This window comes from Diabrotica undecimpunctata, chromosome 3, assembly GCF_040954645.1.
Source record: "Diabrotica undecimpunctata isolate CICGRU chromosome 3, icDiaUnde3, whole genome shotgun sequence".
NCBI lineage: Eukaryota > Metazoa > Arthropoda > Insecta > Coleoptera > Chrysomelidae > Diabrotica > Diabrotica undecimpunctata.
Genome location: NC_092805.1, coordinates 2,424,896 through 2,485,843, shown reverse-complemented (window position 1 = coordinate 2,485,843; position 60,948 = coordinate 2,424,896). Strand labels below are relative to the sequence as shown.

At 35.2% G+C, this 60,948-nt stretch overlaps 2 protein-coding genes across 2 annotated transcripts; one reads left to right on the top strand and one right to left on the bottom strand.

Annotated features, from left to right (window-relative positions):
• Positions 1 to 1,636: 1,636 nt before the first annotated feature.
• Positions 1,637 to 4,147, bottom strand: LOC140437874 (uncharacterized). Its single transcript, XM_072527671.1, has 2 exons — positions 3,420 to 4,147; positions 1,637 to 3,082 (listed from the first exon to the last, which is right to left on the bottom strand). The coding sequence occupies exon 2, from the start codon at positions 2,774 to 2,776 to the stop codon at positions 1,637 to 1,639; it is 1,140 nt and encodes a 379-aa protein (XP_072383772.1). The 5' UTR covers positions 2,777 to 3,082; positions 3,420 to 4,147.
• Positions 4,148 to 15,552: 11,405 nt separating this feature from the next.
• dsd (attractin-like protein dsd) lies at positions 15,553 to 36,533 on the top strand. Its single transcript, XM_072525076.1, has 8 exons — positions 15,553 to 15,987; positions 20,814 to 21,159; positions 25,377 to 25,728; positions 25,787 to 27,451; positions 27,906 to 28,268; positions 30,213 to 30,612; positions 32,780 to 33,069; positions 35,392 to 36,533. Exons 1-8 carry the CDS (start codon positions 15,746 to 15,748, stop codon positions 35,556 to 35,558), a joined length of 3,825 nt encoding a protein of 1,274 aa, XP_072381177.1. The 5' UTR covers positions 15,553 to 15,745; the 3' UTR covers positions 35,559 to 36,533.
• The last annotated feature ends 24,415 nt before the right edge of the window (positions 36,534 to 60,948 follow it).

The following is a 60,948-nucleotide window of genomic DNA, read 5'->3' as shown; positions in this document are numbered from 1 at the left end:
ATTTTGAACCGGGCGGAATGCGGTGTTCGGCAGCAAATGGAAAATCTTTATGTTTGTCGTGTAATTCGCGTGGATACTCCAAGTCAACTTGGAAAAAATAGCCCTCCTTTGCATCATCCTGTATTGACATAATATCTATATGGCCTTCGGGAAGATTACCAACACCAAATTTGGTTACGTCTTCGATCCACTTGAATCCTCCTATTGGTAAAGCTTCACTCATGGCCCAGCCATACAGATTATTTACATCTAAATAGAGGATGTACTTAGAGGGCCGTGTGGGATCATACGACGAAATGTATTTGTTGTTGGCCTCCGAATATCTGTTGCTACAAACAGATATCCCACCTCTTATGGCTTTTTCCATAAACAAGATCATATCCACATCTTTTAGCAATTCTAATTTACATTGTGTGTATCTCAACATACAATCCCAAGTGTATCCTGGCATAGTATAATACCATGCTGGATCTAATTTATATGTGTCTCGACATTTTTGTCGAAACTGCTCAAACACATCAGCCAACAGCAGAATATCTGTTTTTAAATACAAATCGCTGTATTCCCCCAAATTTTTACAATTAAATTTCTGCCAAACATTTTGGGCATGAGCATACTTCTCTTCACTAATGTATTCATTATTTAACTTATTATAAAAATGGTTAATTGTGGGTAAAGAAGTTTCATCCAATTTTTCCAAACTATCAATATAATCGTAACAAAATACTCCTTTACAAGTTAACAAATTAAATGTATCATTATCTAATTGACTAAATTCTCGTTTTAAAATCTTCTTTTCTGATATATCTAAAAGAGATGCCAATTCATCGAGTGAAGCTCCCATAAATCTAAGTGAATCAATAAATCGTAATTTAATTTGATGTTCGTCAGATTGTAATGTAAATGAAATATATTTTTCTTTATTAATGGGAAGTAAGCTCAAGTGCCCATGCTTGCAAAGATCTATAATCATAAAATGCGAGTCGTAGCCACTAAAATTATGAAATACGATTGGGACGACAAACAATTTTTTAAAGTTCAAATTACATGCTTGGTGCGCAAATCCCCGTACTTGTCCCGTAAAATGATCGTGATCTACAACAATTGTATCTGTAGCCAAAAAGCGTTTGCCACAAATATGGCACAAAGTTGCCATATTTGTGTTGGGCTTTTCGACCATAGGTACAATTGTCTTTATTTTGGAATTTACAAATGTGGAAATTTCGGCCATTTCTTTTGCGAACCACTCCATGCAATTTTCACCTCTATAGCTATTAAAATAAGATAAACTATCATCGTAAGCACATTTCAAATAATAACCTGCACTAAAAGGTACATGTTTCTGATATTTTGCTGTTTTACTCACTGTGACATTGGAATCTGTAAAATTATGTAATTGGCATTCAAAATCAGCATAAACTATAAACGGAGTTGTTTGTTTGTATGTAAAATTGCGAAAAGCCACATGATCATATTTGGGAACAGTCATTCTGCATTTATTCACATCTGAACACATTTCTTCGTGCTCTGCTAGTTTGCTTTCGCTGTGAAAATAGTTTAAACAACGATCGCAAATATATTTTTTACGTGTGTTTTTGTTCAATTGTGATCTTACTAATTTTCCTAAATCTTTAATCTAACAATAATGAAGGCGTATTTCAGACTGATCATCATCATCTTCTGGAGGAGCATCGTAATCGTTTAACTTTGGGAAATATTTATCCTGTATTAGGAGCAAATTAACATGCTTTTCCATCTTTTGCGGTGTCAGTCTGGCAGGTACTACTTCATAAAATTGTTTGTCCTTCACTACGTTTAATTCTAATGCAAACACATTGACAGATATGGCGTTTGATTTTTCGAATTTGGAAATTTGGTTTATTGGCATTGGGCTTTCTAATTTGTCCGTTTGCAAAACAGTAGAATAATGTGGATATTTCGAAACTCGTTGTGGATTTGTAGGAACTGGATACAGAGCGCTAACAATCGACCAATAAAAACAAGCCTGATCAACGTTATGCACATTAATACAAGCCTTTTTATTGCTAATCTCTTTTGGCAAGTCAATGAACGATGAACCGTTTCCTATTTCTACTTTATTAATATTGACTTCTAATGAGATTACTTTAGACAGAGCAGCACCCGAATCTTTTTCTGCAAATTCAGACAGCTTTGTAAAAATTTTATCCTTAACATTTTCACTAAACCAAAGATGTAAATCGGTCGATGTGTCTATAATAGCATTTTTAGTGTTAAAATATTTTAAATCTAAACTTTCGGTATCACTCGATTTTTTAATGAATTCGCCGCAAAATGTAGTATTGACTTTAAGAATTCTATTTGTTTTTAAAATAATTTTAATTTTTCTACTAAAAATAATATAACAATCATTTAGGAACTGTGTTAAGTCCTTATGCACTAAATTAACTATAACTCCAGTTTTAATTCGACTAGCAAAACACGAAATGACATTTTCCCATTTAACTCTATTGCGTAATTTTGAACTAAGCCCCAACCCAACGTACTTATTATTGAAATTTAAAATAATTTGTCTAAAATGCTTAAAATGTCCTATGTAAGTTTGCAATTTTCTAACTGTTCCTACGGATAGTCTATTGTTTTTAATTACTTTACTACATCTAAAAATTTGACTATTTAACCGTCTTGTCCAAACTTTACGATCTCTTTCAGTGAATTTATCGAAAATTATTTTACTAAGCTTTTTAATAATGTGCATCAAATCATCAGACTGTTTAATCACTTGTTTTATATGCATGATGGCTACTCACACACAAAATAAGAAGAAAAAATCACTTACCTTATTCAACTATCTTAAAGGATGCTAGGAGTCTGCTTTTTCCAATATCAACTTCCCCTTCGTATATCAGCGAATAGTTTCCGCTGTTGAGGTCCGTTATTGCTGCTTGGTAGGCTTTGGTTACCCGCTGTGGTAAGAAAACAACGTCAGCGCCCAAATCCAGCAGAACTGTATCCCCAAATTGTGTTGTTACCACCTTTGCACTGTGAATGGTAAATTTTTCTCCAATTTGCAGATCTTTAAGTTTTTTTATTGGCTTACGTTCTGCAACCAAGGATGAATTATTTAGTTTTGATAGATCCATCTACAACAACAATAGAACAAACTATAGTTTTTCCGCTTAACGTGAATGGAGAGATGCATTACATACTCGGCAATAGAGAAGAACCATATACTACAAGAAATCGAAATACGAATAGCGGAGAATACTTCTTATAAAAAATAGCAGACGTGAAATGTTTTACAACACCCAAATAGATAAAAAGGACATAATAAATACTGCATGAAATACGAACAGAGAGATGTACAATTCTCATAAAATACAATGATAAAAAGGACATAATAAATACATAGAAATATACAAAAGACAAAAACCGCTTACCTTTATCAGATATATGTAAGTCACTGCACACCGTATTGACTACTGCGAACTTGTTGTTGTTGTTGTATGTTTGCGATGCGAACTGTGACACCGTATGCGCTCCTCGGTCTTTTAAAGAACAGAGCAGCATATCGCCCCACGCGAGCCCAAGTTGCGTCAACCTAATGCGCGTACGGTACCATCAACTGATTCGTTTCATTGATAAGCAACACCTTGTGTTCTAGAAATGCTCATATTTATATATTTATTTTTATTTCTTCAACTAATTTTTATGGTATACAATAAATAGATATTGCGGTAAGCGAATCGTTGTTATCAATTTAGAATTTTGTTAATGTGGTTGCTGATATCATCATACATTTTACAAAATGTAGCAACTGCGGTTTTCTTTCCGGTGTACTTGTTTTTCCAATGATTAAAATAAAATTTGTTATCACACTTGTTTACGTGTTTTGAATTATGCGGTACCGCGTTATCACGAGGCTTCATCCGGTTTTGCTAACAAATGCACTATCTTTTAACATATTTAATATATTTCTGTATATAATTTCAATTCTTTGATTAATACTAATTTTATCCATATAATACATGTTTTATAAAAATACGGTTAATATTACACAAAAACTTCTTCAGTCAGAAGATGTGTGTGTGTGTTTGGATTTTTGTATAAATAACTGTATTAACAATTTTTGGAAATTAGTATAAATCAAGGTGCTTGTCTGTTTACATGCCTTATTGTCTAATGTAATGTAAATAAACAATACTTGTACATGTCTATGTCTTTTTTTTTTTAATAAAAAAGTTTCAGTGTTGTATATATAACTTGTAGCTATATGTAACTCAATAATAAAAGATATTTTAATGAAAGATATGTATATTTCTCCTACGCATTACTACTGAATATGTTCTACGTAGAATGTCACGTTTTATATGGCAAGTTTCTAGATAAATTTTATAAAGATATAATTTGTATTAGTACAAGAGAATTGGGAATTTGACGTTGGTTCGTTTTATGATGTTTTTAGCCATAAATAATGATCGTATCGCACTTGGTCGGTAATTTTCGTAATATACATGAAAATACCTTTCTAATGGTATACTGCACGGAGCACTTGGTGCAAAATTGAGCGAGTTAGGGTTTGCTAGAGATCAAACTGCGATAAGAGATTTTTCTATGCCAATGGTTTTGTTTTACCGTCAATAACAATAAATAAGCATTTATAGTTCGACCAAGTTATTACAACGGCCGTTATGACACCTTACCATATATCTTTTGAACGGATAAGCGGAAATCGACGTATGACCCATCAAATTAAAGGATTTTGAATGATGAATTACATTGTGATGTCTAATTTAATAAAATTCTATGTATAAGATCTCTTTGATACCCTGTTACATTCTGTATCGAATGTCACGTCCTGCGTTGAATGTCACATAACTGTCACGTTCTACGTCGAATGTCACGTGACATTTCACGTTCTGCATCGAATGTCACGTCCTGCGTTGAATGTCACATAACTGTCACGTTCTACGTCGAATGTCGCGTGACATTTCACGTTCTGCGTCGAATGTCACGTCCTGCGTCGAATGTCACGTTCTACGTCGAATGTCACGTCCTGCGTCGAATGTCACGTTCTGCATCGAATGTCACGTCCTGCGTTGAATGTCACATAACTGTCACGTTCTACGTCGAATGTCGCGTGACATTTCACGTTCTGCGTCGAATGTCACGTCCTGCGTCGAATGTCACGTCCTGCGTTGCATGTCACATAACTGTCACGTTCTACGTCGAATGTCACGTCCTGCGTCGAATGTCACGTGGCATTTCACGTTCTACGTCAAACGTCACGTCCTGTCTCGAATGTCACGTTCTACGTCGGATGTCACGTTCTATTAGGCACTGTATGGACAAGAAGAAGAAGAATGTTCATACTGATCGTTGACATGGCTTCTGTGTGTCACCTACGCTTTCATTTGACACCTCATACGTCAAAATCATGCCAATAGCAACGAAGATACGTTTTAGCGCCCATTTGGCAACGTCGCCATCTTTGTTTTTTGTCTCCCTGCCTTCTCCCCGTTCCAACGAGCCCTCGTACGTCACGATCGGACCAATAGAAACAAAGATATGACGTAATGACCTTTTGGCATGCTCCGATGCGCACGGCACATACTGCATTCAACCCCATTTTTCATCCCCTTTCCAACGAGCCCTCGTACGTCATCCTACGTTAAGCCGTTTGGAACTTACGACCGGGGTTGCGATTTTAGGGGATGCGATTTAGGGGATGTGCCAGGTTATACATAGTCTATCTACTGTACTATACTTGTAACTCTCCTCGTGTAAACGGTATCAAGTCATTTTTGTAGAGTAGCGAGTAGAGTCGACTCTACTCGCTACTCTACTCTCCTCACAACTCTACTCGTGTAAACAAGTCTTTATCCATCGTGGCAGTGAGGGTATGCTAAGAACGGAGTGGTATCGTAAACCTTGTTTTAATAACCGTTTCATTAATTTTCATTCTCAACATCCATCCAAGATGAAAACAAATTTGGTTTTTGCCTTAAAAACTAGGGTTACTAATTTGTCACACATCGATTTCAGGGACAAGATACTAAAAAAGTTGAGATCTATACTACTAGAGAACTCCTACCCCATCTTCTTCTTCTTTTCATTGCGCCGTCTCCTTTCGAAGGTTGGCGATCCAAATGGCAATTGTAGTTTTGGAAACTGCTGCGCGAAAGATCTCTGATGAGCGGTCGAACCGTCTACCTACCTACTACCTACCCCATAGGGCTTTTAAATAAACTAATTTTCGGTTCTCCGTTTCTCCCACAATTTTCCAACAACCAAAATTTTCATAACAATGAGGTCCGACAATTGACATTGACATATAACACTTCAATAATACCATCTAAAATAACGTATCGTTCCTTACACTACATTCCAGTTCTGACACCTAAGCTAATGAACATTTTCAAAAATAATAATGGCTTGAAAATTACAACTAAGAATGTAAAAACGGTATCGAAGTTATACACAAAGACAAAAGATCCTTTTAGAATACAGGAGACATCGAATGTTGTTTATTCTATACCGTGTGCCAATTGCAACAACGTTTACATCGGAGAATCATCTCGTAATTTCCACAGTAAGGTGATCTCACATCGTAGTGACATAAAAACCAACAAAATAAATGCATGTGCACTCACAGAACATGTAATAACTCGGAATAATAAGTTCAATTTCGAGAATTCCTGTATTCTGGCAAAAGAAAAAAACCATGCAAAACGTTTTTTTTTTGGAAATGTGTTTCATAAAATCTAGTACATCTTGCAATAATAAAAAGTCTGGCGTAGATAAATTGAGCAACATTTATTGTTATTTACTTGAAAAACATGAAAAATAAAATGAATATTAACTTAACATATACTTGTATGCATAACTGGTTGCATACCCTTAAGACAGGTTTATTAATTAAAAATCAAATCTACCCAAATATGGACCTCTTTGTTTCTTGAAAGTAAATAGAACAACTAATTACACTTTAATCACATTGTTTTTTCTTTCTGTTCTCTATGTCATCATCATTATTAGCGGCATTACAGCTAGTTATGAGCCAAAGCCTTCTTCAGAACAATCTTCCATTCGCCCCTGTCTCTGGCAACTCTTCTCCATACTTTAACTACGATGGATTTTAGATCATCCTCTCTGTTCTCTATGTATCAGAGTTAAAACATATCTACTATCAAAATATGTCATGAAATAAACTAAGTTTTACTATTCTGATCAAAAGTTTTATAATGTATTGTCAATTATTATATTTTATGTTTGTGTTATTAATGTTGAGCGTCAAAGTTTATTTTAAAAAATCTCAATGACTAGTAAGTAAGTTGTACTGACGAATTGTGATGTTTTGTAAATATTTACACATTTTTTTTTATATATATTACAGTGTCTTGAAAAAGGAATAAAACCATTCCGAAAGCTAGACAAAAAGTCATAAGAGTGTTTCATTAACATCCCGGCCAATTTTCTGACTGCAACCCTAATAAACTTGTGGTTTTGTTTATATTGACAGTCACTAATGTCCTGTATTTCTTAATATATATATATATATATATATATATATATATATATATATATATATATATATATATATATATATATATATATATATATATATATATATATATATATATATATATATATATATATATATATATATATATATATATGTAAAATAATATATATTGCTACTATCTACCTACACATTGTGGTTCTAAGTCAACATCGTTTCTACGAAATATTTGCCAAATGCTTTCTACAATTATTAGAAGAACGATTGGAGGATTATTTAATTAATTTATTAGAAAGAAAGTGATATGTAAATTTGCTTGTGACGAAACCAAAGTAGCCATCGCTAGATACCTGAAAGTGGAACAAGTTCATTAGTCTTGTTATCTGTGAAATAATTTAACTTTTGTCCGTTTATAAGGAGCTAAATGGTTTGAATGGAAAATGTCTAAAACTAAAAAAAACCAATTGAAGACACTGGCGAATAAAAAGGTGTCATGTCGCATTTTCAAAGTTTTGAGTATACTTTTTCTTATTTTATTTTTGATTTCAATGAGTGTGACATTAAAAAATAGATCATTTCAAGCTATTTTCTTTTAATAATTATAATATTAATAAACAGCAAGATTTTGTGAAACTAGACTTTTATGTATATAACACATTTATCCACTAACTTTGATGATGATGATGATGATGATGTGGGTTTGGCATAGCATCTAGTCCATTTGCCACAGATTTTTGAATGATTTATGTTATGTTTATGAATTAAAACTTAATTGTAACAAATTTATATTATATATCCGGATGAATAAAAGTGATTACATATGAGTTCGTATATTGATTTCTGATTCAGTGACAATAGATGGGTTATGTTTACTGGCAGTTGCACATAACTTTTAATCAGGTTTTCATAAAATATAGATGAAAGTGCTTTATTTTTAATACATCCAAACAGGATGTGATTAACATCACACTGGGAAAAATTATTGCATAAGCACTTTACTTATTCTATAATGTTTAATCTAGCCAGGTGAGCAGGAACAGCACCGTGACTAGTTTTTAATCATGTGATAGTTGCTGCTGATCTTTTGGATATATTACAATGAAATATTTGTGGTAATTCTGTTAGGGATGGTAACGTAGGATAATTCTTGTAATAATGATTATTGGATTTATTCGCCAATATTTTTTATCTTTTAACGTTTAGGTAAGATTTTTTCCGCTCAGAACTTTCGTAAATTTCAAAATTCGTGCTTGACTTCTGGGTGGTACTTTTTCTCTGTGGACGTGGATTATAATTTCAGTGATTTTTTTAGATAAGCTTGTCTGTATTTTCAATAAGGAATTTTCTTTAATTACAATTAAGTCAAAACATCACAAATCCTGGACTACCAAAGGTATCCGCATATCAGCCAAGAGTATGCGTTCACTATTGCACATCAAGAAATTTACTACCAATGTCTTTGTCACTGAATATATCTCCAAGTACAGAGGTACCTATCTAAAACTTATCAACACAGCTAAAAAATGTACTATGAGAATCGTCTGGGAAGCTCTAAAAATGTTGCAAATGAAACTTGGTCCATAACAAACGATCTTCGAAATAAAACTAACACAGCTCAAACATTTTCTCTTCCAAACCCTGAAAATCTAAATGTAGTAGTATCAAAAGTAAATCTTCCTGTAGTACTGATGGACTATCCATAAAAATTTTCTTAAATCTCCCAAATAATGTGTTGGAAGTCTTGGTCTCACTAATTAACGATTCCTTTGAAAAAGGTATATTTCCAGAATGCCTAAAGACAGCCATTATTATTTTTCTTCATAAAGGTGGTGACAAATCTAATGTCTGCAACTATAGACCTATTTTCTTACTACCGGTCCTATCCAAAATTATTGAGAAAATTATAAAAGCCCGACTTATGTCCTTTTTCTCGTTGAAAACATTTTATCACAAAGTCAGTTCGGCTTTTTATGTAATAAATGCACCAGATATGCTATATTTTCTGTACTACATGAGATCTATCAAGCACTAAACAATAATCTTTATACTGCCACTGGTTTTGTGACTATGCCAAAGCTTTTGATTGTGCAAATCACGAGATTTTGATAAAAAAACTAAATTTCTACGGAATTCGAGGTATTTCTTTAAAATGGTTTCAATCTTACTTGAGGAATAGGAAACAACTAGTTAGAGTAAATGATACTGACTCCAGTCACAAAAGCATTGTATGTGGAGTAACACAAGGTTTAGTACTGGGTCCTCTACTTTTTCTTATCTTTATCAATGACATCACTAACTTAAAAATTGATGAAACAATTTTTCTTTTTGCTGGTAATACCAGTATTACCTGGAAGAACTCTAATATTGCAACTTTTCATCAGTGGCGGCTGGTGTGGTAAAATTTTGGGTAGGCCAAACCAGCAAATTACATAACTATGTGTAATCAGTGACGAATCCAGAGGGAGAGGTCACGGAGTCATGACCCCCCCCCCCTAACTAATTTTTTAATGATTTCTCTATTCATTTTAACTTCTGCGTTGTATCTAATTTTTGCGATTTTTGATTTTTCATCTAGCAAATCGCGAACAGAAAACGCCCTCTTCTGTATATCCTTAAAGGACAGGAAATTACTTAAATGTTCCTTGCAACTGGAATGTTTTTTTAAGGAGGCAGACATATTTTTTAAATCAAAGTATCCTTCACAATTCTATACACATTTCTTATTCGAAAATAACAAACACGGCCAACAATATAGTCTGTTTTTCGTAATACTTCCAGACAACCATTTGTAGACATCATACCAAGAGCAATTAAAAGTACGCACCTTTTTCCCATCTTTTTGGTCAATACGCAATGTTGGAGTAGGCCTTTCATTCATAATAATATTTTTCTATCAATTTCAGTTCTTCTAGATAATGGCGATTCCAATAGTAAAACAACAATGTGCAAACACTCACTAACAACATTACTATTACTGCAACCTGGTAAAGTGTCATAAAAACTCATTTTTATGTATCAGTTATAAAACAATCTCACATATATAAGTTGCATACAATCAGGCGATATAGAAATCACGCAAATGTGATTTTTTTTTCTTCGAATTTTACGAATTTTTTTAAATTTATTTGGGCAACCGTGCACTTGTTTGCAATTGTGTTGTTTGTTTAAAAATATGTTACAATTATAGATTATGTTACATATTTTTTTATCATAATTTAAAAGAAAATTTATATTACAATTCGATAATTACGTTACAAGTGACAACGATGGTCATCGTAGGCCCGATCGTCTGGTGCCTAAACAGCAAGCATAAACATGACAATATAAATCGTTGTTCGGCAAGCTGCTTAACTTCAAACGCTTTTTGTACGGGGATCTTATGTGAGCTGGGTCGGCCAGTTCCTATCGGGCCTATTAATGATATTTAAAATGCCTGAATACGATTCGATGCTTTCTGGGGTAATATAATAACTTAGTTGTTTTAACGGGCGCTGATGTATTGAGTGATTTAGTACATTTAAAAGTTATTTACATGCTTTTAACATAATTTTTAAATATATGTTTTTCAATTTTAAAGTTCTTAAAATTATTGGGTAGGCCCGGCCTATCCTGCCTAACCCCAAAAGCCGCCACTGCTTTTCATGCAATTATAACTTCTGATCTACTTAAAAAAACCTGGTAAGACTTTAATTTACTCTCTTTTAACGTGGATAAGACAGTAGCATTATCCTATAAAGGAGATCTTCAACCCTTACTTCTTAATAACAGCCAGATCAGTATCGTTGATTCTGTAAACTTTCTTGGTATTTTCATAGACAGCAACCTTAAATGGTGCCTTCATATCGATTTGTTAAGTAAGAAACTAGCCTCAGCCTGCTATGCAATAAGATCTGTTTCGAAGGAAATCAATTTAGCATCTTCCAAAATAACACATTTTTCTTTGTTCACGTGTCTCATCTTCGATATGACCTTCCTTTTTCGGGTTCTAGCTGCCCAATCTGATGTTTTTTTAAATTACAAAAAAGAGCAATACGGTAGAATAGCCTGGTAGAATAACACATTGCAAAAGTTTACTTCAAAAATCACCGGATTTTAACTCTTCCCTCCCTATATATTCTATAAACTGTTTGGTTAATTCGTAAACACCTACATGTTTTTTCAGCAAGACCCAATCATGGCTACTCTACCAGAAATTCATGTACTTATTGATCCCATCCACTGAGTTAATAAAGAAATCTATATTATATTTGGAAAAAAAAATTATACAACCATCTCCCATTGCAACTTAAATCTACAACTTCTTTCCTAAAGTTCCGTAAATTGACAAAAGCCTATTTATCTGAAAGACCATATTATTCAGTGAAAGAGTTTCTTAACGAATAATAAGAAATTACAGAACGTTCACGTACAAGCAAGTATTTTTTATATTTATTTGGGTATCACATGCGGCAGCTTAAACTTATTCGTAAGGTTTTATTATGCAATTTGCATTTTAGTGAAATTTTGCAATGGATTGTATATTTTAATATGTTTTATTTTGTGATATTGATGATTTATGTAATTTTAGTAAATTTTAATTGGTATTGTTATTTTTTTTTTGACTTTTGTAAGCTTTGTCCATAAAATAGTACAATTTTCAGTGACAATAAAGCATATTTCTATTCTACCCTATTCTATCTCTCTTGCCAGTTAAAATTTATTTTTTTATTATAAAAATTGATTAGATCTGTTACTGTGTACGTTCTTGTATACCAGAATGAATAAAATCCTTAGCAAGCTCATCTTTTATTTCATTACCTTTTATCTCGGTGTGACTTTTTGCCCAAATAAATGTTACATACTTGTTTCTCATTTTGTGTTTAATGTCACATGTTAGCTCGCATGTCTTATGGTTTAACTCAGTATTTTTAAGTCCACTAATAACTGACTTAGAGTCTGAGATGATCACAGCATTCCACTAACTTTAAATCGTATATGTTTCTTGATATATAAAGAACTCAAGTAGCTTTTAACTCAATTTTATTTTATTATAAAAGCAACATAAACCCACACAATGAAGAAGATTTAAAATTTTTTGTTTGTTTAATCTTAATCAAGTAAAAATAAGAGTTTTTTTTAACATTTTATTCTAAAACGTCGTTATAGAACTATTTGTAGTAGGGTTAACACATTATAAACAGAGTAAATCTTGTCTATAGCTTTACAACATATAAAATGATACTTGATGTTGCTTCAAGTAGCTAGACAGGATTGCAGAATGTAGTGGTTAGTTTGCATGGTCGACTATGTGCCGTGAAAAGTCTTCAACGAGGCGCAGGAAGTTCCACCCATGCGGTTTCGAAATGAGAAAAATTAAACCAGAAAAGATGTAATAAATAAAATTCTCCGATCGACTTTGTACTAGGATTTTAGTCTTTTTTTTTTGTTTATTGACAGACCTATTTGTTTATCATGCGACTAAAGTTCCGCATACGTATTTTCATCTGTTGCTTTGGTTCTACTCATGGTATTTATGTCATCTGCATATGCTGCCATTTTTACTGACTTATTGATAAGTGTTTTGTTTTCACCTTCTGATGTTTTTCTTTGGAAGATTGGAAAGACAGATATATCTCTCAAAATATCAAGATGAGGCTGGTGAATGCCCTTGTATTCTCAATATTTCTATACAGGGCAGAGATTTTGATGCGAGCGCCAAAAAATTAATACATTTGAAATGTGGTGCTGGAGAAGAGTGCTGCGCATACCTTGGACCAGCTCATAGGACAAATGCACAGCAACCCACGTGTGTGCTTTCCACCTTAGAAACAAGCATGGCCGAAGGACACTGGAGGTGGAATGGCGTGGTCAGATGTTGGAACACAATGAGACGTCAAAATATCTCGGCGTACGTCTGGATAGAACTCTGTCTTATCGATATTACTGACAAGATATCAAGAAAAAAATAAGCGGCAGAAATAATATCATCCGCAAACTAACAAACACAAAATGGAGAGCACAACCACACACTCTCCGTACTTCTGCCTTAGCATTATGTTTTTCTGCCGCCGAGTTTGGAGCACCAGTGTGGGAAAACTCTGCTTACGCTAAAAACGTCGATGTTGCGTTAAATGAAACGGTTCGTATAATATCTGGTTGCCTGAAGCTGACACCTATCGAAGAGGTCTACCCTATAGTTGGAATCGCTCCACCTGCTATCAGAAGACAGGTCACGTCAGAGCACGAAAGAAGCAGGAGACGGATCGAAGACACCACTTGTATGACCACCAAGTTCAGCCAAGTATATTAAGATCTCGTAAAAGCTTTCTGAAAAAATCACGATCCCTTCCCTAAGAGCTGAAGACCCGCCGAATACACCTGTGGCAAGCGTTAGCTACAACACATTATGCTCCTCAGAGGAAATGGCCGCTGGACACAATTTGCCGTATCCCACAGCGAAAGCGCTAAACAGACTAAGAACTGGCGTTTCACGTTGTGCTAGTAACCTGAAGAAATGGAAATACCAGTAGGACGATACCTGCGGCTGTGGTGCGGTTTAGAATAGCCACCATCTACTATCATGCAAAGAGATGAGAGAGACCTGCACAGAAGAAGACCTATTCTTAGCGAATGACAGGGCCATCTATGTATGTGGCCAACCATTGGAAACACAAAATTTAAAGCTGTTGGTGTTCCGGACACGGACAGTAAGTAAAGTAAGTATTGTTCTTTGTAAGGGAAAAACGTATTATTAACACATATTTCGTTTATGCTGCAGAGGTACATCAGAAGGTCTCCGTTTTCATTTCTGATATTTTCATTATATAGCTGTTTTATTTCTGGAACTATATCATTGCCAATACGGGCGTTGTTAAAATCACCCATAATGATTACATATTTATCATTTGGAGTCTCGTTTATTACAGTCTGAAGATGTTCGGTCTGAAGAATATTTTTCTAACAGTCAAAACTAAAAGCGTAAACATTAGGACTTTCATTCTTTACTATATCAAAGAAACTTTTAGCATTTAATTTATGCAACTGAAACTCAGTCATTTTGTTAACTTTTTCTTGTTCATCCTCGTAGCGGTCAATAGTTTCTCTCAAACAAAGACAGATAAAGCAAGTGCAGACGATCTCTTACTTTCAACTCATTAGTGACCGACTGATTGTACATACGATACAGTTTTTTATTATTAAGTTCTTTATCTAAGTACACTTTTACTGTTGAGGATGACCAGCAATAATGTGGTTAATTACATAATACATAAGAATCTTAAAAATAACGTGAAATTAATTTTGAATAATGTTTCAAGTTAATTATGTTTTGTTGCAAAATTTCAATACGTTTAAGCTTATGAGTAAATACACTGAATAACTTTTTTATGTTGGCCCGCGGAGTTAAAATTTTTTATGTTTACTTGAATTATAAAACACATTTGCCCTACAATCGTTTGGGACAAAATTACTTCTTTTTAATTCGACACAGCTTTATTCATAAACATTAAGGAAAAAAAGTTCATTAAATTAACACTTTTAAGTTTTATTAGTAATATAGCCATATAATATTAAGCAGAGTACGACTGATTACACTCTGTTATACATATGTGTAGTATGTACATAAGAATATGTATGACTGATAGTATATCGTGTGGATGAGAACAATGTCTCTCTGTCATTACTACGAAAATGATTAAATTAACAATAAAATACTAGCAAATTATCTTAATGAAAGCGTTTTTAATCAAGCAAGCAATTATAAAGCCTCATTAATAACGCTAAAAAAACTAATTTTAAATTTAAAAAAAATTTAAGTTATTAATAGGTCGAGCAAATTAATTTGTTTAGAAGGTTTACACACTTTTTTAAGTATAAAATTTTAAATTTAATTATGGTATGATAAAGAAAATCAACTTGCACTATTTGTTTAAAATTAAAATCTAGATTTTTGTCAAAATCTTATTTTTAAGCACAGAACCATAGATAAAGAATCACAGAACACTGTATTCTCTGGTAAAATTTTGTCAGTTTTGACATTTGTGGTGACATTTCACATCTATTGCCATTAATGTCAAAATAATGAAATACACTTAACATCAAAGTGCAAACTGTTTTTTACTGTATTTATCAATTTTCGATTAATTATTTCACCGTAATATCATTCCATTAGTTGTATAATGTTATTATTCAAGACTATTTTTTTCTAACAGTTTGAAAATGTGAATTTTAAAGTTTTTGTTCGTGACGTATGAGAATGAAAGAAACATGATAGAAATTTTGCAAATGTTTTTATTTTTATTTAAATCTAAATATCGACGAAAATATTACGCTAGAAAGGCTACACTATGTTGTTTGGTAATTTTTGGTGCTCTGTCTTTAGTTTCTAATGTGTATGCAAAGTGCAGCAATCCTAGCTGTAATGGCAATGGCATTTGCACGAATAATACTTGTGTCTGCAGCGACGGATGGCAGGGCCCCGAATGCCAGTTTTGCGGAGGAAAAGTCAGGTAAAGGGATTTTTGTTTTACCTATCAATCTACCTCAGATAAAAGTGCTAAAGATTTACATTTTCTAGTGGCCCACTTATCTCAATGCCACAAAATAACTGTACTTTATTTATAAACATCAAGTGTGATCACCTTGGTGTTAAATAAAATTGATTTTAAATAAGCTTAGTTTGGCCTATCCAACATCTTTAACAAAGAAAATTAAGCATTCTTTTAAAATTTAAAGTACTGAAGGTCATGGTGTTAAGTAAAATATAGGCTAAGTCTATTGAGAGACTAAAAGAGAGTGCTATAATATACTGTTAGCAAGCACAGAGAAAGGCTTTTTACAAATATTTGTTGTTAGACAGTAACAATAAAACAAATTACTCAAAAGATTGTATACAAACTGTTTCACTTTTAAATGGTACATAAATTGCAGAATATAGTGCATTGGAGTTAGCCATTCCTCTAATGAAATGTGTTGCAATGGCCACATGCTCAGAATTGCATACATCCTTCATGTCACAACTTGTGATTCTTGTTGACTCTCCGAGTAAAGCCCCATAGTTGACTATTATGCTCCAACTCCATGACCTCCATGGTTGTATAGTCCTACCAGAGATCTGAGAGAGTCATTAATGTTTGTTATCTATAAGTGTCTACCACAAGGCAGTGGGGGATGGCGTTAGAGAGAATCATACTTTTATTTTCGATTTGCATTACTTATTCAATTGTTAGGTGTGTTTAAAAGCCAGTCTTTATCATTAAAATTATTTTCAAGATTGAGGTTTGTCTAAAAGCTAGTTTTATACCATTATCAACTTTCTTTGAGCAACCTATCTGTATTTATATAAGATCTTTCCATATTTAGAACAGGGACAACACTATTTTTCCAGCTGTCATTGGCTATTTTTCCCATTTCTAATTCATTTAGACTAACCACAGATGAATTTAGGGTGGGCGAAACATTACCTACTTCTCCTTACCAATGCTTTTAGCTCATGCTGTATGTGTTCAATCAGATTGAACATGCAATAGTAAGGAGGAAGTCTTAATACTGTATGACCCATTTCTTCCGCCAAATTGTCGCAATAATATTGTTTTCTGATGGAAAATGATTTTAAAGTTTCAAGTAATTGTTTTTTAGAATAATTATCTTCATAACATTTTCCAGCATATATTCCTGGATTTTAAGGTTGGTGTCATTAGAACATGGAACTTTATTCAGCCTACGACTGTGGTAGCTGGCATTGTCGTCACAATTACACTTTTTGGTGGTATATTTGGCAATAACTTCATTGAAAACCAGTTTTCAAATAATTCTGACGTGGTGTCATCATGATAGTCGACACAGGAGTCTTTAATGTTTTTGCATGACAAGGCTAAAGCATTAGGTATAAAACCATTTTTTGTTCCTGCATGAATTATTGTAATACGTTTTCCTTTATTTGATGAAGCTTTTGTTGTACAGCGACCAGAAGAATCTGCCCAACTATATTTTGGAATGTCATGGGTGTCAAACCACATCTCATCCAAATAAACAATATGAATTTGAATTAAAAGACTTGGCATTTATCAATCGTTTTTATTTTAAAGCTGTTTTTTAGAAGACATACTCCAGCACTTGATTCCTGTGTCATTTTTCTGCAACATTTGCATGATGGTTTTTAACATGGGGGATATCTGTTCTTCTTACATGTTATAAATTTTTCTTTTAACCATCTCCACATCACTCCAGTCTAGTTTCCTAAACATACCAGCATCTTTTCTTTTTCTTCTACATACTATCGGTTGTTTTGTTATAGACCACACTGTGTTCATTGGCCTTCGTGTTAAATTTGGAAAGTCCTCGTTCAAGGTGGGTAGTGTAAATGTCAAATATCACTTTTTTTGTGTCAACTGACAAAACACTGTGCTTTACGGGTTTGTTAACACTGACATCTATTCTTTCGGCATTATTATTATCAATATCTTCACGAGAAGTACTAGCCTCTTCCCACGGACGAAACATTTTTAAATATTATTGTTCTATACACAAATTGTCTTCCTTTATAAACAAAGTCAAACAAATAACTAACGAAATTGTCATAATATTATCTTAGTCTACCTGTTCCCCAAGTCAGAAAATATAATTACCATTTTAAATATATAGTGATTGGAGCTTTAGGTAATATCCAAAATAAAATCATTCCAAGAAATTATTTTAATTGACTTTCACTGATCAGATGTAATGAGGTTATAATGACAGATTATTTATACTCCTCTTTTTAAAAGCTAGTTTATTATCAGGATCGAAAAAATACACCTGAATTAATACCGTTTTGGAGGTTCAAAAACCTATGCCTACTTCAAAGTTCATAACCTATTATGTTTCTTTTAAATTGATAAGAAATAATTTCTTTCATATTCTGTCCGGTAGACAATAAGTATTTTTGATATCGTTAATGTAACTTTACTTTATGAGCACACACAAAACTATTGTATTTTTGTCCACCCTGTACCAATTTGAATTAACATGTGATACATTTTTGGAATCAGCTAAGCTAGAGTAATCCAAAAATTGAGACAAAATGGGGGTGTTCCATTTAAAAAAAAATGACGGTGACGTCATTACTCGAAAGTAATTCACCCTGTATATTAGAATATTATTTTAAAATACGGTAAATTAAAATCAAAAATCGACGTGTTTCAGGATTATTTCTTAAAATGCTCTGTTTAGCTAAAAAAGAATTTGTTCCATACTTTACGGACACAGTGTATATGGAACCAATAGGAATTGCACCATAGATAACTGATTCACTTCGTATCAAGTATCGGAAATGTTAAGAGAAAAAGCCTTACTGTAGTGGGAAGGCTTAGAAAAACCAAGCCAGAAATACCACGACAACTAATTGAAACAAAAGGAAAACAAGTTTCATCATCTCTATGCTTTTGATGAGAAAAACACTTTAGTGTCATTCGTTCCAAAAAAATAATAATAATAATAATAAAAACGTCATTCTTTTATCGTCTATGCATACTGAAGATGATGTAGATGAAGAATCAAAAAAGCCAGGGATTATCTTGTTCTACAATAGTACAAAAAAGTAAAGTTCGTGTAACCTTCTGGCTAAGGTCTAGTGTTAGGGTATTCAGGTCGCGCAAGCGCCCCTAACATGAGTTAACGACTACTTTCGTAGCCGGGACCGACGGCTTTACTTGCCCTCCGAAGCACGGTGGCAGCTCAGTTCAATTATAAATTGAAAATTTTGTCGGTGCCGGGATACGAACCCGGGCCCTCCAGCTTCTTTAACCAGTAACATAGCCACTGAGCTACGGCTGCCACTCAATAGTACGCAAGGTGGTGTAGATACGTTTGATCAACTCTGCCATTTAACAACAGTCGCCACAAAAACGCAGATGGTCATTGCGAATTTTCTATGACATGTTGGATATTGCAGGAGTCAACAGTTACGTCAAACAAACTAATTGTTAATAAATCACTGTCTCGATCAAACTTTCTAAAGGAGCTGTCGTTCACTTGCCAAGACAAATCCGCAGCAGTATCAAAGACATTTTAAATTGTAAAGATGAAGAAATAATAGGACAAAAGCCCCAAGGTTCAATGGGTCGCTGTGACTTTTGCCCAAGAAGCAAAAACCGAAAAGCACGCGATAAATGTGAGCACTGCCCGAAAATGGTCTGCGCCGAACACTGCCTGTGCATTTGCAGTGACTGCAAGTAAATTACTTTTTGTTTATAAAAGTGTATCCTTTGGTTTGTTATGTGTCATTATAATATTAAAAATTTGTTCAGTTGTTGCATTTGGTCAAAAAACTATTTTTTGATGATTTTATTGTTTGATTTTATTTAAAAATAGTAGACAATAAAAAATAATTAAATCCATATTTATACTTTGTAAACAGATGAGCTTTGTTATAACTTCTGTATCAAAAACAAATTCAATACATTTCTTGTTTAAATATTTGTCTGGTACTAGATAATATTTTAAAACCAGTTATTTTATAAGGGATTTTATTTTCATTCTGTATCTTTACAGCACAAATATTAATAAATAGCTGGAATTGTTTCACTAAGTGTATCTTATTTAAGACACACATTTTTTAAAGCTGGTTATTGTATTTTTACTTCTACAGGGGAAGTGAAAAGTTATTCCCAAGTTTTTTTCTAGTAAACCGTTACTGCTTGGGATCGCTCATTGAAAAGGACATTTTAAAGTGATTGAAAAATAATAAAAAAAAAATGGTATACTTTATTTGGAAATGTATGACAGCACACACATCATAATGATCATATATTCATTTTGTGGGGTTTCGTTTATTGTATTTTGTTGGCGAAAGATATGTTACTGTAAAAAAGTCTTCTAAATGAAATTTTAATGAAAGTACTAAATTAGTCTTACAATTGGCATTTGTTTTTATGCAACAGTATTTGTTGACACATCTTTTTCGTCACTCTTAGGATCATTGTAATCTTGATTCTGATCGATCATTGACACAGTATACAATGTCAATATCTGACAGCGACAGTTATTGCCCTCTAGACCATTCATTCTAGGAGTTAGGTGTCTTCTGCTTCTTTGTATCCCATCATTTGAAGGTATTTTTTTGTTGGTGCACTTAAAGTTTCTTTTTTATTTCAACTACGATGGCTTTTATGTTATGATTTTTTAGTTCGTCGTTTATTTCTTGTTATTTTCACCCTAATCTAAAATTCCAAGTAGCTATTTTTAATATACTTATTCGTTATTTCAACTGGTTTGTCCACAACTTTTCTGGTTATTAATGATTTTAATCTTCCATTACAAAATAACCGATTACATTGATGATTTTTGTGACTTTCAGACTTGGTGGACCGACAGGAACAATACACGACGGTTTAGGCAATTACTCCCTCACCAGTAAATGTAGCTGGCTGATAGACGCCCCCAACTCAACCATCACCCTTCACATTGAAGAATTTGCCACCGAATGCGGGTGGGATCACCTCTACGTTTACGATGGCGACAGCGTAGATTCACCGCTGCTAGCAGTATTTAGCGGGCTAATGTATAAGGACTCCTATAGTATTAGAAGGATACCGGAGGTTATAGCCGAATCGGGAGCTGCATTGATACATTTCTTTAGCGACGATGCTTACAACATGTCTGGCTTTAATGTCACGTACAGGCTGAATTCTTGTCCATCTACGGTGAGTATGATTTAATTTGTACATATATATACAGTGTAGGTAAAAGTTTATGGTCGGTATGGTAAAATTTAACAGGATATCTAACGCAGATATAAAATCATATTTTCAGCAAACAGACAAAGATAACAATCATATTTCCCTTGGTCTCCCCTCCATATTTCTTATTGCTGCCCATTGCCCAGTAGTAAGACGATTAGGTCGTTGACATTTTTATCGGAACCGTTTTTCGTAAACTGTAACTAGTTGATTGTTTATCAGTAGTTTCAAATAAGCGAGTACACAAAAAACATATTGGCTATTATATTGAAAGAAACTAACGAAGGATATATTTATTATAACTTAAAAAATAAATTAAACAATACAAATAGTACTTACATTTACATGACACATTATTAAATCGCGAATCGTCTAAATTGACATTTAAAAACATACGTTTTTCCACTTTTCTTGTTGTTTCTTCTTTTGTTTAAAATTAAACCAGATTTTGAACATGTGTTCACAATGAACAGATTTTGTTACAATACTACAATATTTTATGAATATAGTGGTTAAGTTAGGATATACATGTCGACTTCTTTTATATCTCTAGATACAGGTGTATGTTTAGATGAGTCATGTCTAATAAATTCATCAAAAATACAGCATGGACTTAAGTCATCTTTATCAGTTTCTTTTTCTTGTACTGGTTGATTTTCACTAGTACAATCTTCTTTTTCTTTTTTTATAGAAGTAACCAGAAGTAACTCTTTCTTTTGTTTTTTATAACTAGGTATTCTGATTAATGAATGAGTTTCGATTTACGATTGATCTGCATTTTCGATTTCAAATCTTTATTGATAGTTCGTCAAAGGATTTATTTATTGTAAATATTCAATTATGAATTATTTTTCTTAGTCAAAATTATTGACCTAGTATAAGAATAATAATTTTATTTTCAAAAAATGCGCATTTGTAGAAGATGCAGCTTTTATGGTCCACTTTCTGAATATTGCAATGATTGAAACTTCTTCTGACGCATTTCTGTCCGTTTCGACTACTTCTACTACAAGTACTGACATACTGCCACCGCTACCCAAGCGTCAAAAGGTGATGGATACTTCCATTAATAAAAATATTAGTTTAGAACAAAAGAAACAAATAGATATGGATTTAATAAACCTATGCAAAGACTCGTTTCATCCGTTTTCCATAGTTGAAGAACGAGCTTTTAAAAAGTTTGCAGGGTGGATTCCTGGATATAAACCACCAACAAGAAAAACTTGTTCATTACGTCAGGCTCATTACTTCAGGAATGTTATACCAAAACTAAGCAAATTATTAGATCACAAGTTGTTAAAGAAGTAGAAAATATCTGTATTACTACTGACCTTTGGACATATGGAGTAACTGAGAGTTACATCGCATTAACAGGACAATATTTAACCGAAAATTTAGAATTTAAAACGATTTTATTAGGCTGCTGCCATTTTTCTAGAAACCATAATTCAGAAAAGATCGCTTTTGAAATTAGTGAAATTATTTCACTAATTTCAAATTTCACTTTCTAAAAAAACACATTTCAAAAAAAGTACCTTATCTTTAGAAAGGCTTTTAAAGTATCAATTACAACATAACAAAGTTCCCAAATGGCCAATCCAAGACGTGGAAACTAGGTAGAACTTCACCTATTACATGTTAAAAAGAATGACCAAGTTAGAAGAGGCAATCCGTTCCACTTTTGTATTAGTTAATACAGACTTAGACTTGGACCAAATCTAAATAATGAAGACTGGATTATTTGTTCTCAATTTTCCCAAATTTTACGGACTTTTAAAGAAATAACAAGTACAATGAGTGGCAAAAAATACTTGAAGGGTAGTTCAGTGATTGTTATGGTACGCTGCCTTCAAGACTCTTGCAATAAAATTTTAGCAAACGGTAACCTTACATCCATAGTATCCGACGTAGTACAATTACTAATATCGGGTTTAGCAAAAAGTATTGTAAATGTGAACACATGTTCAAAATCTGGTTTAATTTTAAATAAAAGAAGAACACGGTTAACAAGAAATAAAGTAGAAAAACTTACGTTTTTAAATGTCAATTTAGACGATTCGCGATTTAATAATAACGTGTAATGTAAATGTAAGTACGATTTACTATTTGTATTGTTTAGTTTATTTTTCAAGTTATAATAAATATATCCTTCATTAGTTTCTTTCACTTCAATAAATATACACATAAACGATAATAGCCATTATGTTTGTTTATGTAGGTACTCCCTTACTTGAAACTACTGTTAAACAATCATAGTTATTGTTTACGAAAATCGGTTTAGTCGCGTTAAGAGCGTAGGCGCAAAATTTCAGGCCAATGCTTTTTAAATGTATTAATTTTTTTCGAATCCTGAGAAAACTAACAAATATTTTTGAAAAATTTAAACGCAGAATGAAAGGTGACATTATTGCCGAGGGCCGAAATAAACAAAAAGTTTTTTTGAATGAGATACTTAAAATTCAAAATCACACTAAATTTTCTCTTTTTTCGCCCCTGTAACTTATTAAAATAAACATTATAGAAGTTTTCAGAGGCTTTCTGCCCTCGGTAATAATGTATTCTTTCATTCTGCGTTTAAATTTTTCAAAAATATTTATTAGTTTTCTCAGGATTCGAAAAAAAAAGAAGAATGCCCACCTCTACTCGTTCGTTACCTGTGTACCTACTTTGATTCGGTGCTTTGACTACGCGACATGAGACGTTGCCAAATAATTTCGTATGAAGGTTTATTTATTGTTGAGTTATATGCATTTTATTATTTTTATTGGAAATAAGGCACAATGTGACTTTAAAATAAGCTTATTTTGATGTTTAGATTTTTAATTCGGAAATCGTACTTAAAATACGAAACATTAATAAATTTTATTTATATAAAACGATTTCCGAAGTGGAAATCAAAATGTTAAATTAAACTTATTGTAAAGAAAAATTGTGGCAAATTTAAAATAAAAAAACAGTAAGCTGCCATTTAAATCAATTCGCCCAAATTTGATTATCTTAGAACGTTGTTAAAATGCTGTTAATGCTAAAAAAAATAAAACCAATAAGTTTGGCAACGTTGAACTTCTCCTCTTTTCTTAGTTCCACTAATGCTATTTCGACGATATAATGGGCTGACCTAATATACCTCTCTCTTTTTAAATAGGTGTTTCTCACTCCATCTCACATAAGGTCCATACCGACCATAAACTTTTACCTACACTATATATATATATATTATAGTCAGGGGGAAAAACAATCATAGTTCGAGTTTTGGTGGAAATTGAGATGACGAAGTTTTCTAGTGATGAATACACATTACTTTCGGATGATACGATTCATGGTCCATGCCGTCACACTCAATTTTTTGTATGATATTTCGCAAATAAAATATTTTTTTGTCTTCTCTTGATTTTTCCTCTGTAAACATGTCAACGTACCACTGAAAAAATTTACCGATTTATACGGTTGGGTTAAAACAATTTGTTTTAATTTGAAACATTAAATTTCGATATCCATGAAAACTGTTTTTGTGGACTCAGATTGTTTTTCCCCCTGACTCCTCACGTGTTAAAAAATTGGTATCTGACATTGTCTAATATCACAGGTCAAGTGTTGCAACAAAACGCAATGAAGTGTTAGTACCATTGCCTTGTCTTTCATCAGTTGTCTTATATAGTCCAAGATCCCAGAGCGATCAGACATAACTTATTTTCACGCAGATGAAACCTTAGAGTCTGAGTAGCGTCTCGTGTGCTTTGAATACCTGCGTATTTATGAAACTTGCTGAGTGACACCTGGGCAGGTACCAGGTGAGAAAGGTAACTAAAAATAAGAGCTATTTAACTTAAATTTACATAATTGATTTTTAAACATATTTTGTAGAATATTATTTTGAAAATACTGTAATAAGTGTCAGACACTTGTCATGGACCAGAACTTTTGTCAGACGCTTTAAAGCTCCACTAAAATTAAATGAACTTTACTTACTTTTAAATGTCTGATCGCTCTGGAATCTTACTCTAATAGTATTCTTGGCTGGACTCAAAGCGACTACTGCATCACATTTGATGACCTTCCCCGCTGTCGTAGTATCATATAGACGAAACTTCAGGAAGAAGTTGTGCTAGCTAGTTTTATTTGTCTGAACGCTTGGTTATTAGCTTTTGTATGCATTTATTGTGGTATCATAATTTTATTAGGTGTCTGGATACAACTGTTCCGATCATGGTATCTGCATAGACGGAGAATGCACTTGCGACGGCCATTGGGACGGAGCCGCTTGTCATCTTGAAAAATGCCCCAACAATTGCGGCGCTTCCGAAGATAGGGGAATATGCGAACCGGAAAAAGGATGTGCCTGCATCGGCAACTACAAAGGAGACGATTGCAGCCAATTGGCCAGCGAAGGCTATTGGGAAACCGTCACAGTCCAGACGTTCACGCCAAATGGATCTGCTTCTCACGGTGCTGCCGTCTGGAGGGATTCTATGTATATAATTGCCGGAGAAAGCTACAACAGAGGAAGTTTGCTGTCCGTGTATGACTTTAATGGTAAAATATTTAAAAATTTACGAAGTAGTTTATAGGGTTAATGATGTTGGTTTTTTAGGTAATGTTTGGGAAACTTTACATATAGCAGAGAGCCCGTCCCTCAGGTATGGTCATTCAACCGTCCTTTACGGCGACAAAATTTTTCTTTACGGCGGTGTAGACGGCAATAGGGGTCCCACATCTGAACTATGGGCTTTCGATATTAGTGCCAAAACCTGGGAGAACATAACAGTTAAGGCTGATTCATGTAATGACAGTTATATAATGTGTGGTCCTCTTAAGTCTGCTGGCCATACGGCCACCGTGGTGATAAACAACTATAATAAAAAAGTAGATAGAATGATAGTGATATTCGGTCATTCTCCACGCTTAGGATACCTCAATACTGTCCAAGAGTATTACTTTGGTACCAGAGAATGGCATATAGTGAACACTCAGGGCTACCCAGTGAAAGGTGGTTACGGACACACGGCCAGTTGGGATCCCTTGACGGCAAAGATCTACGTATATGGTGGTGTTGTTTCGGAAAGCGAGTCTTCTCAATATTTAAGCAAAAGTCTTTATTCCTACGAGCCAAACCAAAGGATATGGACTCTTCTTGCGGACGCTCCGTCTGCGCGATTTCTTCATACAGCCACATTTGTTTCAGACAGTTTAATGTTAATTTTTGGTGGAAATACCCACAACGATACATCACACAGCTTTGGTGCCAAATGTTACAGTAACGAATTGCTAGCCTATGACGTTTTGTGCGACACTTGGCATACCATGAAAGTACCAACCGATTTACGTACAGATTTAGCAAGATTTGGACACTCTGCTGTAGTCTTCGAGGGATCTTTGTACATTTATGGAGGATTTGATGGTCAGATGCTGTCAGATATGTTGAGGTATACTCCGGGGGATTGCAGATATATCAACGAAACCTCGTGTTTAAAGAGCAAATCCGGGCTCAAGTGCGTTTGGGATTCAAAATCAGGTTCTTGCGCACCTGTTCGCCAGGTTCCCAAAGATTTGGTGCTCAAAAAAGAAGAAAGTCATATAATAAAATGCCCGAAACTCAACAGATCTGCTGGTACTTCAATAACGATCAGGAAAGAAAGAAAATGCGAGGAGATGAATGATTGTTTGAGTTGCGTCCATACAACAAGTGATTGCGTGTGGTGCGGTTCTGCGTGTATTCCATCAAGTAAGAAGTGCACCAAGGGAAGTGCAAACGGAAGCACGAACTCCTCAGAGTTAACACCAATTGCCAAATCAGCCATGTGCCCTTCACCGGACCCAGCTCCGATTTGTAGACAGTTGCACACTTGCAAAGCTTGTACTTCTCAGCCATCTTGCAGGTGGCGTTTCGAACATGCCAAATGTGTCCCGCACGCTTACTCCAACAGCAGCAGTTCCGCAGAAGCAGTGGAACAGAATCAATGTCAAAACGTCTGTTCGGAATACAACGCTTGCTATAACTGTACACAAGAAGAGTGCATTTGGTGTCAGAACGAAGGTAGATGTGTCGATAAAAACGCTTACACATCAAGTTTCCCGTACGGACAATGCCGAGAATGGACGACCGTCCACACGAAGTGTAGATCGAGGGGAAGTGACGAGAACTCGCAATGCGAGTTTTATAAGACTTGTTCAAAATGTCAAGACGACCCAGCTTGTGGTTGGTGCGACGACGGATCCAGAACTGGACTCGGAACGTGCATGCCTGGAGGATATACCGGTGAGTAATGATTTTTTTTTATTTATAGTCATAGTAACTTTCTATTTCCTCCAGAATTTCTGCACTAGATAGTGGTTTCTTACTAACAAAAATTTTCTCATTATATGTCATGCGTCCAATGCGTCGTTAAGATAATGAATGAATAATAAATAAATATGAAATGAATTAAATAATAAAATGATTTAAGTATTTAAATGTACTTACAAAATTTTCAATGAAGCCATGTTGCGAATGATATTCGAGTTCTATTTTGATTTGCACTCTACGAACACTAGGAGTGAAATAAACAGTTTGCACTAAAGTGCTTTCTTGCTTGAAGAGGAACGTAAACTTGACAACAAACACCGACACATTTGTTTGGAACCCATTTTTGTTAGTTGGATCGTTAAAGACCCGTTGGGCAAAAATGAGTTAAAAAAACTGAATTCAAATTAATCTCTTAAAAACATTTTAGGTCCAACTTTGCACACTCAGTCTCTACCATCTTCCACGTGTCCGCCGGAACGCTGGCACTTCACCCACTGTCCGCAATGCCAGTGTAACGGTCACGCGAGCTGCAAAGAGAACACCAGCAGCTGCCTTAACTGCAGCAATCTCACCACTGGGAAGCATTGCGAGCACTGCATAAAAGGTTACTGGGGCAACCCGGTGAACGGAGGCAAATGCTCGCCTTGCCAGTGCAACAAACAAGCCGACGATTGCCACAGAGAAACGGGGAAGTGTTATTGTACGACCAAAGGAATCATCGGAGAACAATGCGAGAAGTGCGATACCGGGAACCACTACCATCCGGACCCGAACAACAAATCTTGTTATTGTAAGTATGATTTTAGTTATATTACAGCGTTATTTTACTCGCAATACTAAAACTGTTCAAAAATTCAATTAAATTAATTTAATTATTAACTGTTTATAAATATAGTAGAAAATAGCTAAACTTTGAAGTATTCTTGACATAAAATGGTTTTGGACTGGAAGAAAAAGAGAGAAAGCAAGCTAGAAAGAGGAATCATCATCAATCAGCACTGTATTGTCAACTATTGAACATATTTCCTCTAGATTTTGCTATCTATCTCTGTTCTGCACCTCGTTAATCAGTTGGTGGTAATTCTTTTTAAGGTTCCGTGGTTGATCGTGTTAGAATCTTCCCCGGATCCTCGCAAGATGTGGTTGGGATGGTCCATTAGTTCGGCGAATTCCTGTCTCTGAACCCGAGGAATTTTCCGCTATGTATCGAGGGACGTTCGCCGCTTCCCGTAGTGAATTGTAGACAGCTTGGATCTTCTTTCTCTTTGTCTTGCTGTCCGGATGGGCAGTATAATGCTGTTGGTGAGATTTGTCTTTGTTCTGAATGTCAATTTGCTTTGGTCCCAGTTTTGCCTTTAGTACTGTTGTTTTATTAAGGGATTTGAACGTGAGTCCCTTGTCCATGGTGACCTCGAGATACTTTGCTTCATTTGACCATCTGATGGGAGTGCTGAACATCTCTAGTTGTTTGGTTGGTACGCCGTGTCTCTTCTTAAACGACACTTCTTGGGTCTTCCCCGGATTTACTACAATTTTCCACTAAATGCACCATTCTTGTAGGGCGTCTTGTGCTGGCTGAAGGTTCCTGGTTGCAATGTCTTAGTTTCTGTGTTTGGCTTAAAATGTTTCTGCGCTTTAGTCCGTATAAAGGCTGATTATGGTGCCTGGTGTTCCGGGGACGTCAGCTGTGTATATTTTATCCAGCAGCGAAGACAGAACATTTCCTTGCGGGTACTCCTTGTCCTACGCCAATCCTGAAATTTAGATTGACGAGATACGAGGAAAGTATTCATTTTCTTCATTTTGTAGATCAGTCCTTTGTTCTAGACTCTATCGAATGCTTTGCTCACGTCTAGGAAAGCTGCTCCGGTGTACTCTCTATCGTTGAAGCCTGCCGCGATGTATTCTGTGAGTCTGAGTGACTGGTGTCGGTTTTAGTGTTTGGCTCTAAACTCGAATTGAACTGGCAACACCCGTATTCTTTCTGTTTCCTCTTCGAGACTTGAGAGTATCACTCTTTCAGCAATCTTGCTGACTGCTTGCAGTAAGCTTATTGGCCTGTAGGTCTATGGAAAAATGTTGGTTTTATTGGTTAATGGCTTATAATCACATTGGCTTCTTTCCATCGATTGGAGAATCTTCTGAATTTCATCAGTGCGTTTATTATGTTGGTAAGATAAACAATTGCTTTCGCTTGGAGGTATTTTAAAGGCCTGTTGGTTATTGGCGGCAGGTGAAGATGCTTTCTTCGGTCATGTTTTTTTTTGGGATGTGTGGTGGGGTTTCTGCTTCTGCCGGTCTTGTGTAGTAGTCCTCTTCGACTTCCTCTTTAAATTGAGGGTCTTCTTGTTTTTAGTAGTTCATGGAAAACTGTCTTTTAATTTAATATATCTCACATCCTAAGCATACTCTTCTGAGTAACTGAGAAGTCTCGTTCTCTCGCGTTAACATTATTTCATGGCGTAAATCCGCATATCTTTCAACAATTTCTATGGTTTCCCGATCTCTATTAGTTCATATTGGGGCTCTATCTTCATTGAAGTCGTTTCATTACATGATGTCTAATTGAAACGTTCTCTGGAATATCGATACTGTTGTTGAGTCAAAACGTTGGAATACTGGAACCGACTACGAAATAACCTATAAAGTTTCATGTGACAGACCATTTTTTTTAGTTCCCGATATAATTATCGCATGTTTTTTTACATAAAATTTGCTTTATTCCACATTTCAGATGAATTAACCATAGACTACCAATTCACTTTCAACCTATCCAAGAAAGAAGACAGACACTACACCGAAATAAACTTCAGGAATTCTCCGATTAAACCGGACATAGACGCCGATTTTCTTATAACGTGTTCCGTGATGGCCAAAATGAACATAACAGTGAGAACCGAGAACTCGGAAGAAAAAGCCATCTTCGAGAATCACAATTGTACGACATTCAGATCGAAGTTTTCGAAATCTCTGTATAAATTCGGCGTGGAACACGGTGCAGAACACGGCGCAAACGTCACGTTGACGACGTTTTATGTTTATGTTTACGACTTCCAAACGCCGTTATGGATACAGATTTCGTTTAGTCAGTACCCAAAGTTGAACTTGCAACAATTCTTCATCACATTTTCTTCGTAAGTATAAATTTATTTTATTTTGACACCATTATTTCCTTTCTAAAGCTAATCGTCGCTTCCACAAAATTTATTATGATTTATTAGATATCACTACAGCTGTTTTGGCACAGTGCCTTTCTCAAGTGATCTATTTTTGGTATGTGTTTACACTTTATAGACTTTAACGAAATAGATTGAGGAGGGGAGAACTGTTTGTCTCAAGTTGGTCATTCAGAATTATGTCTGTGTTTTTTAATTTGTTAATTTCTATATTAATTCGTCATTAACAGAATGATTATGGCCTAGAAGGTGAAGTGCGTACGTAGAGTCTGTTTTTCTATAATTGAAAGCCCTTTTATGTTCTTCTATATGTTTGTTAAAAGTTCTACCAGTTTGACCGATATAAGTTTTGGGCAGTCGCCGCACTTAAGTTTATATATGTCGCAGGCAATAGGTGTAATACGTCATTCCGTGAAAAGCCTAGTCATTACACGTATTGCCGGCAAACGCTGTATTACTTTCATTATTACTTTGTTTAACTGAAATTATGCGCCATTTCAGGGACTGACGTCTCTGGCATGCGGCAAACGGTGATACCGGCCAAATGATTGAACGTTACAGCGTCTGACAGTTGTATGTTTAGTCAATTCAGTCGTCGAATTAAGATTTTACCGCATCTCGTTCTTCTTCATGTGCCTTGTCCGTTACGAACGTTGGCAATCAACATGGCTGTTCTAACTTTGTTTACGGCAGATCTGAATAGTTCAGCAGATGACAATCCGAACCATTGCCGCAAGTTTTGGAGCCACGAGTGTCTTCTTCTCCCTGGACCTCTTCTGCTGTCTATTTTCCCTTGAACGATCAGCTGTAGTACTCTATATTTATTATGTCTCATAACGTGACCCAAGTATTCCAACTTTCTTTTTTTATACTTATTCCTATCTCTCTCTCTTTACCTATCCGGCGTAGTACCTCTTCGTTGGTCACGTGCTCAGTCCAGGATATACGTAATATACGTCGGTAAGCCCACATTTCGAAGGCCTCTACTTTTTTCATCAATGTTACGGTCATTGTCCACGCCTCCATTCCATATAACAAAACCGGGAATACATAACATTTCAGAAGTCGAATTTTGAGAGGTAGGGTGAGGCTCCCTACCTCTCGTTGCAAGTGTTTATTACTATATAAATATGGATATCAACAAGGGTGTATTTTATAAAAAAGTAAACCAATATTATCAAGTGAACAAAGACGCCAAAAAGCCGTGGAATTATGACGAAATGAATGAGGTACTTCTGGTGGTAACTGGAATCCAGCTACAGATACGGTTTTAGAGAGCTTGCATTTGAGTGACCCGTTAATTTAATTAACTCCTATTCAGAAACACCTTGCTTAAAAAAGGCTGCACAGCTGAAGATCGATGAGAATGGTTTGTTATTTTATGTTTTTTTGTGTCTATTCCAATTTGTTCAGCTGTATGTCAACTTAGATACGGTGTTAATTCCAAGTGGACAGTTTTTGAAACAAGATTTATCCTTCCAGTTGGGGCGAACGGTAAGAGTCTGTCTGATAAAATCTTTGGTCCCCTTTTTTTCATTCATTTCAAAAATGCTGCAAAAATTTCATTTGCTGCTACTTTTCGAACTGCCTTGATTTGTTTTGGAAAAAATGCTGTTGTTTTCAATTCGGCCCGTAAATTCTCCCATAATTGCCTTTCCAAGCAAGTTCAAATGAGCACAGATGAAAAAACTTTTTGTGTGCTCCATCGGGTGTTTCCTCGTCGTAGCTTTGGATGATTTTTAATAGTTCTTCGGTGGATAATGCTTTTGAACTGAGTTTTCTTTTCTCTTGATCACTTTGAAGCTGCCTCCGCTTGACATCTCTGGCCAATCTTGCACATTTGAAAGATATATCTGTGAAAGGGTCGATTTTTATGCCGTACTATCTAAAATATTTTTCTTGTACCATTTTTGCTGTAGTGTTCCACATTGACTTTACTGATGACTCTTTATAGTCTTCGCCATTGCCTCTTTTCATGTTAAAGGCATACTTCTCGAGAATTTTGGCGGTTGCTATGGCGTTTTATTAGTTAAAAATATTCTAGTGAAATAGTCACTTATATAAGGTCGTGGAAAATGGATGAGTCTGTTGAGATGATTTCTCTACTAACTTTTCTATTTCTTAGATGTTTTCTTCTACTACTTTTGGTGGCAGCCATCCTATGGAAGATAAAGCAACGGTACGATATGTACCGTCGTCGGCAACGGCTCTTCGTCGAGATGGAGCAGATGGCATCGCGTCCCTTCTCACAAGTGCTCGTAGAGCTAGAATTGAAAGAGACCGTAGACTTTAAGAATAATGGTATAGTGGGCGACGCCAAACGCAAGAAGAAGGACGCACCCAGCCCGATTGCTCTGGAACCATGCTACGGAAATAGAGCTGCGGTGCTTAGTCTGTTGGTGAGGTTACCGACTGGTAAGTAGTATTTTAAATTTCATTTTTATTCACATTCAATAATTCTACTATTTAAAAAAGGATATAAAAAACAGCCAGAAAACTACCGAGGTATAAACTTGTTAAATACTACGCTAGAACTTACAACTAAAATTTTACAAGTGCTAATAAATAAGAGAATAAGTTTAGCAGATGAATAACAGGGTTTTCGTAGTGGAAGATCGTGTACAGATGCAATAATCGTTATAAAGCAAATTACTGAGAAATCACCAGAGTATAATAGACCAGCATTTCTATTTCTGCTTGACCTAAAGAAAGTATTTGACAGAGTAAGACTCAAAGATGAAATTCATCTTCTGTATAATAGAAAAGTTCCCCTAAATGTTATAAAAACTATCGCAAACATCTACCAAAACAACAAAATGGAAGTCAGGATAGATGAACAACTTACAGAACCTATAGAAATGGTCAGCTAAATAAGATAAGGGGATTAATTGAGCCCCATGCTCTTTAATTTGATCATGGATGAAATCATCAAAAGCGTTAACAAAGGAAGAGGATACAGAATGGGAAACAAAGAAATAAAAAATAAAAAAAAAAAACATACAGAACGACACAGACCAACTGTTGGTCTGTGTCCTTTTAACTGACAAGAACCACGTGTTAAAAACCGAGCAGGGAGACATGTAGCTCCTCAAGTATTAAATTTTATTCAATGTCATCGACCTAGAGTCACCATATAATTTAATTTTGGAAAGATGTAAACCCATATATGGATGTCATAGCCACAAATTCATTGTTTGCTTCAACTACATAAGGCACTGAGGATGATTTGATTAGATCGAAAACGTTATGCTACTGTATAAATTTTGACGACACTTGTAAAAGTTTTAACCATATGTTTTTGTATACCTAAATACAATTGTGAAGTGTTTTAACTTCTGTATGTTTTTTTAAACGATGGTATACAGCCAACTACTGGGATTTTCCCATTCATTTTTAAATAAAAAATACTCTGTTACGCAGACGACGCAATATTGATAGCCCAAGATGGAGAAAGTCTGCAAAGACTGGTCCACAGATTTAACATAAGAGCAAAAGAATTTATTATGACAATCTCATCTCAGAAAACTAAAACAATAGTAGTCAGCAAAGAACCAACTAGATGTAAAATAGAAATTGATGGCATCAGTATTGAACAAGTAATGGAAATAAAATACCTGGGAATTGCACTGTCTAGCTATGGAGACCTGGACAAAGAAGTGAGAGATCAAGTACAAAAAGCAAATAGACTGGCAGGATGTCTAAATAACACGAATGGCGAAACAGACACATTAACACTGAGATGAAGTAAAGAATTTGTAAAGCCAGTGTAAGACCAATAATGACATATGCCTCAGAAACAAGACCCGATATAGCCACAACGTAAAGACTACTGAAAACGGCAGAGATGAGAGTACTGAGAAGAATTACAGGAAATACACTGAGAGGTCGAAAGAGAAGTGAAGACATTAGAAGAAAATGTAACTTACAGTGTATAAATGAATGGACACAAAATAGAAAAAAAGATTGGGATAACCACATAAGCAGAATGGAGGAGACCCGTGTCGTCAAAATAGCAAGAGATAAGTCACCAATCGGAAGAAGAAGTATCGGAAGACCGCGCAAAAGATGGAGTAACAACCTTCTATAGAGGTATTAGTCCGCCAATGAACAAGCAGAATTGCTTATAAAGAGAAAGAAGAAGAGAAGATTTGTGATGCTTACAATCGAAACAGTGATCATATAGTTAATATGCTAATCAAATACATCTATTTTTAATTGATGAGTAGAAAAAATTGGTACTTTCTAATGCAGATAAAAACAGGTTCTTAGTGTTTAGGAGAAGAGTTCTCAGAAAGATTCTAGACCCAATAAATGAGAATGGGAATATTTTTCATCGATCTAACTTTAAGCTATACAACAATTATAGAGAAACAGCTGAAGACAAAACTAGTAAAATCTACTCTGTACGACGTATTCCCTTGGCGAAACCAACGAAAACTAAACGAAGACGCAGATTAAGGTTGGAGATGTAGGGATAGTATAGATGAGGATGTCAGGAAGGCTGTAAACGAATATAACCTAATAAATAAACAAGCTTAGGAAGTTGAAGCTTAACTTGAACCGTAACACCAACGATCATGATGAATATTATAGAAATAGTCAATAACTTTTCTAATAATAAACAACTGACAATTTTTCTTCATTCGTATACCGCACATAGTTGCTTATTTTGTTATTTGAAGCTCCATTTATAGAAAACTTGTAAATACCACATTTAAATTTTATTTTCGTGTCTAGGGGGAGAGCCTCACACTGTCAGAGGCCAGTCGGCAGGTCTAGCCATCGCTAGCGCGCTCGTCACTTTGGGAAACCCGCGCAAAATAAGTATAGACCAAATCAAGACGGATACGAAAGGGGGAAAAATCAGGAAGTCTCAGAGCCAGCATCCGGACAGTTGTCTTTGAATGATCGGGAAGTTGGTATTTTGTAGGATAACGTTATATCTTTTTGTGACTGTTCTTTTATTTGGGAAAGATGCAAAATTGTTACAGGGTACGAAATGGTGTTTGTGAACATTTTGGAAGCTGTCGGTGAAGGGGAGATGGCGGTATGAAAGTATAACAAAGTCTTTCACTAAATTTGTCTGATTTTCGGGGTTGCAGGCTGTGGTCTGGAATTATTCTTCTTTCACAGTTGCAATCGCAGAGGAAACTTCAGAAAGGAATAATTCCATATCACGCCTAAACGCCAGGAAATCAATGTGTTATTATACTCATTGTATCTTTGATTTGGTTTTTAGTAAATACTGCCGATTAAATAAACAAAAATGCTACTAGTGTACGCATTTAAATAATGTTTAATTTTAGGCAACATTGAGAAAGCCTTTCATAAAGCAATTTTTTTAATTGTTAAAATATCTGTGATTTTTATGATAGCCGATAGTGGTAAGTTTATTTTTTATTTTCCAAGTCGTATTTATAATGTTAAAGAACAAGGATCAAGAAACGCAAAAGTCACTTTCATTTTCGCTATCTCTCTCGAACAGTCTGGTGGGAGACTCTTTCATAATGTTAGTTATTGTAAAGTGATACTTTTTGATCAAAAATTCGATTTCTCAACAGGAGGGTCAGAAAGAAACTTTAAGATCACAGAATAGACAAGAATAATTCTATTTATTTACACGTTTGTTCATACTTTTTACAATTGCTATCTCTCTTGTCGTTTCCTCATTGCTGAGGATCGTGATTTCCTACAATGCGGGCTGTCAATTCTCTCCATCTCTTGCGATTTTGGGCTGCTCTCATGGACTCAGAAAACGTCTCTCCAGTGGCTTTCTGTACTTGATCTGACCATCGGATAGGTGAGCGTCCTCTGCCTCTACGTCCTTGTACGTTTCCGCACACAATTAGTCTTTCTAAGTTGTCATTGTCTCTTCTCGCAATGTGGCCAAAAAACTTTAAAACATTTGCAAGACACTGAGAGGAGAGTCTGGTCTGAATGTTTAGCTCTTCGAGAATCGACTGATTGGATCTGTGCTCCGTCCACGAGACGCGTAGCATTCGTCTCCAGCACCACATTTCGAATGCGTCAATCCTTTTCCTATCCTCTGATTTTATTGTCCATGTTTCGGCACCGTAACTGAAGATTGAAAAAATGAGTGTCCGTACCAGTCTCATTTTGAGTTTTTTGGATAAAGAGCGGTCCTTCCATATTTTTGACAGTCGACTCATCGCGTTCTTGGCCATCCCTATTCTTCTGCGAATTTCCGTATGGGAGGAGGCTGCATTGCTTAAGGAAGATCCTAGATACGTGAACTCGTCTACTTTCTCGAATTTATTTAGGGCGCCTGTTGTTTGGAGGATATTCGCGTGGTCCACAATCATGATTTTTGTTTTCTGATTATTAATCTTGAGCCCACACTTGTTGCTTTCTGTTTCTACTCTCTTTATCAGTCTCGACATCTCCTCTTCAGATGTTGCTATCAGTGTTGTATCGTCTGCGAATCTTAAGTTTGAGATCTTTTTTCCTGCAATGGAGATGCCGCCTCTCCATCCATCGAGTGCGTTCCTCATTATGTATTCTCCATATAAATTGAACAGGTCTGGAGATAGTATGCACCCTTGTCGTACACCTCTGCTGGTTTTGAAGGTATCAGATTGCTGGTTTTCAATTCTTGTTTTAACTGAGTTATCTTCGCATAAGTTTTTAATTAATATTGCCAAATGATCTGGAAGTCCCATCTCATGAAGAACTGTCCAGAGAACTTCCCACTTCACACAATCAAATGCCTTTTGGTAGTCTAGAAAACAGATTATTATTGGAATTTTAAATTCGCGGGCCTTTTCTATGAGCTGCCGCATATTAAGGATTTGCTCTCTCGTACCCTTCCCTTTGACAAAGCCTGTTTGTTCTTGGGGAATTTGTTTGTCTAAGTATTGTTGCAAACGGCGTTTAATGATTGGCCTGATTGGTATTGTCATTGGCATGATCGTGCCCCGGTACCCAGGCTACCGTAACCTTGCTACGGTCTCCTAGTTTATTTAGGGCACACATACAATCCTATACTAGCTTAGAATTGACCTCTACGGAATGGAGTGCCTTAAGCGCTGCCTGACTATCTGTGAAGATGGCAACTGAACAGAACGTTCTTTCCTGCCTTTCTATTTCTTCCACGCAGTGATGGATTGCCGTTATTTCTGCCTGGAAAACTGTCACATTCTTAGATAGACTTATCGGGAAATGTATTCCTTGATTTGTCCCTACTATGCCGGCTCCCACACCCTCCGATATGTTTGAGCCATCCGTGTACCAGGTAGCAGCAGCTTGTATGGGTACACCTTTATTCCAGTCTTCCCTGCCTGGTATCTTAATTGTGTGCTTATTGTTAAAGCTATATCTCGTAGTTGTTGCATCGATAGGTTGTCAGCACTATGCACCTGGCTTATATGTCGCTGACTATGGATTAATCTGTGCATCACTGATTTGATTTGCCCTGTTTAAAGATATGAAGTGGTGCTAGATTTACGACTTCCACCGATGCAGTAGGAGTTGTTTTTATGGCCCCCGTAATACACAGACATGCTAGCCTTTGTGTATTACCTAGCAGCCTTCTTGCTGCGTCTTTGTCCACCACGTCACCGAGCCATAGGTTATCATGGGTCTTATAACCCTTGTATATAACCGTAGAGTCAATTTGGGGTTAAGTTCCCAATTCTTACCGTACATTCTTTACATCTGCCCAGGGACATAGTAGCTTTATGTGTGGTAATCAGAATGCGAGTATTCCATGTAAGCCTATGATCAAAATACATCGCAAGGTAGGTATTTTGTTTCTTTGGCAAATGAAATCTCTGTTCCTCCCAGCACCGGCGGTTTTAGGCCTTGTAGTGCTGTTTTTTTGGTGAAGTTGACGGTTTGTGTTTTCTGAGCATTGACTATCAGTCTCTCTTGTTTACACTAGTCGTCAACTAAATTTAGGACTGCTTGCATTCTCTCAGACACCACCTGAGCTCTTATACCTGAGTAATGAAATTCGAGATAAGTCAGGTAAAGAGTCGAAGAATTCCTCCGAATCCAGTTTACAATCCCATATAAGCAATTCTTGAAATTACAGATCATTCATCCGGTCTAATATTCCATTCCCAGCGATCTTCTTTGATATTCTTTTTCTGTATAAGTATTCCGTGGATTCAGTATTTAATACCTGTTGAGCTATCTAAAATATACATTCAAACAATTTTGTAGCCTGCAGAAATGTATTTCTTTGATTTTTTCATTTAATAATTTCCTATTTTTGTAATACTCGAACGATACTACAATACAATTGACATAAGCTTTTCTACATACTTTGTTTCCCATATTTTAATGACAATCAATCTTCGTGTGTGCATTCTGTGGAATGTTATTTATTTTCAGGAATAGAACGGTACGTCTCTGTACTGTCGTACTTCATCTGTCAGTTTAACCTAACCTTAAACTATTAAAAGATGTTTCTACTGAAGGTAAAGAACTTTCCTATAAATTCTGGCCATCTTTGGCCATGCAGTTATCGAATGATTCTGGTAAATAAACAATTTTGTCAAGATTTAAGCCTTTTGCTTCAAAAGACTCACTTTCAGTGTTACGAATAAGTTGCATAATTCAACTTGAGCATGTCAGCTTGCGAATGTGCTATTCCTCCCACTTACTTCACTCTTTAGCTTCCATATTGTGTGAACGAGAGTTTCCTGTCTAATTTAACACCCAAGGATCAGATATAGATCTGTTAGCTTCTTTGTTACGGGGTTAAAACGCAAAAGTGCGTGTTTTGTTAAGATTCGTTAAATGATTATATATCTTCAAGTGATTGACACATTGGACTGGTCATTATATTTTATGATTTCAAAGAAAACAGTTCTTTTTCTTTCACAGTCTGGATAATTCTCGCCAGAGCCATCGTTTCCAACACTTTGTAGAGATGATATAGAGCCGGACTGAGCGAAAGTCTTTCGCCTTCATTGGTGATTTTTCCGGCTTTAGTTTCGGAAAGTTTCAGCTCTTAGCACGCTTGTTTATCGTTTCTACGAGCCATTGTTTGGTAATAGAATGGAAAGGCTTCATCTGCGCTGTCCTTATGTCGTCTGAAACAGCAACGTTCGCTGTTTAGCAACGCAGTTTGGAGTACTTCAAGGGTGAATGGTGGGACAGGAAATTTTTCTTCTCGTCAAGAATCCTTGGTTATTTTCTTGCCTTCAGTTCACTGATAGCTGGTTAGGTATTTAATCGATAGTTATTTTTCATAAATCTAGAAGAGGTGCAACAGGATCGTTACTCAAGTTTTTAATTAGTTCCCCAGAGTTTCTGAAAATATTTGGCGTGGAGTTACTTTGGGAGGCCTGGATGTGGTGCAGCAGGTTTTTCAGCGGCTTCCTTGCCCGCCTGCTGATCTGTTTCATGTCAAGATCTCTTAATAGTTTGACCCATGATTCTTTTTTTGCCCCAAACCTCCATTTCCTAAAATATTGGCCCGCCTGGATGGTGTCATCAAAAAACCTCTTATTTGGCGTGATCAGATTAGTAATTAAGTCGTTAAAATGAACTGAGTGCAGTAGCTTCAAAGTATGTGCCTTTGTGACATTGTCTTCACGATGTTGACAATTTTTTTTGTAGATGCATGAGTCCTAAATAAATGGGTCGCACTTCGTCTTTCTGAAATTAAACCTGTATCGGAAAGGAACTGTTTCCAGAGATAAAATGTCTCCAACTCCAGCAGTGATTTGGTTGTGTTGCGTTTTTGGAATGGATCTCTCCACCACGTTGATCATCTGCTGTATCATGTATAATATCGTGTATACTTATCGTGTATAATATCATAAGAGAGAAAATTTTGCCGGCAATATTTTGGTACGAAAGTTTGTTGCCTGGCAATTTTCGTGACAGTTTGAAAGGTGAAAAAACTTTTTTTGTGGTCTATCGGAGGTTTCCTCGTCGTAGCTTTGGATGATTTTTAATAGTTCTTCGGTGGATAATGCTTTTGAACTGAGTTTTCTTTTTTCTTGAACACTTTGATGCTGCCTCTGCTTGGCATCTCTGGCCAATTTTGCACATTTGAAAGATATATCTGCGAAAGGGTCGATTTTTATGCCGTACTTTGTAAAATATTTTTCTTGTACCATTTTTGCTGTAATATTCCACATTGACTTTACAGACGACTCTTTATAGTCTTTGCCATTGCCTTTTTTTCATGTTAAAGGTATAATTCTCGAGAATTTTTGCTAGTCCGTTATGGTAGTACATCTTTTAAGCGTAACATTTCTCACCCGTAGGGACTCTGAAAATTGGATCCAAATAGAGCTTCTGGACCTCTGTGTGTTCAATGGGACATTTTCCGAAACCAATTTTTTTATTTGTTCGCCTGATTGGCATCCAAATCTTGATTTTTCGTCTGGATTCATTATATCTGTCCAAAATTGATTACGCCTCAACGACGTTTGTCAAACTGGCAAACGAATTACCAAACACGTTCGTGACGGATCTGTCATAATTTTGTCACTGAGAAATCACGGACAGGGAAGAGTTTTGTCAATAGGAAACGTGGCGTTGCTATGACGTTTTATCAGTTAAAAAAAGTCTACTGAAGTAGTCAGGATTATATCCTCTGCGTAAAAATAAAAAGGCACAGCAACCACTTTCGTCCCAATTTGTCCCAGTTTTTCTACAGTGATTATTATATAAAAATAGGTGAAAAATATGTTTTTTAGTTGTATAAGAATTGTAAATTGTTTGCCGAATATCTCTATGATGTCTGTACGATGAAACAAATGACGTTGAACGTTGAAACGGTTGTATAGATCTGTAAGGCATTTATAGATGTCTCGAAGCACGATCAAGTCATAAAATCCTAAATTAATTTTTGAAATTATCGATCTTAAAGTTTCTTTCTCGCCAATTTAACCACAATCTCTATTACCAATCGTAAGTGTAACATACTGGAATTAGAATATTTTTTATGTAATGAACTAAACTATTTAGCTAAAACTTGTCCTAATAGTTAGCATTCAAATGTGATAACAGTTTTTTGTAATAGATCGTTTAATTCAAGAGCTTTTAAAATATCTTACAACTAAAATTACGTAAATTAGTAGACGTGCTGCATGTGATTTTTTACAGTAGCTTACATTTAAACGGTTCTGTGGTTTTTAGATCGAATTTTTATGAGATTTTCGGATTATTTCGTGGAAAGTCTTTACAAGTTGGTGGCTGGTAATTATCAGTACAGTATTAAGTTTTTCGGGATGTCTAAAAGATACTTGGACCTTGGACCTACCACGCAAATCTTGTTCAAACTTAGTCTAATCTTCCTAAAAACTTTCTTGATTGTCACATTTTTTTACAGTTACTAGTTACTAAGTACAGCTGGTTCCTAAAAAAAACTGATACGACTCTTTGTAAGATCTGATCATTTTGAGCAGTGTATTTGATTGGTCTAACATTATATTATATTTATTATGGCAGACAAATAATAAACAATTTTTCTATTAATAAAAAATGGAGGGAACAAGATACTCTCGAAAGAAAACGAGGGTCTGGAAGACTAAAACTATACTAAATTTAGGTATGTAAAAATAAAATTAATATTTTGTAATATCTCCATCAGCATTGATAGCATCTTGTAGTCTTCGATCCATCTGCGTGAAAGGAACTATGAAATTATCTTCTTCAGAGAGCTCTTCCCAAACCTGTTGTATACCGTGCCACAGCTCTTCAGCATTTTGAGGTATAAAATTACGCCGATACAACCATTTTATAATAACCCTCCACACATTCTCGATTGGGTTTAAATCTGGACTATAGCTGGGCCATGGTAAGGTTTCGATGTTGTTATTCTTGAACCACTGCTTTATTATATTTGCAGTGTGAACAGGACAATTATCTTGATGACTGATAAAATTATTTTCTGGATACAACTGTTCTGTACTGGGAAACATGATGTTTTCTAGACTATTCAGATAAGTCTACCCAACAAACCTGCCAGCAATACGCCATACCATTCCTATTCCTCTATGAAATCCATCCCCATACATTGGGTCCATCCATCCATCCATCCATCCCCAACACTAAGGTGTTGGGTGTATAAAATCTCTTTTTAGGTTTCGTATACAAACTTCCTCCAATTCTTGTTGCTTGCCAATTTCTTCGCTTGCTCCTTGGTGACTACTCTCTTGTCTAGGATGGCGGCAATTTCATCGTCCCAGGTCTTCATGGGTCTGCCCTCGGTCTTTTTAAGATTCTTCTCGCTTCCCACACTTGTTTCACTGGCCTTTCTTTATCCATCCTTACCATGTGGTCGTATCATCTTAGTTGGGCTTCTTCGATTTTCTTCTCTATTGATTGGACTTTGAATGACCAATGAATGAGCTTTAAATTCTATAAGAGAAACACTCACTCATAATTGTTTATTTAGGTGCTGGTATAATTTTAATATGAAAATAAGTTATATGTAAATTTATCAATTAATATAAATACTGTGTGTGTATGCAATCAAATTACGGTACCTGTGATGTTGATGTAACAATTCTTCTTCTTCCGCAGTGCACTGGGGTTGGCTCGGGAACAGAATCTTCTCAAAAGGTCGCGTGGTCACAAAATACTGAAGTGTTTATCGCGCTGATTTATACAAGACTGTTGGAGTGTTTAGCACGCTGATTTATACAAGACTGTTGGAGTGTTTAGCACGCAGATTTATACAAGACTATGTCTAAACTCGTTCTCTTATTTCCTCGTTCCGTATCCTGTCCATTCTGGTCACCCCTAGTACTCTTTTTAGATACTTCATTGCAATACTTTGCAGTTTATTTTTTAGTCTGGTGGTGAGCGTCCAGCTTTCACATCCAAATGTTAAGATCTATATCTATCAACATATAGAGGATTAATCTTTCCAAAAGCGTATAATCTTCTTGAGCGGTAGATATTTTTGGTCTTCCAGAACCGTGCTTTCTTTCGAGAGTTTCTTGTTCTTTCCATCTTTTAATAATATTAAAAACTGTTGTTCTATTTACGTTCAAATGGTTCGCTACGGCAGATAGTGACCAACCAGCTTCTAATTTCGTTACAATTCTTGCTTTTAGTTCTTTGCTAGCATGTGGAGCCATTTTTTGAGGTTGAACAGAATAAGTTATCTGACAAATTTTAAGATTTGTCAGTGACAGTGACAGTATGTAAATAATAATTTGTTATCCTTCAAAATACACTGCTCAATTTTCTATAAAATACGCTTTTAGAGTCGTATCAGTTTTTTTAGGAACCAGCTGCATCTTAACAATTTTTTTGAACAAAAAGCATTTTACTTTTCAATCTAGCTGAATCTATTCGGTCAACTCATTTATTTCAACAATATTCAAGTTTTATTGAAGTTGGATCCTCAAAGTAGCTGTTTGTGAAGCGATTACTTCATAATTCTACGAAAATCTATTGCGGTTGTCATTTTGACCGGTTTTGAAACATATGATCATCTCCAGGGAGCCTTCTAATTGTATTGAGTATTCAAGAGACAAGAAAAGTCTTAGCTTTGCCTATTAGAAATAAAGGTTGTCTATCTGTGTTACAAAAACGTAAAATTTTTCGTATCTCCAATTTTCAAAATTCTGTGCACACCTATAGAGACATCCAATATGTCTGCTTTCTTATGCTCTTTTCGTAAATGGTTCTCCAACATGATACTGTAGTCTTTTTCAATTATTGTATGCAATAGAAATTTTTGGATGTTAACTACCAGGTAATCTGTATACGGCTCTCGAAGAGCTCGACTCTTTTGAAGCACATTCTTCTAGTGGGCTCGGTGTTGCCTGATCTTCGATCTAGCTCTAAATCGTTTCGTACCTCATTTTACCACTGGATTCTTCATAGTAAATTTGATCATCCATGTAGAATGCAAATACCTAGACGAGGTATTTACATTTTTTTGGTACATCTGTCTTCGAGTCATCAAGCTATCTCCAAACCATCTTATTTCGTTTCACACCTTTGTCGCAAGACTTGTATCTATGTGAAACTGGCGTTAGTACGTCTTTGTCAGTCATCTATTAACGAAGTGACCCATTTTTGAAGAAAACACAACGATTGTGATAAAATACTGTAAGAATTTTGTAGGTTTATCCACCAGACCCGTAGGGAGAGTTCTTCAGTCCGAAGCGCTGGGATGATTTTTTAAGAAAGCACAACCATTTGCCAGTGGAATCTGATACTTTACGTGAAATACTACGTGAAACGGGAAATTTTACGTGGAACGTGACATCGTACGTAAAATGTACCGTAGAACGTGACATTTTATGTCGAACGTAACACTTTACGCAAAATGTGACATGGAACATGACGCTTTGTGTGAATTGTCTAATTTAACGTGACGTCATGTTCGCGGAACATGACATTTTCCCATAACGTGACATGAAACGTCATATTTTTATGTGGAACGTTATGTTTTACATGAAATAAACCCAAAGGCATATCATTTTACCATAAATGTTATGTTAAACGTCATACGTCATATGTTAAATGTCATATTGTAGTAGAATGGGACTAGTAAAGTGACATTTTACTTGAAATGTAACAAGAAACGTGATATTTTGCACGAGCCGTTAAATTCTACTTGAAATATATCGTAAGTCTTGACATAAAACGTGATATTTTATGTGGAACCTGACGTATATTGTGGCATTTCACATGGACGTGACGTTTTACATGAAATATACCAGGAACGTAATATTTTACGTGGGGTATGACATGAAGATTGACATGACGTGAGATTTTACATGAAATGTGAGTTGTAACGTCAAAGTGTGATATGGAACGTGGTACTATATGTAAATGATCGAATTTTACGCATCAACGAGACAAAAGAGCTTACATTTGTCATCAATTATGTCATATTTCTTAGTAATTTCCATTTTACAACTTTACAGTACAGTGTTATAGTTGTTCTTTGAAACATAGTCAAGACATTTACACCACGAGTCTTCTTTAGTTTATTTCGTCAAGTACTTTAGTAAAACATTTAGGTTTCATCATTTTCTTCGTGGTTTCCGCAAAAAGTTTGTCGATTTATGGACTAGAATCTTGAGAAGACACGCTGAGAAATAGAAATTTTAAAGAAAAACATGTTGTAGAGGTACGAAACATTCTCACCTAATTATATAAGGTTCAAAGGTGCTTTTAAGCTAATAAAAATCGATTATGTGAAAATTACACATATGCCAACTTGAAAAGACTTTTCTTTTTTGGCTACCTATTAGTAAAAGGATTGATATTTGGCAACAATGGTTTTGTAGATTCTAGATTCTAATATACCATTGTACCTTTAAATATTTATATATATGCCGACAATATTTTCAAATTTGTCTACAAAGATAGTTATTTTGGTGTAGATATTTAGGGAAAGTGAAAGGAAAGCCGTCGCAAATGAAATATGTGAATATTCTTTTAAATTTTTGGAAATTGTTTTAGTTTATTTGTTAAATTGATGTTAACTATTTATTGGAGTATGATGTTAATATTTTGAAGGATCTTATGCTGTGAGATTTAGATAAAACGGAATTGTTTATATATGGTGCACCAAAATATTCGTTAAATTTCACAAACTATATCTTTGTAACACTGACATTCCATTTTGAAAGGTCTGACAGAAAGTTTACTTTGAAATGGCAATCAATCAAACAAGCATGAAGAAAAAGACGAAAAAAGCCTAACTATTTTGACGCTTCTTTATGTTTTTTTAGCTTTTCAAGTTAAATAGTTTCAAAAGCGTAACATGTGCGGTAAACAAAAAAAAAATTGTCTCCGTAGATCAACAGACTGGCGTTAATTTCGTGGTCAGTGGTACTTGGATGGAAGAGGGAGAAGAAGAAAATTTGGAAGACGAAATAGACGAGATAAGGGAAATAGACGAGAGAGAAGAGGAATCACCAACGATTCTTGAAGTTAAAGATGCAGTTGAAACACTAGCCAGAAACAAATCAGCCGGAATAGATAATCTCGCAGTTGAACTATATAAACAAGGTGGCCATGATACCATAATGGCATTACAGTAGCTTATAAACGAAACATGGATACAGAAATACTACAAAACAATAATACACCCAGTCCTAACATACTAAACATATGGTTCAGAGACCTGGACTCTAACAAAAAGTAATAAAAACATGTTAGGATGTTTCGAAAGAAAAGTACTAAGGCGGATCTATGAAGCAGTGAATAACAATAGAGTGTGGAGAAGACGGTACAACTTTGAACTTTGTAGAATATACCAGGAACCTGATATCGTAAAACATATTAAGATTGACGTCTGAGGTGGATAGGGCATTTGATGCGGATGGAACAAAATGACCCAGCTAGAAAAACGATAGACCCTAGGTCCTTGATAGACACATTGGTCAGAGAAGAAGAGGAAGACCCAGAACAAGGTTCCTTGATAACATCGATCAATACAAAAGAAATATGGGAAAAGTGCTGGGCGGAGGAAGATGATGGATAGGGACGACAGGAGGCTAGGACCCATGCAGGGTTGTAATAAAGCCAGAATAATGGTAATTGAACGAGCAGTTACAAAATTTCTACGGTTATGGTGTAAAATCCAAAATGTTGTAACAAGAAAAACAAACAGAAACTTCAAGAGGTGTGAGAGTTTGATATAGACCACATATACACTCGCGATCATAAAATCCGGGTCGCCTTGAAAATTTCAAGTTTCTTGAATATTTTTGCATTCTGGTGCAGAAAAAAAAAACGGTTTTTTTATTGTTTTTATTGAAAAAGCAGAAAACAAACCAAATTGTTGAAACAGACATACGAAAAACAAAAAAAGAAAAATACAGAACGTGGTAAAACATCAGTGGAATTTCAATGACTAATATCGTGTATTGCCTCCCCTTGCTCTAATAACCTCTTGCAGACGACGGGGCATACTGTCAATTTTTCTCCGGATTACATGTTGTGGTATGTTATTCCACTCTCTCACTAACATATCCTTAAGCTCCTGTGCGTTGTTAGGAGGAGGTGTATGGGTTTGAATACGTTTTTTCAAATCGTCCTAGAGATGTTCGATGGGATTCAGGTCCGGAGACCTAGCTGGACAGAGCAACCTCGTAATTCCAACCTCGTCCAAGTATTGCATACTGATCCTGGCAACGTGCGGTCGTACGTTGTCCTGCATAAAAACGGCGTCTTCTCCAAGCCCTGCCATGGTGGGCATAACATGTTCTTCCAGAATCTCCGTAATGTACCTTCGAGCAGTTAAGGACCCATTTTCGATGAACGGTAATTCTGTGCGGAAGTCGGAAGATACACCTCTCCAAGCCATGACCGAGCCTCCACCAAATGGCATTCTTGGAGCAATGCAAGCTTGTGAAAATCGTTCACCGGTTCTCCTCCAAACTCTTACACGTCCATCGGATCCAGTTAGGCAGAAACGGGATTCATCTGAGAATAACACTTTGCTCCAATCATTCATTCCCCAATGCGCGTATTGTTGAGCAAAAGCTAGTCGTGCAACTCGATGCGCCTGGCGAAGTGGCGGTCCTGTAGCCATTACCCGAGAAGATAGTCCAGAAGAACGAAGTCTTCTCCTGACTGTTGCAACGCTAACATTTCAATTTCGTACTTCCTGTAGACATTATTGGAATTCTTTGTTACAAAGAAAACCGCTAAGCCTACAACAATTCTCAGAAACATGCATTAGTTTGTATTTGTGTTGTTATTATTTACGATAAAGCTCGTTAAAAATGAAATAACGGTGATTTTCAAGTTGACCCGAATTTTATGATCGCGAGTGTATGTGTTGGAACAAAAACTTCGTTAATTAAATCAAAAGATTTTCACAAATCACAAACACAAAACACAGATTTCACAATCTTCTAAAACAGACATCTGTTTTGCAAGCTCTTATTGTAATATTCCGCTTAGGAAAATTATATTAGTCAAACAATACTAAAAATCGGCAAAAGCATGATTTTTTCAATGCTTTTTATTTTTTCTTGCATTTAAAGACTAAAAATGTTTTAAAGATATCAAAAAGCGTCAAAATCGTGACACTTGACGATTTTCCAAAAGAAAAAGTCTGCTCTGTAGCTCAATGGGTTGACAACGTTCACTTCTTTGTGAGCATTATAGTGGGAACTTACATCTACGAAGGTACAAGTTTCTTAAAGCATAAAATGCGAATTATAAACAGTGCAAATTGCTTCATAGCTTTAATTTTACTTAAGTATTCTTCAAATGTAAATATTTAGCTCTAATTTTATGATTTGCTTCCATAAATTTAAAATTCACAGCATATGCACAACCTTACAAGTTAATTTTTTAGTTTTATTGTTTCGTTTTTGTAGCTCTTACATTATATTTCCATTTTCCTATAAACAGAATATTGAAAAACGTCCGGCAAATAACTTTTATTTTTGAAATGCCTCGTAAATATCTTGTAGCGGGCAAGTATAACGTTTTTTGTCAAAATGCTTTTGGATTTTTTTGAAGTATTCGCCATATTGGTATGTAAATATAGTGAACGTATACAGGGTTATTCAAATAAATTTTTAATCAGGCTAATAGTCAAATTATTGAATCACAGCTATTTTGATGACAACCATCTAATTATAGATGGGACTGATTCAATTTCGATGAAAAAATGGTCATATTTGTTGATAAATTTTGTAGCTATGTTTTTCAAATTCCACAAGTTTTACTGCAATATGTATTTTTAATCATCCTGAGATTGCCGACAAATATGTTTATTATATACATTGATCCGGCTCGAATGACCAATGATATAACAATTAATGAACGAATAACCCTGTATGCTTCACACAGTCATATTTAATTTTGTATCCGAAGCAAATATGCTCTAATCTTAACACATGTAACATACTCTACAGTTATAAGACAGTGACTATGCTTATTATAGCTGTTTCTGAATGAATGTATGGGAACATATATACATTATTTTCGAGACTGACAATTCATACTGGGTGGTTCAAACGTCTGGAATATTACAGCAAATTCGTTAATGTATTAAAAATTACTAAAGAAATATGTTATAAAAAGATCAGTCTTAGTTTATTTTGATAGCTAAATAAAGGTGTAAACCACGCCCATTGTTGCCATTTAAACATCTGTAACGACATATTCTTATAGTTGACAGTATTTGAAATGAAATCAATTGTGATTGTTACATAAATTCATATATTTCGAATTTGTCAGTGTCTTTTTTGGACTATTCGTGTGAAACTTCAACTACTTCAACTGTTTTGCTAGAATTATACGTAGCTTCTTCAAGGGAACGATATTAACGATCACTGTAGCGAACTAAAGTTCTTAGATGCTAAAACCGAGAGGATTTAACTAATAATAACTCAAATAGTCCACGTGCCCAGAGGTAAAATATAAGTACCACTTATCATTATTTCATAAGAGTACGTAAAAGAAAAAAAGTGTAATATTTCATACATTTTAACTGTCTGGTATAGTTATTTTCATATTTATCTACTTAGATTTCCATATGTTAACTTCAACATATAAGTTTTGACAATACGATGTGTAGTTATTACTTTTCAAGGCAAGTTTTAGTCATACGACAAATTTACCAATGCCAGTCATATGAAAATAAAAAAGAAAAACTGTAATTTTGACCATTGTAGTGCGAGGGTGGCGTGACATTAATGCAAATAAGAAAACGTACGATTTTTGTTACTTTGCTCATATATTTTTCAACATATCTGCTTTTTTTCTCAGTATCGATGATAATACTTTTTGTTTTCATTTTTTTTATCCCTTTCTAAAAGTAGTTTTGCGCGGACTTTTCAAAATAATTTGACGTTTTAGTAATGATGTACTTGTTCGTAGCTAAATGAAATTTTCAGTGGATGGTTGATCAATTTGAGTCCCAAACGTGTAATTTTGTCGAAGCAATGATTACATTATAAGCTAGTGTGTTGTGTTAATGGAAGTGTTCAGTACAGATGCACAGTACGTGCCAATTCTTACTGTAGTCTTAACAACAGGTTTATCGATTTTATCACACGCGCGAAACGTATACGATCCGACTTAAACGAGATAACGAACTGTTGATAACTACACAATGAACTAATAATGAAGCATTGATACACTGACGAATCGTTAATGCCTTGTATAGCGTTATACCAACATAATCTATTAATCTCAATCGATAAGGCCTTTGATAATATAGTATTTTAAACGGTAATATGTATCTCACTGATCGTTTACTTGTTTCTAACTTGACCTTGACTTTACAAATGAAATCGTAGGCTTCCACGGCCAGAGTCAGAATTATAGTTTATTCGTCTTCCGGGTTTGGACCGTGTCATTTGTGAGTGACCCAAAAGTGGGTTCATCTCAAGTACATCTCGAACCCAAAAGTGGGTTCGAGATGAACCCACTTTTGGGTCACTCACAAATGACACGGTCCAAACCCGGAAGACGAATAAACTATAATTCTTGACTTTACAGTTGCGCCCGACACATTTCTAATATTGACACTTTCGGCATTTTTACTTACACGACGCTGAATGTGACATTTGACATGAAACGTTAAATTTTACGTGAAATTTGACTTAAAACGTGTCATTTTACGTGGAACGTAACTTGTAACATGACATTTTACGTTGGAGGTGGCACTTTACGTGTATTGTGACTTGGAACGTGACATTTTAACTAAAACGTGACGTATATCGTGACATTTCACGTTTAATACCATTCTCTGAGATTCCACAGCCAAAACATTGTCTTCTTCCCATAATATTCTGCCCCCTCCCCCCACTTTGCTTTGGATTAAAAGTGAAAAATGCCGTAATGTAGACATTCTATATTTTTAGGATATTGAAACTACCCTTTTATTGTTCTTTCAACTTCTTTTTGTCGCGTAATACAGTGGAACTTGGTTATAGCGTCATTGAAGGCTCCCGTAAAAAAATGACGCTATATCAGAGTGACGTTATAAAAGAGGTAGAAAAAATGATATTTTAACGAGGCAAAATTGTATTACAGCAATATTTATTATTACAGCTGCATACACACCGTAAAAACACTGATAGAAAAATGCACCGAGTATAATGTTCCAATTCATATGGCGTTCGTCGATTTCCATAAAGCATTCAATTCCACCGAATTATGGCAGTGCTTAAATTTCTAGAAAATGCACGTATAGATTCAAGATACACTAACATAATTAAAAACATATATGAAAATGCCACCATGCAGATAAAGCTGGACGAAAGCACAAAAACTAATCCCATAAAACTACAACGGGGAGTAAGACAAGGAGACGCCATCTCTCCCAAACTATTTACCCTTGCTCTAGAAGACATTTTTAAGAAACTAGAATGGAACAACAAGGGTTCAACGTCGACGGATCATACTTAAACCACTTGAGATTCGCAGATGACATAGTTTTAATAGCCGATAATATCCAAGAACTAAATGATATGTTACAACAATTAAATGCAGTTTCAGGAGCGGTAGGCTTAAAAATGAACTACAGTAAAACAAAAATACCGAGCCGAGACCAGACAAATATAACAATACAAAATCATACCATAGAAAATGCTGAACATTATGTACATCTAGGTCATGTCATCAAACTAGGAAACTATATCTTAAAAAACCTCCATTCCTGTAAACTTAAAGAAAAAGGTGTATAACACATGCATATTACCAGTTTGTACCTACGGCTTGGAGACAGTAGCCCTTATAATCTGCTAAAAAGTTAGAAACAACGCAAAGAGCAATGGAACGAATGACTCTTGGAATATCACTGAGAGACGAGATTAGAAACACCGAGGTAAGACGTAAAACGAAGATTAGGGATATTATGGACGAAATTACAAAAATGAAATGGCACCGGGCAGGTCACGTAGCCTGATATAATGACAACAGGTGGACACGGAGACTTCTAGAATGGAGACCAAGAACGACCACAAGAAGCATGGAAAGACCTCAAAAAAGATGGGTAGACGACATAAGAGCAGTGGCAGGCAAACAGTGGATTAGATTGGCGCAAGGTAGAGAGAGATGGAAGCAATTGGGAGTGGATGGAAAACGGTTGACAAAGAAGAAGAAGAGACAGCTGCATTTAGGATAAAAAGTTAAGAAATAAAACATATGTATATGAAACTTACATTTTTTTAAGAAAAAGTTCTCTAATGTTGAAAAAAGTCAGTTATTTTCTCCTGCACAACCCTTTCCGAAAAATAGTTTTTCTGTAGTGTCCTTAATAGACTGAGATGCTTCTTTGGTAGTTGTGGATGCCTCTCTGAACTGGTAAAACCTGGATATGGTCTCAGCAGCTCTCATTGCTTCTTGGATTGTAGGACAATCAACGCCGTCTTCTTCTTCATTATCTTCATCAATCTCCATTTCTACATTTTGCACTTCCACAGATCAGTTCCGAACTCTCTCTGGTTTACATTAAATTTTTGTATCCACTCTGACAAAGGCATTTCGTCATCCTCGTCAACATCCTGAACATTGGGAGAAACTACAGTCAATTTAGCTTGACGAAAGCACTTACAAATTGTCACTGACGTACCCGCACTCCACGCGGGTAGTGTTCACGGGTTCCCCATTGTCCATACAAAAATCATCCTTTTCAAAAGCTGTTTACGATAATGTCACTTTAAACTTCTTATGACTCCTTGGTGGTACATGGGCTGCAAGCACAGAATAAATAACAATCAGAATGCCTACTCTCAGATGCCGCCTTTGAAGTTTGTCAGCACACGATCGCCATATTTTAAACGGAAACAGACTCGGATAGAGAAACTTGTGACAAGCTACGACAGAATCATAATTTAAATGTTTAGAGATTAATAATTTAGTAAATTTGAAATAATTTAATCTATTCCTAAACTAAAAGTACAACATAAAATATTGCATATGTCTATGGTTGCCGTAAATCAATTAAACCGGGTTAATTTTTCTGTGCACACCTTCACTGAACAGCACTGGTTCCGTTTAAAACATGGCTTATTCCGTCTGCGCGAACGAGATGCGCATACTGATCTTGACAAGCAGAGTGGGCATTCTGATTGTTATTTATTCTGTGCTGCAAGACACTCGTGCAGTTTTCTAGTAAGAAAACCAGGTGATATTGGTCAAATTAAGCTTGGGATGGGCTGCACAGTTGTCAACTAAGAGAATAATTTTTCTTTTTGTTTAAAAGAGTTCCTTGTCCCACTTTCTCAGTTCTTCTTCAAAAATTCACAATAACCAAAAGCTTTCGTTTCTCTGTACCGGTCATGTTTGCACAAACAAAAGCCGTGACTCTTTATTTTGAAAGCTTTTCACCGAAAAATTTTGATTTTTGGAATTTAAATTTTGTCTGACGTTAATTTGTAAAAGACACCAGTTTCATCGACATTGAAGATATCTTCATCCTTGTATGGTTGCCTTAGTTGTGGCCATGTGTTTTGTAATCAATCACCTGTCACGTTCTCGTCCACACATTTTGCCTCTCCAACAATTTTCGCGAAAGAAATTGAGTGCCGGGTTTTAAACCGATCTAGCCAGCCATTAGAGCATGTAAAATCTTCACCAAACAGTTTTCCGAACTGGGTAGCTTTCTCGTTGAAAAGTGGCCCGGACACAGGAATATCAGAACTGCGACACTGCTTGAACCATTTGAGTAGAGCTGAATCTACATCACCACGAATGCACTTCCTAATCTTTTTAACATTTTCTTCCTTCTCATTAAGGCTGTTTTAGCAGTTCATGTACATTGCGATTTGAAATGGGCGTATCACTTACTTTTCTACACTGCTTACGCGAGACCATCTTTACTCAGTGCCGCCGGTCGACGGGTAGTTTAATGACAACAAATACATTATTCTCCATTCAAATTAGTTTTAACACGAACTAACTGACCGTACGTTCATGAGATTTGACGTCACGAAGCCGATAACGATGAAACTAAGCGCCGATGATGAGTAACACGTTTCACTATTAGATTTCAGTATTTTTTAGCAATTTTCTTTAAAGTTGGAACACGCTTTTCTCGATTATTACTGGACACAGAAAGGTGAAACAAAAATCAACGATTACAGAAAAAAAAACTCTTTCGAGTGATGGGCGTAAAAAGTTTGGTTATAATAGAACGTTAAACAGTATATTCCAATTTTTCAACAGAAGTTTCAAAAAAATAAAAAAAGTAAAACCATCAGTTTAAAGGCAACATAATTTCGAATAACGTGTCCAAATTTCGAGACATTTTGTCAGTAAATAACAGAGAAAACACTGTCCCTAGGTTTTGGTGCACCGATAAAACAGCCTTAAACGAATACATTAGCAATTTCTCAACCACTTTTAAATGCTCTTATAACACGCACTTTATCTTTAATCCTTTTAATAAAAAGTTAATTACTAAATTAAAATTTAAAAACACAACGAGCCGAACACAATTTCACGGTAGCGAAAATTTCTTAAACTGACTGTTCTGAAACAGAAAATTTGACTGTTAGGATGGCACTAATAAATGAAAAATCATAGAATGTCAAGGGCATATAACTGTACACAGAAGGGATAATCGGGCTTTCTCACATTCTTGGGAGGAACAATGCCGCACAGCAGGAAACGTATTGCACTTTATTCTTCATAAAATAAAAAACGACAACCTACCGTAAAATTTTATGACGCTATAGACGAGGCTTACCTTATTTTTAGCCGATAAAACCGGGTTTTTAATAAGGTTATCGAATAGCTTTTGGCCGAATCTTTTAAAAATTGACGTTACAACTGAGATGACGTAACTACCGAGGCCGTAATATTCAAGTTCCACTGTAATATTAATGTCAAATCAACCTTGTATTTCTAGAAAAATAATTGCATTGGAAAGTGTTGCAATATACTCCCTATTGGTTAGTAGCAGATGTTTGTTTCACTACATCTTGAATATCAAAAGAAGTGTTGTTATTTCTTAAAACTACTTGATACAAAGTATAGTTGATATCTGCGTTTTTACCAACCTTTAAACCCTTACGAGGACACACCTAATTGATGTAAACAATTGAGTTACCAAAGCTATGTGACCGTTTTGTCACAAGTAAAAGGAAACTCGTTAGTATGGCTAAATGACCTGTTTTGGAAAATAAAAACATGACAATTTGACTAAGAGAGTAAGTAAAAATGATGTACTGGAGTGTGGTCCATAATCAGAAATTCGCGTATTCATCCATTTGCTTAAACTAGTCAATACGCTCGATAGAATTTGGTAAACTTGTTTTTTGTGCGTATATAATTTTTACATACTCTTGGTAATCATATTTTTATACCTAACACAACCTTGGAAATACTGCAATTTTTTAATACTGCATTGATACAACTGACGGCCTACAACAACCATCATACAACAACTAGAACTGACGGCCTGCGTAGCGCAAGCGGTAGGATGCTTGACTCGCAAGCCGGTGGTCCGAGGTTCGAATCCCACCGCCGGCAAGAACATCTAGACATTTTAAAAATGTCTATAGGCCCCAGGTCGACTCAGCCTGAATAAAAATGAGTACCTTGGGTAAAACCAGGGGTAATAATAGACGGTTGAAGCGTAGCACTGGCCATGTTACCTTCCTTGTATACCGTAGGCCCTAGATATAGCAGACTACCCTGCTATACTCCCAAAGCCGCGACAGCGGTATAAAACGGGAGACTATTATTATTATTGATACAACTGTGCAAGAAAGTTTTCTTCTCCCTTCATTCTATAAGATGTATCGTTTTCTAAGTTAATATTCTCAAATATTCTATCGAGGAAAACATTTACAGATCGCCTCGATAGCTGAGCAGGCTGACAGACATAATTCATTGCGTTCGAGTCCCTTTCCAGCTAAATTTGTTTCCGCTATATAGTATTGTATGCGTTTTTGTGTTCTTTATTCCGTGCTCTAGCCATTTAGTTTCTTGTATTGCTGCTAGTTCTATTTTATATTTTCTGAGCTCATTAACTAGTGATGCCTGTCTTCTTTTCTTCAGTTCTTTCTGTTGGGCTTCTCTGATGTTTCTCTTATTGATTACAATAAGGCGTTCGATAAGGTCCGACACAACCGTCTTATACAGTTACTTAAAGATAAACACATTGACAAAAAGACTTAAAACTAATAAGTCATCTCTACTTTAATCAAACGGCAAAAGTCAGAGTAGGCAAAGAACTTCGGAGGAAGTAGAGATAAAAAGAGGCGTAAGGCAAGGTTGCATACTCTCTCCCTTATTGTTCCATCTACATTCGAAAGAAATAATTAAAAAATCACTCGAAAATGTAACAATTGGAATAAAAGTCAACGGCAGACCCATCAACAATATCCGATATGCCGATGATACTATACTAATTGCAGAGAATATACAAGATCTACAGACACTTTTAGATAATGTAGTAAATGCTAGTGAGGAAAGCGGACTAACGCTTAATGCTAATAAAACAAAATTTATGACAATTTCCAAAACACAACAACAAGACATTTTATACATAAGAGGGGTTCCAATAGAAAAAGTAAACAAATACAGATATTTTGGTACAATTATTAATTAAAATAACGAGTATACAGAAGAAATAAAAATGAGAATTGGACAAGCTAGAGCAACATTTAATAAGATGAAAAAAGTATTATGCAGTAGAGACCTTAGTTTGCAACTCAAAATAAGAATATTACGTTCATATGTGTTTTCGGTGCTGCTGTATGGGGTGGAGGCCTGGACCTTAAAGAAAGAGGTGAGCGATCGACTTGAAGCATTCGAGATGTGGACCTACCGAAGAATATTAAAAATAAGTTGGGTAGACCGAATAACAAATGTTGAGGTCCTTAGAAAGATGTCAAAGGAAAAGGAAATCATAAATACGATTAAGATAAGAAAGTTAAAATATCTCGGCCACGTTATGAGAGGGGATAAATATGTGTTGCTACAAACCATAATGCAGGGAAAACGAAGTATTGGAAGAAGACGCATCTCCTGGCTCAACAATCTGAGAAAGTGGTATAATTGCAGTTCCGTCGACTTGTTCAGAGCTGCAATCTCAAAAATGAAAATAGATGTGATGATTACCAACCTCCTTAGAGGAGACGGTACCTAAAGAAGAAGAAGATGTTTCTCTGTATATCTCGTTGTGATGTTTTATACATAGAGTTATTGTTCTTGTTTTCCTTCTTTCTCCCATCAGCTATAGAATCTCTGTCCTCATCCATGTCTTATTCTTACCATCTTCAATGTTCATAAAATTGTCTTTAATGTCGTCTATCATTTTATTAAGGGATTCTATCTTCTCTTCTGTGCTTTCCGTTGTATTATCGATTTCTTTAAATTTTCTATTTATTGTTTTGCTGACTATTTCTTTTACTTCACTTTATCATGTCATGTTTTTTTACAGTTTTTCCGCGTGTTTTCTTTAACTTGGTTCTATACACGCCCACTAAAGGATTGTGGTTAGATTGAATATCAGCGCCTTGGTAGGTTTTAACATTGTTGAAACTATTTCGATATCTTTTTCGATATACATATTTAAAGAATAAGAGCAAAATTATCACTAAAAACCACCCTTATCAACCAGAAGCAGGCATACTTAACCAACCGTTATTTTTCAGCAGAAACCAGAGTCAATTTCGCATTTTGGAGCTCAGATTTGTCGGCCTGTATTAATTTCAAATAGTTTTTTTGTAGATTGTAAATCAACGAACTTTTATCTGAACCTTAGATATTCTGGCATTCTGAAAAGTTCAACTCATGCTCTCGAGTCTCTTTTTGGTCGAGCTCTTACTTCATCAGGTACTTAAACTTTTTTTATCTCGCTGGATAATCATGTGGAGATCTTTCGATGATGTTTAACTTATAAAATTAGCGACCCCGATCGAGTACGAGGAAATGTTTAGTCACATACTGACTATATAACAGAATATCGTAACAAAAAAATGCTTTTTTAAAAAATTGTAGATTTTCCTTCACACACCCGTTTTTCTTTTATAATATCTAGTAGCTATAATAGTATAAAATTTATTTAATATATTTTGTAAATACGAGTGGTTAGGGGACGAATTTTTATTATTATTTGTACTGATTTGGTTAACCTAGTCTTCATGTTAAGTTTCTTGATCTCATTTCTTTGAAATTTCCAATAAAACACGTTCAAAATCAGTCACCGTAGTGGAACAATCGGTGTATTTATCTTCTGGGAAAGCTCAGAGAGGGTTTAAAAAGATAATTAAGATTTTAAAGTGAACAAAAAAGAACAGTAAACTGACAGTTTAGTGTTGGTCTCCCACTGTCTTTTGTACGGTATACAAACGTTCATTAAAACAACATATTTCCTTGCTTCAAAGCATACGGTAAGCATTTGTCTTTCTGTTTAACATATGGAAGACAATGGTGGAAAATAAAAAGTATGTCTTGTACCCCATCAAGTGTTAAGGAGGCAAGAGTCGTGATTTCTACTTTACTTATTGTTTAAAATAGAATCGATTTTATAGAAAATTAGGCATAAATAATGTTTTTATAATGATTAATGTACTAAGCGAAACAAGATTCTATGACAATATGGAAAACTGGAAAAATTAATTGACCTCTGTGGACGTTTGCTAAATTATTTTCACAATAATCTAAAATTGTTGAAAAACAATTTTAGTAAAAATTAGGGATTGGCAAATATTGACATTAAGTAGAACTGAATTCAGATGTGTATAATGGATCTGCTGGATCAGACCTATCTCAAAATTTCACTTACGCAATAAAAAAATAATTTCACCATATATGTTTCACCTAACGATAAATACACCGATTGTAAATATTAAGTAAATATTTTGATATTGTTTTGTATTTAATTTGGATCTATTTGTTATGCAAGTTAAAAATTTATATTTTATTTATATAGTAGACGTGACTGGTTCTTTAGATATGCAGACCATTGATATTTCTTGTTTCTGAATTAATTTTAGAATATTTTATCATTTTAACATGTTTTTACTGCCATGTATTTCAATCCATTACTTCTGTTGTAAATATATATTATAATTTTCTCAAAGTGTTTTATTTCGTTCCTAGACTGTTTTGAAATTTTAGGGTTTTGAAGCAGCTACTGGGAGACGTTCCTTTAAGTGACACAGTAGTTTCGTTGATTTTCGTTTCGTAATCAACTTCAAATAATTGGGGAATTATAAGTTATAAAATTCAACAAAGTTCAAAAATAAGAGTTAAAAGTTAAGTGCATACAGGTGATAGTCGTGAATAAAAGAAATACCATCAGACAAGTAAGATATAACCATTTTAAATAATTTTGACAAGTTTTGAGTAAATAAATAATTGTGTGAAAAATTAAAAAAACTGGTTTTGGCGAATGTTTTAAGTCCGAAGAGTCGACCCGCTTAGGCATTCCTACGCGTTTTTTGGTTTCTTGGCAGATAAGAAAGTAATTAGTGCCGACAAAAATTAAATATTAAAATAAAAGCCTCATAAGTTTATTACAAAAATCCAGATCCGGCCTTAGAATAAATTAGTTTAAAGTTAAGATTAGAATTAAATTAAATTAAAATAATAAATATTAATTGTTATTGTAATAAAAAAGTTTAATTAATATAGGAAAATACTAAATTGGTGTATATTAATATAGAAAATATATATTAATATAGAAGGTAACAAAATCGAATGAACAGCAAAAGAAATAAACCAGGACACGATAACTCATCCGACGAGGAGGAAGCCTTCAAAAGAAGCAAAGCTACGTTAAGAACACCTCCAAAGGATAACATAAAAAATCGCGAAATGGAAGAACTAAAGAAACTACTAGAAGAAATAAATAAGGAGATTAAAACGGCAATAAAAGAGCTGAAAACAGAAATGAAGGAATAAAATAAGGAGATCAGAAGATATATCAATGAAGTTAAAGAAGAGATAAAACTAAATAATGAAGAAATAAAAATCATAAAGCTGGAAATAGAAAGGGCGAAGGAAACATGGACAAAAGAGAAAGAAGAACTGAAAAGAGAAAGCGAACTAACCAAAACCGATAACAAAAAGATAACGGAAGAATTAAATGATCTAAAACACTCATTAGAAAGATTAGACAAAGAAAAAAGAAAGAAGAATATAATCATTCTTCTTCTTCTGGTTCCTATCCGTTTCGGATGTTGGAAATCATATTGGCAATCATGACCTTGCTCGCTGCGGCTCGAAACAGCTCCGTTGAGGTTTTCTTAAACCATGTTCTTAAATTCCGCAGCCATGATATTCTCCTTCTACCGGGTCCTTGCTATAATATAATCATTAGTGGAGCAATAATAGACTCTGAAGACCCAAAAACATTGAAAGAAGGAATGACTACTATGTAAATCATCTTGAAGTCAAAACTAA

Coding starts and splice junctions, on each gene's coding strand:
- LOC140437874 (XM_072527671.1), bottom strand. CDS start 2,776: ATGCATATAAAACAAGTGATTAAACAGTCTGATGATTTGATGCACATT.
- dsd (XM_072525076.1), top strand. CDS start 15,746: ATGATAGAAATTTTGCAAATGTTTTTATTTTTATTTAAATCTAAATAT. Junction 21,160..25,376: donor TGAATTCTTGTCCATCTACG/GTGAGTATGATT, acceptor TAATTTTATTAG/GTGTCTGGATACAACTGTTC. Junction 25,729..25,786: donor GTCCGTGTATGACTTTAATG/GTAAAATATTTA, acceptor TTGGTTTTTTAG/GTAATGTTTGGGAAACTTTA.